The following is a 72089-nucleotide window of genomic DNA, read 5'->3' as shown; positions in this document are numbered from 1 at the left end:
CATCATAAATGAAGGGAACGGTATTACTTGGCCCCGACCCTGCCCGTTGGGCTGTGTCTGTGTATAGGAGGGTGGTAGACCCTGTTACAATAAATTACCGTGTTGTTCCCGTTTCAAGCTGAATGAAGTTGGATTTGCTAAAATATGGAGCCTCAGCTTCGTGTTTTTTGGGGTGCAAGACTGGACTCGCATGTCACAACCCAAATCCCTGGATTTGTAAAGCAGGATTGCCAGCCTCTGTGCCACCACTCTTTTTAAAAAAGAAGTCCAGCTTTTCCTTCATATCGTAACCGCTTACCTACCGCTGGCACAGTGCAAAGTTGGGTCTGGAGGGCCGTAGAGGCTAAAGCTTGATGAGTGCGTTTCCTTTTTGGCAGAGTTTGCTCCGATGGACTCTGTGTCATGAAGGATGGAGTGGTTAGTCCCACTATGTTCAGGATTTGATGAGTGCTGTTGTCACTTGTTTTCCCCAGACCTCCGTTTATTTGCAGTACCCTCATTGCTTGTGGTACTTTACCTGAATCTTTCTGTGCAAGTTTATTGCAGTTATTTGGGGGGGGGGTCACCTAATATGCAGTTGGGCACATTGGCAACTTTACAGGACACACACAGCAGCACTCGCACCAAGAGCTCTTTTATACTTCACGCTCAGAACACGTACACATCATGGCTGCCACGCGTTCTCTGAGCAGGTCCTCGGAAATTAACGCGACGTGTGTATGAGTTGCAGTACCAGCAAAAAGTCGAGCGGATGCAGTGTGATAAAAGTTGGTATGTGATGTCCAAGTCTCTGTTTACTATCTACATGTGACAGAGAGCCTCTATGCGGATCCTCCGGGATCGATGTGCACGCTTCGATGTTTGATGAATGGTTCGATGTGGTGAAGCAAAATGCCGACATACAAATGCATTCGTGGTGCTTTTATATTCAAGAGTTGCAGATTCCTGATTGTAATGACACGATGCATTTTAAAAGTCTCGCATGCCATCTTTTTTTGGAAGCGCCTACAACGATAAATTGCTTGGTCGATTGCTTTTTGCATTCTCCTTTTTCAGGGGGTGTCCAGCTCTGGTCCTGGTGGGCCGCAGTGGCAGCAGGTTTTCATTCTAACCATCTTAATAAAAATAATTCTTTGCGTTTATATAATGCTTTTCTCACTACTCAAAGCGCTCGGCAATTGCAGGTTAAGGGCTTTGCTCAAGGGCCCAACAGAGCAGAGTCCTATTGGCATTTACGGAATTTGAACCGGCAACCTTCCGATTGCTAGTGCAGATCCCTAGCCTCAGAGCATCATCTTCATTAGTGAGCCTTTTCTACTGCTGATTAACATGTTTTGCCTTCGTTTTTAATTGACGTGACTCAGACCCCTCAGTTGTTTTTCCTTAATGAGCAGCCAAACAATAAAGAGACCCAAAACAAGCCAGCTAACCTGAAAATAAAGAAAGGTGAAGGTCTCGGTCATGTTGGTCTGCTCAGGTCACCAAAACATCTTGACGGTGGTCTTAGAAAAAACAGAAAATCAACAGTGAGAGAAGCAACAAGTCCTGATATTCAATAACGGCTTTAATTCACAGCAAGAATTGGCTTCTCATTAAGAAATTGGTTGGAGTTTGGAATCCCAGTTTAGCTGCTCATCGGTTGGCTCTTTTCATGACTCATTTCATTGGCTGCCATTTAATGAAGAAACAAATCAAATCAGAGGACTGAATCCTTAACAACAGGGCTATTAAAATGAAGGGAAAAGGAGTTCATTAGCAGTGAAAACTGGGCACTGATTAGGAAAAGGGTGAGAATGAAAACCTGCAGCTGCCTCGGCCCGACGTTGTCCATCCCTGGTTTAGAACATATTTGAACGAGAACGGACCGCTCGGCCTAACAAGGGTGGCCAATCCTATCCACTTAATTCTAAAATAATAAGTTGAGTTTTGAAGGTCTCAAGTCCTACTGTCCACCACACTACTTGGTCACTCATTTTAACATTTATGCAAAATTTACCAATTGAACTATTTTCCAACCAAGTCCCCATATTCTTAAACTCAATTTAAAGTCTGGATCCACTAAATTAGAATATTGGAGCTATCTGGACAAGAGCAGGCCATTCAACCAAACAAAGCTCTCCAGTAATATACACTTAATTCAAAACTCGACATGATGTTATTTTGGAGGAAAGTCCCTGAAGTCCTACTGTCTACCTCACTACTTGGTCGCTATCGTTCTTTGTGTAAAGAAAAACTTATGTTTGTGTGAAATTTACCCTTAAGTTTCCAACTGTGTCCCCATGTTCTTGATGAACTCATTTTAAAGTCACCGTCTCAACCCACTGGACTCATTCCCTTCATAATTTTAAACCCTTCACTCAGATCTTCTTTGTCTTAAACTGTAAAGGCTCAGCTCTGTTACTTTCCTCAGGACTCATTCCCTGTAGCCCTGGAATCAGCCTAGTCGCTCTTCTCTGGACCTTTTCTTGTGCTGCTGTGTCCTTTTTGTATCCTGGGGAGCAAAACTGCACACAAGACTCCAGATGAGGCCTCAGTCGGCCCCTACAGTCCACCACACTACTTGGTCTCTTATTCCAGGTGTCTGTGGCTCTCTGTGTGAAGAAAAACTTCCTAATGTTTGTGTGAAATGTACCCTTCACAAGTTCTCAACTGTGTCCCCATGTTCTTGATGAACTCATTTTAAAGTCACCGTCTTGACCTACTGGACTAATTCCCTTCATAATTTTAAACACTTTCATCAGGTCTCCTTTTAATCTCCATCTCCTTAAACTGTAAAGGCTCCGCTCTTTTAAACTTTCCTCATAACTCGTTTTGCCCAAGGAGAGCTCTATAGGTGGACCTGCTCATGTAAATGGAGGTGTTACTGGAACTCGTTTTATGCCTCAACTGAATTATCCAGGTTTGTTTGTGTGTGCACAAGCATGTGAAAGTGTGCCATGTGACAGACTGGCCCCATGCCCAGTGTTGATCTTGTCTTAACAGAAGTGGGCATTGCCAGAGGACAGATTATGGGGGGCGTGCGTGAGTGAAGATCTGCATTGCTGCTTTAGTGGCGTCTCGTTTTGGTGTTTGTGGTTGCGCAACGGCCCTGTAACTTAGTCAGGGAACCAATATGCTTTAATTGGCTCTGTTAATCTTATCGCTTAGGAGGAGATAAGAAGTTCACCTTCTACAGCGTAGTACGTTTATAACACTTGAAGCTGCCTTATAACTTGCGTGCGTGGAGTTCTGAAAGCCATTTTTTTGTTTGACTGGTTGTTAGAGTGACACGCTTCAAGCCATATGGTAGCTTGCTGTTGTATGTGCATGTGTTAAATATTAGCAGCTGTTAGTATGTGGCGCTGCTGTAATCTGATATGCTAAAGGAAGGTGATTGGGACTCGACACTCAAGTCTTGGTAACAGCTGCTACTACAATGGTCCCGGAGTAAAGGCTCAGCTGAAAGACTGCACAGACATTACTTGTTTGTCCCGCCGCTGATGAGCAGCTGCTGCTGCCATTAATGCCCTCTGCTTGAATTGACACAGTTTCAGTTTTTCAGATCAAGACTGCAATTGTTGCAATGGACTGGCCTTCTGCCCAGGCCTCTGTTACTGCTGTGTGGCAAGTGCTTTAGGTGTAGGCTCCGGCCCGCCATGACCCTCCGTTACGTTGTGTATTTGAGAATGTGGTCATGTGTGTGTGTTGTCGCAATATGACACAGGAAACGTCAAAGGGTTGGGGCAGCCACCCACATAATATCCCTGGCTGCAAAATGGGTCATTTTTTGATGAGTTGTGAAGGGTACAATATCCAACACTGAACTGTTTTGATCGTGAGAACATGGCTGCTTTTAAAGACCAGTACAGGAAGTGACCTTTTTAATGGTGCCAGGACCGGAAGTGACGCCGTCAGTGGCGCTGGAATCTAATGGGATTTCCCGTGGATGGTCTGCAGAGGATTGAGAGAGTTGGTGCAGCTCGCCACCCCTTGGTCTGGTGTGGTACTACTCTTATTCAGGCCCTCCAGCTGCCTCCCAATCGTGTGTGTGTGTGTGTCTTGGCTTTGCCCTCGGACTAGTGAAACAGGACAGTGAGGAGGGTCCGGTCCAGCGCTCTCCTCCTGACATCACTCTTCCTGTCTCGGATTAGTGTAAATATATCGCTCCTGCAAGTGAACTATGATTCTTAGTGCAATGAGAGAAGTCGCAAATTCAACCAGAATGTTCAAGCAAATTATTATAGAGGAAATAAAAAAAAAACAATCTAAATCCATTAAGTTGTTCTCTCATTCGCTAACTAAGCGGAGTTAAGGTTACACCCCATGGCAGACATGTGAGTGGTGGTGGGCCCCCCTCCCTGTAGCCCAATGAGTCTCTCTTGGATTCGCGCTAATCAATCGGTACTGCGAGTGAACTATGACACTTGGCGCGATGAGAAAGTTGCAAAAATCAACTGAATGTTCAAGCAAATTATAGAAAAGCAACACGTCCTAAATCCGTGAAATAGTTCTCTCGTGAAAATTGGACAGACATACAAATGGGGTCTTAAAAAAAACTAAAATTTCACGCTTGGACCACAGTTTTTCAAACCGTTTCTTAGCGAGCACCTATGGACCAAGGGTGACCTACCTACATTCCAACTGTCAAGTCCCAAGTCCTCATAGTTCAGGAGATTTCGTGATGAGTAAGTCAGTGAGTCAGATTTGGATTTATATACAACAACATTTTATTTCTATAGCACATTTTCATACAAAAAAGTAGCTCAAAATGCTTTACATAATGAAGAAAAATAAAAGACAAAATAAGAAATTAAAATAAGACAACATTAGTTAACATAGAGTAAGGTCTGATGGCCAGGGAGGACAGAAAAAACAAAAACAAAAAAAAAACTCCAGATGGCGGGAGAAAAAAATTTAAAATCTGCAGGGGTTCCAGGCCACGAGACCACCCAGTGCCCCTCTGGGCATTCTACCTAACATAAATGAAACAGTCCTCTTTGGATTTAGGGTTCTCACGGAAGGACTTGATGATGATGGTCAAGCAGACTTCTGGCTTTTAATCCATCACTGTTGGAACATCATGGTGCTTTGAGTAGATGGTGGTGGTGCAAGACACCGGAAAAAGAAACAGAAGAGAGAGTAGGGGTCAGTACGGATTTTAGAGCCACCATGAATAGTAGTTATAATGAACTGGATATACAGAGTATCAGGATTAAATTACAGTGAGGTTATGAGAAGGCCATCTTAAAGTAATGTGTGTTCAGCAGCAGTTTTTTGAAGTTCTCCACTGTATTATGTATTATATAGAGAGATCTACACACATACAGAACCTTGATAAAGTATTCAGACCTATTTTTTTCTTTACACTTCCTGTTTGTGTAAATTCCTGTCCCAGAGACCAAGTAATACTTAATACCCCCAGAATGACAAAGTGAAGACAGGTTTTTTGCAAATATTTAAAAATTAACAGAGATATGGGGTGGCACGGTGGAGCTGTGGTAGCGCTGCTGCCTCACAGTTAGGTGACCCGGGTTCGCTTCCCGGGTCCTCCCTGCATGGAGTTTGCATGTTCTCTCCGTGTCTGCATGGGTTTCCTCCCACAGTCCAAAGACATGCAGGTTAGGTGCATTGGTGATTCTAAACTGTCCCGTGTGTGTGTGCGCCCTGCGGTGGGCTGGCACCCTGCCCGGGGTTTGTTTCCTGCCTTGCGCCTTGTGTGGGCTGGGGATGGATGAAATATATGTGTGCCCTGTGGTGGGCTGGCACCCTGCTTGGGGTTTGTTTCCTGCCTTGCGCCCTGTGTGGGCTGGGGTTGGCTCCAGCAGACCCCCGTGACCCTGTAGTTAAGATATAGCAAGTTGGATAATGGATGGATGAAATGTGTGCCCTGCGGTAGGCTGGCACCCTGCTCGGGGTTTGTTTCCTGCCTTGCACCCTGTGTTGGCTGGGGTTGGCTCCAGCAGACCCCCGTGACCTTGTAGTTGGGATATAGCAGGTTGGATAATGGATGGATGGATGAAATATGCCATTGACACAAGCACTCCGATTCTTTGCTCAGTACTTTTTGTTTGAAGCGCCTTTTGACGGCCGTTCCAGCCTGACGAGCTCGACGCTCCTGGATTTGGGGATTTTTCTGCCGTCGTTCTCTGCAGATCCTCTCTAGCTCTGTTGGGGTGAATGGTGACCGTTTATCAGACAGCTGTTTTTCAGGTCTCTCTAGGAATTTAATTGGATTCAGTAATGGTGATTTTGAAAGGACAAGTTTGACATTTTAACAGTTAAGTTTTCCATCCTTCCAGAATGAATGCTTGTATAATAATAAGTTTGCAGGTCTCGCTGTGTCTGAGGTGCGTGGATCTGTCTAAGGCTAAAAAAACGGCCCTTGCTGCAGCTGGGTACTTCTCAGGAGGGTGGGCACGGTGTGCAGCTCATGATATTTCTTTCCACCTGTTTTATTTCTGTGCATTGCTCCAAATGTCCAATAACTTGCATGGGTCCCTTGAAGATGCAGCCTGTAAACCTCGTTTCTGTTAGTAAATAAATGAAAATGAAGCCCAATTCAGTGTTGGAATGCTTTGCTCAAGTTAGGTCTTTTGGTTTAAAGCCATATTTCAAAATAATTAATGCTATAAGTGCTGCTAACCAAGTGCTGTGGATGAACATACAGACCGGCATCAAATAAAGCACAGCTGGGCCACTGTGACCAGAAGTTAACACTAGGGGTCACTCTAAGATGAGAAAATCCTGCCATGCTGCGTGGAAACCAAAGTACCTGTGGAAGGGCTTGAAAGCTCACCGGGCGTTTCCTTGTTTCGGGATTTTGCAGAGCTGCCGACTACAAGTGAGTCATCTTAATTCCTACTCGTTCATTTTGTGTTATCTATTCTTCAAGCACCACAAAGCTTAAAATAAGGCAAGTTTTTAATGTTTCTGAAAGTTGTTTTACTTTCATCATAAAGACCGCATTACAATAAGCAACAGAGTCCATTTAAAAATACAACAAATACATTTGCCAAAAAGACATTAAATCCTCATCAAAACTTCTATCTACTTTAGTCAGATGACTAAGGTGGATTCAGGAGTATTTGGATCCCCTTTCTGCACATTTTTATTGTGTTATTTAAAATTAAATCTACAAAATTTGAAACCTTTTCTCATCAATCCGCACTCAATAACCAATTATCAGGTGTCTAAAATGATTAAAAATGAAAACCTGAGATCTCCTTTGTTTAATTATTCAGACCCTTAATTCAGTACTTTGTGGAAGCCTCTTGGGCAGCAATTCCAGATTTGAGTCTTCTTAGGCAAGTCCTCTACAAGCTTTGCACACCTGGATTTGTACAATTTCTCCCATTCTTTCCTGGCAGATCCTCTCAGGCTCTGTTAGATTGGATGGGAAGTGTCTGTCTGTCTGTAAACTGCCATCTTGAGGTCTCCCCTGATGATCTGTGGAGTTTGGGCTTCGTCTGGGCTGCTCGTGGACACTCTGCTTGTAGTGAAGTCACTCTTGCTTTGTGTTGGCTTTGAGTCATCGTTGTCACCCCAGTCTGAAGTCGCATGCACTCTGTAGCAGGTTTTCTTCAAGGTCCTCTCTGCATTTTGATTCATTCATCCATCCATCCCTCTCTCTCAGTTCTGACCAGTCCGCCTCGTCCTGCTACTGAACAGCATTGGCATGATGTTGGCACCACCATGCTTCGCTGTAGCCTGTTCTTCACCACACTTAGTGCTTGGAGCTCGGCCCATGAATTCTGGTTTTGTCACATCAGACCAGAGAATTAAACCCACGAAAAATCCTGTGGGGTTCAACTCTGGGATTTGGATGGGGAACTCAAGAACAGCAAGAACTTGTGTTGAAGCCACTCTGTATGATTCAGTAAGTCATTTTCTTGCTGACGGGTAGCATGCTTTCACTCTGCAGCAGGTTTTCTTCAAGGTCCCCTCTGTAATTGTTTGCATTCATCCTTCCCTCAGTTCTGACCAGTCTGCCTGTCCCGACCGCTAAAAAGCTCACCCATAGCGGCTTACCCTGTTTGGATCGAACAGTGCCTGGACACGGCCAACTTTCTTAATCCAGGCTTGGTTATCTGCTGCCGTTTTAAGGCCCCCAGCAGGATGTCACGCAAAGCCCCCCTGCTGCAACTCCTGCCTCGTGGGAGTCTAGCTTGAGTAACTGGCCACTCCAGCTCCCTAAAGACACTCTTCACCTCTTCAGCCCCCTCGCCTATACGCTCCTTCTCAGGGCTCTTCACTCGACTGACTGCTTCTGCTCTACTGCACCCTTGCTTTTCCACCTCCTGTCATCTCCACCGCTCCTTCCTTTAATCGTCTGTCTGTCTGTCTGTCTGTCTGTCTCTGGTTTCGTTTTGTCCCCTTTTCTGTTCAAGCTCCTCTTATATGCCACTGTGGAAGAAAAAAAAAAGTTAAATTTATGGTAAAGTACTGGTAGCGAAGCGAAAAGGTGACACTATTTTTAGGTCTACGGTGTAACTTTGCAGTAAATAACTGCTTTTTCTTTACAACACATTCCAACAGAAGGGAATGTTTAAGCAGACGTTCATACAGAGTAATAAATATGCTAATAAATAAACCATTAGAAAGTATTGTCAGGGTCAAACCCCAGTACACAATTCACATCAGGAAACTAACAACCAATAACAAACATGTACCATTTAATTCTACTCCTTGAAAACCATTCAATGTTTCAGGAAGTTACGGCACATTGCCTGGTGGGGAAGTAAGTAAAGTTTGCTTTTGTGGTGTATGGTGTCCTACGAGTGTGCCAGCTTATCGAATACAACTCGCCATAAATAAGCTTCCATTACCTCAAAAAACTTTCAGCATGCAGCTGTTCAAAGGAATGCGGCTGACCAGGAACAATATGGAAAAAGGGGGCGTGTCCTTATGCAAATATCGGAACTTTGGTGTTACTGAAACTACATTTTACAGTTGTTTACTTTCGATTATTTAACAGTTTTACACAGTAAAATTAACAGATTTTTTTCAGTGTAATTGTAATTCATCAGTAAACGGAAAAGTAACCTATTTTAAAGGTAGAAAAATATTGATTTTGCAGAACTTGGCTGTAAAAAATAATGAAATGTATTTAAGATATACAGGTAATTTTGAGCAGAACATAAGGCAACTTCCATCCATCCATTTTCTAACCCGCTGAATCCGAACAGGGTCACGGGGGTCTGCTAGAGCCAATCCCGGCCAACACAGGGCACAAGGCAGGAACCAATCCTGGGCAGGGTGCCAACCCACCGCAGGACACGCACAAATACACACAACACACACAAACACACACTAGGGCCAATTTAGAATCGCCAATCCACCTAACCTGCATGTCTTTGGACTGTGGGAGGAAACCCACGCGGACACGGGGAGAACATGCAAACTCCACGCAGGGAGGACCCGGGAAGCGAACTCGCTACCACTGCGCCACCGTGCCGTAAGGCAACTTTCTTGTGTTTAAAAAATTTAAGCTCTTTTACTTTCACCATTTACAGTATTTTTACCGTTTAAATTTGCTGACATTTTTTACAGTGTGGGCTCTCCTAACTGGGCCCAGATGTGACCCTCCGCCCCCTCCGAGGCGTGAATGCAGCCCCCGACTGACCCACTCACTTTTACACGATCAGCCAAGCACTGTTATCCACCCCGGAGCAGCATAGTCGGACGCAAAACTGTGCCCGTGCTGAGCCTGCACGCTCTCAAGATCAAGTTTTAAAGTTTGCCGAGCACCACGGACCACTTATCACGGAGGCCTGTTGTGGGTTCTCGGACCTCGTGCAGTTGGCAGTGAGGAAAGGAATCCCTTGCTATACATGGATCCTGCAACATGCATTTGGCTGTGATCGGAGGATTGCTATATCCTAACTATAGGGTCATGGAGGGGTCTGCTGGAGCCAATCCCAGCCAACACGGGGCGTAAGGCAGGAAACAAACCGGGGGAAGACAGTCCCTTCCCATCTGCCATAGATTTTCTAAATGAAGTCTGGTCAATTCATTTTGTCACTCTCGGTGGCGGGTAATTATAGCAAATAGGATGGTCCGGAGCGCCACAGCAAAGGGTCTGAGCATTTATATGGATGACAGATTTCAGTTTTTGCTTTCTCATACATTTTGCAGGCCTTGCTGAAATCCTTTTTTCTCTTTGTCGTTTTGGGCTGTTGAGTGTGGATTGTCAATCAGAAATGCCCAATTTATCGATTTTTAAAATCACAATCGACAACACAAATTGAGCAGAAACTGATGGGGTTTGACTTTACTATGTAGTTTCTGGAATTTGCTGCTGGACTTTCACTGATGTGGTGTTTGTCGTGTAACGTTGGACACCTAGAGGTCCATTGCAGTGACCTCCCTTGACTTGTATTCGACACGGTATGGATGCCAGATAACCCAGCAGCAATCTTATTAGCCACCTTAGCAGCTTCTGGATGTGGTCGGCGAGTCCAGTGTGACTCCAAGAGTTTGAAACCCCACTCTAAGCGTATCTAATTTTTAAACACTCCATTTATTAATGAAAATATGATCAATGCCTTCCCCTTATTAAGTTTGGCATTTTGCAATCCGATTTAGGATGTGTAAAGACGCTGACACTGGTGCATCTCAATAAATTAGAAGATCCTCAAAGTTAATTTCAGTAATTCAATTCAAAAAGTGAAACGCCTATAAAAAATTTTATATAATATTACATTACGCACATTTCAAGTGTTTTTTTCTTTTCATTTTGCTGATTTATGGCTTATAGTTAATGAAAACCCAAAATTCGGTATCTTGGAAAATTACAATATTGTGATAAAGTTCAACTCCTGGTGTCCGACTCCACTCAGCTAATTAACCCAAAAGACCTGCAAAGGGGTCCTGAGCCTTGAAATGGTCTCTCAGTCTGGTTCAGTAGGCCACACAATCGGACTGCTGACATGAAAGTTGTCCAGAGGACAGTCATTGACACTTGACCCTCCACAAGGAGGCTAAGCCACAAAAGGTCATTGCTGAAGAAGCTGGCTGTTCACAGAGTGCTGTATCCAAACATATTAATGGAAAATGGAGTGGAAGGAAAAAATGTGACAGCAGGAAAAGGTGCACCAGCAACGGGGATAACTGCAGCCTTGAGAGGATTGTGAAGCACAGCCCATTGAAGAATTTGGGGGAGATTCCCAAGAAATGGACTGGAGTCGGTACTTCAAGATACACAGACGTGTATCGGGGACATGGGCTACAACTGTCACAGCATTCCTTGTGTCAACCAGAGACAACGTCAGAAGCGTCTTACCTGGGCTAAGGAGAAAATCGACTGGACTGTTAACAGCTCAGTGGTCCAAAGTCCTCCTTTCAGAGGAAAGTCAATTTTGCATCTCATTTGGAAATCGAGGTCCCAGAGTCTGGAGGAAGAGTGGAGAGAGAGGCGCAGAATCCAAGTTGCTTGAGGTCCGGTGTGACATTTCCACAGTGTCTGATTTGGTGGGCCCTGTCATCTGCTGGTGTTGGTCCACTGTGTTGTATTAAGTCCAAAGTCAGCACAGCCGTCTACGAGTTACTTCATGCTTCCCTCTGCTGATGAGCTTTATGGAGATGCTTGATTTAATTTTCCACCAGGACTTGGCATCTTCCCACACTGCCAAAAGTACCAGTACCTGGTTTAATGACCCTGGTATCACTGTGCTTGATTGACCAGCAAACTCTCCTGACCTGAACCTCATACAGAATCTATGGAAGATGAGAGACACCAGAGCCAAAAATGCAGAGGAGCTGAAGACTGCGAGCAAAGCATCCTGGGCTTCCATAACACCTCAGCAGTGCCACAGGCCGATCTCCTCCATGCCACGCCGCATTGATGCAGTCATTCATGCAAAAGGAGCCCCGACCAAGAATTCAGTGTGCACATGGACATACTCTTCAGTAGGCCAACATCTTCTGTTTTAAATTTTTTTTTTTTGTAATAATCTAATTTTCTGAGATACTGAATTTGGAGTTTTCATTACCTGTAGGCCATAATTGGCAAAATGAAAAATAAACTCTCTGTGTGTAATGAATGTGTATAATATAGGAGTTTCACTTTTTGAATTGAATTACTGAAATAAACTTACTTTTTTGATATTCTAATTTGAGATGTACCCGTCTATTACTCCAATTTTAGTTATGCTGTGCAAATAAGATAAGCAAATGTGTAAATAAGCAGCGAAGGCGTTCTCTCGTTCAGCCTAAGCTTCGTTTCTGGACTTGTCGCATGGATACCACCAAGGAAATCTTCTGCATTCCTGTTATCAATTCCAGAAGGAATAAACCTTGTAAAGGTGGACTTATTTAAGATGGTCTCCTTTTAGGCAGGATGGTGGGGTGTGTTAAATGCCCGCTTTCTTTTTTTTTAGTTTCCTGATGCCCGCGGTTTGAAAGAAGCACATCTATGGTGATCTTTTACCCTCACTTCAAAGGTACCGTAACAATAATTAGGCGTCTGCAGGGTGTGTGTGTGTGCTTATCTGGGTCACATTGACGCTTCCTTTAATGCTGTTGATACTGTGAGGCTTAGAATAGAAGACTAAGCTGCTTTTGAAGTTGCCATTTTATATATTTATTTTTTCAGTGGCCGCCCCATATGGAGCTGTAGTGCTGCAATTTGGCTTGTTTTTGTGTCTTAAAGTGTTTTCTTTTAGTTATGCATTTTGCAAAAGGTATGATTATAAAAATTGGTTTTAAAAATTCATTGAGTTTGTGTCGCTCACAGAGTCCCGAATGAGACACATTACCTGCACTGTGTGTGAGCGTCGGTTACGGCACTATGGCCATGTGGCATGATTACCCGAGGGTGACCCAGCTCGCAGGATCCTCATTGGTAAGGCCAAAGGGATAACCCAAGTAACACCTGGCTGTGGCAGATAGTGTCGTTTCCAGGAATGGTGGGACTGTACCACATGTTTTCCTGGGGGGTGGCCAACTGGGATCCTGAGCTGTGGTGGGTGCGGCAGCACTCTGTACCAGTGCATGCCCCCCTGACTTGACCTGACCTGTAGGTAGTGAGCAGTGCTGTCCCTTCCTATGTGCAGATCATGCAGCGTATGTGGGCCTGTGATCAGAGTACCGATGTACGGCTGTTCTGCTCTGGTTCGTTTCTTGCTCTCTGTCACGTTCGAGAGCCTCCTGAACCCAAACTGTCGATTTTAAGTTAGACCAAGATGAGCCGGGCAAATGAGGATACCCACTTGCAGAAAGAGGTACATGTACAAAGCATTTTATCACAAATATACCTTCCACAAAAGGTATTTGGAAAGTGCACTGCATCAAAATCTTCAATAAATCAATCCATGGAACTGTGGAACAAACCATAAATATCTTTAAAATCCACGGCAGGGAACTGTTCTTTAAAAAATTTTATAGGCCCTGGTGCCTCCTACTAAAAGCCAGTGTCTCCCTGGCTTACCCTGTTTGGGTTCAGCAGTGTGATTGGCAGTACTTGATAGTAGAAGAGATGAGGAAAACAGCTTTGCGTCTTTCTGCTTTTTAACTGCGCTGAGCTGTAAACCATGTGAGGGCGACTCTGCCTTTCAGCTTCGAGGGGTCGTGAGAACAAAGTGGACGCTCCGAGGCGCGGAATGTCGGGCTGCTCCACCACGTCGAGAGCTTCGCAGTTTCGGGCGGCGTCCTCTCTTCTCGCACTGTTTGTGACACTTCGAGTGCCCCGTCGGCTCCTGGGAGAGTGGAAATCATTGCGAATGAGTGCGATCGGAGCCATCGAAGCAAAACTCTCTTTGTAAATTGCGCTTCACGACTATTTACTGTCCCTTAAGGTGAGCTCAGGTCACTAAAACCCTGCAACATTCAAGGTTGCTTTTGTGATGAATTCTTTTAAGAAAATTGAGGGTTTACATCTAAGAAGATGTACCGACCTCTTCATGTTAAGTTTTGGATTTGGGAATTGTTTAGACCTTCTGCCCATTAAGCACGGAAGGGCAGCATCCACATTTCTCAGAATAATTTTTCTTTTAAATCACAGGCATGTAGTGCAAGGTTGTCGGGCAGAAATTTGGAGGATTGCATAGAAAATGTAATTTCTATACCACAGCAGTCGTGTAGCGCCTTTCATAAGGGATCTGCTACCGAGAGATGATCCAAATACATTTAAGCTGCTGTTAGTGCTACTTACCTGTTGTGTTATAGCGCCTTTAAAATGTACCTTACCTGAAAGCACTCCAGTACTGCTCAATGTATCTTCTTACATGTTAATGTTTTATTGTTTAATAATTTACAGGTATATACTACATTTTATTTTTTTCCCTAGCACTCGGTGAGCGAAGCCACTGGGTAATCGGCTAGTCATTTATATCTATTAAAAATAGCAGCAGCCCCAGCACTGACCCCTGCTGGACACCACTCTTACCATTGGCCAGTTCTGATAGATAGATAGATACTTTATTAATCCCAAGGGGAAGTTCACAGAATCCAGCAGCAGTATACTGATACAAAGAAACAGTATTAAATTAAATAGTAATAAAAATGAAAAAAATAAAGTTAATGTTCGCATTTACTCCCCCGGGTGGAATTAAAGAGTCGCATAGTGTGGGGGAGGAACGATCTCCTCAGTCTGTCAGTGGAGCAGGACGGTGACAAAAGTCTGTCACTGAAGCTACTCCTCTGCCTGGAGATGACACTGTTAAGTGGATGCAGTGGATTCTTCATGATTGACAGGAGTTTGCTTAGTGCCCGTCGCTCTGCCACAGATGTTAAACTGTCCAACTTTACTCCTACAATAGAGCCTGCCTTCTTAACAAGTTTGTCCGGGCGTGAGGCGTCCCTCTTCTTTATGCTGCCTCCTCAGCACACCACTGTGTAGAAGAGGGCGCTCGCCACAACCGTCTGGTAGAACATCTACAGCATCTTACTGCAGATGTTGAAGGATGCCAACCTTCTCAAAGTATAGTCTGCTCTGACCTTTCTTACATAGAGCATCAGTATTGGCAGTCCAGTCCAATTTGTCATCCAGCTGCACTCCCAGGTATTTTTCTCTGATGATCACAGGGTCCATGAGGGGCCTAGGCCTCCTAAAATCCACCACCAGCTCCTTGGTCTTGCTGGTGTTAAGGTGTAAGTGGTTTGAGTCGCACCATTTTACAAAGTCCTCCATTAGGTTCCTATACTCCTCCTCCTGCCCACACCTGATGCAGCCCAACAATAGCAGTGTTATCAGCAAACTTTTGCACGTGGCAGGACTCCGAGTCATATTGGAAGTCTGATGTATATAGATTGAACAGGAGCGGAGAAAGTACAGTCCCTGCGGCGCCCTGTATTGCTGAACACAATGTCAGACCTGCAGTTCCCAAGACGCACATATTGAGGTCTGTCTGTAAGATAGTCCACAATCCATGCCACAAGGTGTGAATCTACTCCCATCTCAGTCAGCTTATCCCTAAGGAGCAGAGGTTGGATGGTGTTGAAGGCGCTAGAGAAGTCCAAAAACATAATTCTTACAGCACCACTGCCTCTGTCCAGGTGGGAGAGGGATCAATGAAGCATATAGATGATGGCATCCTCCGCTCCCACCTTCTCCTGGTATGAGAACTGCAGAGGGTCGAGGGCGTGACGGACCTGTGGCCTCGGGTGGTGAAGCAGCAGCCGCTCCATGGTCTTCATTAGATGTGACGTCAGAGCAACAGGCCAGAAGTCATTCAGCTCACTAGGACATGATACCATTGGGACAGGGGTGATGCAAGATGTTTTCCAAAGCCTTGGGACTCTCCCCTGTTCCAGGCTCAGGTTGAAGATGCGCTGTAGAGGACTCCCCAGTTCCAATGCACAGGCCTTCAGCAATCGTGGCGATACACCATCTGGACCCGCTGCTTTGCTAGCACGAAGTCTTTTCAGCTCTCTGCTCACATTGGCTGCTGTAATTGTGGGTGGGGATGTCTCACCTATGCTGGTATCAGCAGAAGGATGGTTGGAGGATGCCGTACTCCGAGGTGAGAGTGGGTTACTGTGATCAAACCTATTAAAGAAGTTGTTCATTTGGTTTGCTCTCTCCACGTCTGTCTCGACGGCGGCACCCCGCTTCGAGCTGCAGCCAGTGATAATCTTCATTCGAGTTTCCTCGCATAATTAGGCGGCCAGAATGGCCAAGGCCATGCTGGGAAGTTTTAGTCAGGGAACCGAGGTGCACCCGGCTCTTTACGAAGGATGCCCACGGAGAGTCGGGACCTCCGTTTTGCATCTTGTCTTATCTGAAGGACAGTCCCATTTTTACAGCACGGTGTCCCCATCACTCCACTGGGATCCACATTCAGACCATAGGGTGCGTGCCCCCTGCTGTCCTCGCTAACACCCCTCCAAGCAGCAATCCAAGCTCTTTTCTTAGTACTGGCCGGGCTCCGATGTGGATGGCCTCTTCTGAAGTACAGGTGTATGGCCCACTAAGCTGTAATGGGTCTAGAAAATGAAAGGTTAACTTTTTTTTTTTTTGTTGAAGAGCTGCTTCTAAAACTGTCAAAATCTTACATTTGATTTCCTTTGCATTAAAGTTTTCTTACTGAAGGCTGTTTTTGAAGTCCTGTTCAGATTGTCCACTTTCATGTTGCTCTGTTCATCCCTTTTTGTCCTCTCTCTGCTGTCTTTTAAGCTTACTGCTGATTTCCTCTCTTGATACCATAATTTACTTTGTATTCCTGCCAATAAAAGGAGATTCTGGTTTGTGAAACCTTACAGACAAATCCTCGCTTGTATGTAGTTACTCGATTTTCAGTTCTGCAAGAGCGATGTGTCTGAGTGGTGGGGTGGGGAGAGAGACAGAGGATGTCGGAGATAGGAAACGCTGATATTGGAGCCAGATGACGGCCGTCCCTCCTGGCGGGCACGAGCTGAGCTCATGTTAAAATGATCCCATGAGTAACATCACAGGACACACACAAACACGCTCTGAAAAGACACCGATTGGGGGTCTCTTGGCACAGCTGAATGTGAAGAAAATGTGGGTTTTAAACGAGAGAAGCAGCAGCAGGAGGAACCGAAACCCGAGAGAAAAAAAGTGGTAGGGGAGCATCGCATCGAGTGAAATCTCTTAGACTTTAGGCCTGGAAAACCCGTCCATCACTTCACAAGCTGCTGGCTCCTTCTTGTAGCCTTTCATTAAATGGGTGGCCAATTCCTGCTTGGAGGTACTAAATTGTGGACATGACTGCTTGTGCTGCCACATTAGTGTCGGTGTGCTAGACGTGGTAGCTCGGAATGACACATGTTTGTTTCTGCAGAAATATTTTTACAATTGATACTTAATTCTTGTTCATGACGGCTCTTGATGATAACCACACGTGCAAAAGGCACTGAACTGTTCTGGCAGCCACTGATGCACCCTGCTTACCATGACCGAATTTCGAGTATGTTCCTCATCCAGGTCTGGTCCCTGTGTTCCACCTAAGTCTGCTGTATCCTAGCAGACTTCTGAATCTGGCTGGAACAAAAACCTGAAGCCACAGTGGCCCCCAAGGACTGAGTTGTGGCTACCCACAACTCTCCAACTAGATGGATAGATACGTAAATACTTTATCCATCCCTTCTGAGAAAAATTGGCCGTCCAGTAGCTCAAATGGGTCGGGTCAGGTCAGGTTGGGGAAGCGGGCACTGGTACAGTGCATGGCCGCTTCCACCACCACACCGAAACACCTTGGGATCCCGGTTGGCAGCCTCCCCAAGGTAGACAGGCGGTCCAGTCCCACCCTCCAGAAATGACCACCTATTGGCCACAGCCAGGTGTTTTGTGGGCATCCCCTTGGCCTCCGCAATGAGGACCCTGTGAACCCGATCACCCTTGGGGGGGAATCGCGCCACATGGCTCTAGTGCCATAACTGACACTCCCTCACAATGCAGGTAAAGTCAAATTAGGATTCTCCAAAGAGAGACCGTACTGAAGGAGTCCAGTCTTCATCTCGGGTCACTGGATAGCGTCCAGGAATTAAGAGCTGAGTCTTTACAGTTTAAGCAAAAGATGATTAAGAGGTGACATGATTGAAGTGTTTAAAATTATGAAGGGAATTAGTACAATGGATCGACTGTTATTTTGTCACGTTTGGGTCACAGATTTGCACAGAAAACACAGGAGGTTGTAGAAAACAGGAACTTTATTCAAACACTGCAAACAACCATTTTGTCTCTCTTTTTCAAAAGTTTAAACGTGCTCCATGACCACTCAGATGACCGTTCTGCCAGGGAGAGAGGGAGAATTCCAAATCTGACCGGTGCCATACAGGCTTTTAAGTAAGCGCAGTACCGCGTGAGAGGCTTATCATGTGACAGGAGCCGCCAGGAAGGTAAGGAGCATTGTGAAGGTAGTCTGAACGTTTTTCAGGGGTTTTCCCAGGAACGTCTGCTCTCTGAGGGTGCGATGAGCCCTCCAGCTCACAATTTTAAAATGAGTTCATCAAGAACACGGGACACAGTTGTAAACTTCTTAAGGGTAAATTTCACACAAACCTTAGGAAGTTGTTCTTTACACAAAGAACGATAGACACTTGGAATAAGCGACCAAGTAGTGTGGTAGACAGTAAGACGTTGGGGATTTTTAAAACTCGACTTGATGTGTTTTTTGGAAGAAATAAGTGGATAGGACTGGCAAGCTTTGTTGGGCTAAATGGCCTGTTAAAGTTTTCCATAGAAGTAAGAACTTCTCATCTATCATTTTAATTTGTTTGTTACATTTTTTTTTTTTCCTGTAACCTACTTGCAATGCATATTTCTATCCTGTCTGGGTCTTCCAGTTTTCACATATTGGTTAAGCCGGCTGCTGCTTCTAAATTGGTGCCAGTTGTTGTGGGAGGGTGGTATGTGAGTGGACCCTGACATTGGACTGCCACCCTGTCCAGGACTCTTTCCAGCCTGTGCATTGTGCTGTCAGGATAGGCTCTGCTCCCTTGTGACAAAATTAACTGTTCTATGTAATACTGCAGCTGATCCCTTTTATTCATGGCATCCTTTAAATAAACAGCAACAGTATTCATTACAACTAGTAAGTTTTCTATTTACAAGTGACTTGAGCATGGAAAAGGCGCTGTATATTTTATGTTAATTAGACCATCACATCAACTGGTGGGGTGGCACGGTGGCGCTGTGGTAGTGTTGCTGTCTCGCAGTTAGGAGACCCGCGTCCTCCTTGCGTGGAGTTTGCATGTTCTCCCCGTGTCTGCGTGGGTTTCCTCCGGGTGGTCCAGTTTCCTCCCATAGTCCAAAGACTTGCTGGTTAGGTGCATTGGCGATCCTAAATTGTCCCGTGTGAGGGGTCAAGTCTGGGCTCTTGCTGGGCAACTTGGACATTTCCAGGGTTGTCTTTTGCTTTGTGCTTTGGAGTTATTCACCTATTTGAAGGTGACCATTCGGCCCAGTCTGAGGTCCACAGCGCTCTGTGGCAGATTTCATTAAGGATATCACTGTACTTTCCTACAACCCTGACCAGTCTCCCAGTCCTCAACTTCACAGCATGATGCAGCCACAACAATGCTTCTCTGTTGGGAATGGTATTGCAGGTTTCTCCTGGATCGAACACTAATCTTGGTTTCATTAGACCAGAGAATCTTGTTTTACAGCAGTCTGAGAGTCGTTTAGGTGTCTTTATTGAAAACTCCAAGCAGGCTTCTGTGCCTGTTTTGAGTAGAAGCTTCTTTATAGAGCCCAGGTTGGTGGAGGGTAGCAGTAATGATTCTCCTTCTGGAAGTTTCTTCCATCTCCTCACAGGTTTTCTGGAGCAGGGGTCCCCAACTCCATTCCTGGAGGGCCGCAGTGGCTGCAGGTTTTCATTCTAACCCTTTTCTTAATTAGTGACCTGTTTTAGCTGTGAATGAATTTCTTTTGGGCAGCACGATGGCACAGTGGTAGCCCTGCTGCCTCGCAGTAAGGAGACCTGGGTTTGCTTCCTGGGTTCTCCCCATGTCTGTGTGGGTTTCCTCCCACAGTCCAAAGATGTGCAGGTTAGGTTCATTGGGGATCCTAAATTGTCCCTGGTGTGTGTGCCCTGTGGTGGGCTGGCACCTTTCCCTGGGTTTGTTTCCTGCCTTGCGCCCTGTGTTGGCTGGGATTGGCTCCAGCCAGACCCCCGTGACCATGTAGTTAGGATATAGCGGGTTTGGACAATGACCGACTGAATTAATTTTAGTTTCCCACTACATGGCATATCCTACAATGCTGCCCTGACACAATCCAGTCTCCTTAGCTCTGCCGGCCAATCCTCGAACCTCTTGATTTTTCCTCAAGTATGCGACCGTCTCTAGTCGAGTTTGTCTGCATTTCCTCGTCGGTCCAGTCTATTGACGTGAGCACAGGTGGAATCCACACATTGATGTTTCTGCACCTTTGTGATGAATAGAATGGGAGACGCCTGAGGCAGACTTCGTAGCAAAATGGTGTGAATCCTTGGGTCAAGGTGATTATTTTTTTTTCTCCAATTTTTAACTAGCTGAAATTCCTGGCGTTGCCCAGTGGGAAATTTTTATTTATTTATTTTTTTTTTAATTTTTCAGAAAAATAAAAAGTAAAAATTAAATAAATTGCAAACAATGAAGACTCGCTAATGTGCTTGCATTGTTTACTGAAGTGTGTTCTATACTTTACCTTCAATTTTGATGACTTAATTAAATTAGTTTTAGTTTTTTGATTATGAATTTAAAAAAAGAAAAGCTTCCTATTATGTCTCGGTGCATGCTCAATGCTTATCCTGGACAGGGAGGAACGCTGGTTTGAACGAGGAGTCAGAGGCCATTTACGTGAAAAAGGAACGACCATCCCAGAGGGGACTGGGTTGTCCCGTGGCCTGGAACCCCTGCAGATTTTTTTTTTTTCTTCTCCAGCCGTCTGTCCACCCTGGCCATCGAACCTTACTCCTTTTCTGTGTTAACTAATGTTGTCTTCTTTTAATTTCTTATTTTGTCTTTTATTTTATTTTTCTTCAGTATGTAAAGCACTTTTGAGCTACTTTATGTATGAAAATGTCCTATATAAATAAATGTCGTCGTCGTCGTCGTATCTCTGAACCAAGGAGTGAGCGTAAGGGTACATCTCTCGCCATCTTACAGTGCGGTGATTGCTGCCATTCCCCAGCTCTGTAAATGGTACTCGTGGCCATCGATCAGCGGACAATTTGCATATCATTTATTACACGGCCCGTTGTTAGTTAGTCAATGGTGCTAGTTCGGTCATTAGGCCAAGGTACTGTTTTTATAAGATTTGAGAAACCTGCAGTCAACTGAGATGGAGGAAGTCACTTGGTTGAGTGATGCAACGTATTGGGGGGGTGAAACTGTCGAACTTTCTAGAACTTCCTATTAGTTTAAAAAGTCGGCTTAAGACCTACTTGTTTTCTTCTGTCTTTCATTGTGTATGATGGGATTGTTGTGGCCGTTACAATTGGTTGTTTTATTAATCTGCTTTTGCATGATTGTATTGTTTGTGTTGGTGCTTTTTTTGTACAGCGCTTTGGCGCAACCTCTGTTTTTAATTATGCTTTTATAAATTCATCTACTTTAAGAAAAAATGAACACCAACACGTTGGCTATGATGCTGCGAAACAAATGACATTTCATTCATTAATGAATAAACAAAAATCGCAGAGAGCCACTGAATTAACAAAATCTGATGTTTATGGTAGATAAATTGCTTACTTCTCTTATTTATAATGTGTAATCTATACATATAAAAGCCAAAGCCCTCACTGACTCATCACTAACTCTCCATATTGGTGGGAAGCTGAAATTTCGTGTGTTCATTCCTTGCAGTGTACTTACAAAAGTTAGGTATGTTTTATGTCCTATTGCAACACCCAAGGATGGAAAACGGGTGTACCCCCTAAACTGTATGGATAGATAGATAGGGGAAAACCCTCGTCACTATTTCTGTGACTTCCAATATATGCACGAAGCCCAAATTTCTCACGCTCCTCCTTTACACTGTACTTACAAACGTTAAGTACGTTTCATTTTGCGCCATGCAACATAACAAACTTTCCAAAATAAAGTCGTCTTTATTGGCGGTTCTCACTGTTATGCCATAATGAACTTTTGGAACTGACCTCTCCTTTTGGCGGTTTCATTCCTTATTTCCGTTAACAGACAATTTATTTCACTTCAGAGACCCACAATGGCCGCCCCCGGTCCCCCTTCCTTTTTCCGCACGGCCTCTGTCTGCACATCTACCACGTGTTTGGCTCCCTGCCTAAAAACTGTGCATTTCTCACACACAACATTTACAATCATCAGATTCACTCTCAATACTAAAATAAGCCTACGACAATTACATTGACGATCATGTTACGTTATTTTTAAAATGTTTCTTTTTCATAACTACTTTAACACACTACTTCTCTGCTGCGAAGCGCGGGTATTTTGCTAGTAGCCTATATTCATCAGTCCAAGCAATCAATTAAAATCAAAATTTTTATTGTCATTGTAGCAATGAGACATTGTACAACAAAATTTTTAGGTGCAATTTTCCAGTACAGAAGAAAAATAAAATAAAAATGAAACACAATTACCCAAGTTACAACTAAAATAAGGGAATAAATTAAGTATCCAAAATTGTCCATAACAGCAGAACAAGGTTTTCCATACATACATAATATTGCACTTGTCCCTTATTCGATTGTTAACTTAGAATGATGGTGCACTCGGCCAGACTGACCACTTGGCAGCATTCAGTATGGTGATGGCTGAAGGATAGAAACTGTTTCTCAGTCTATTTGTCTTCGTCTTTATGGATCTGAAACATCTGCCTGAAGGCAGGCATTCAGACAATGGCTGTCCTGGTTGTGATGGGTCCTGGAGAATTTTCTTGACGATTCCTGAGACAACGGGAACTATATAGTTCTTCTAGTGAGGGGAGAGGACAGCCGACGATCCACTGGGTGACCTTAATGACCCTGTGGAGCTCTCTCTTCTGTGCTACTGTGCAGCTGGAGGACCACGCACAGAGACCGTAGACCAGGATGCTCTCTTCTGTGCAGCGGTAAAAGGACACCAGCAGTTTCTCAGGGATGTTGTTCTTTCTGAGCACCCTCAGGAAGTAGAGTCTCATCAAAACATAACCATGGAATATGAAGGTAGTGCAAAAACGATTGGAAAAGCAAAGCCTTTTATATAAAGTTTTTTGACAGATTAAGTTTTTTGTTTTGCGGTGTAGTAATAAAGTTTTTACATGCGGAATTTTTGACGACAAAAAATTTTCTAATATTAGGTTGATTTAATTCTATTACCACTACAACATTATTAAAATAAGATATTGAAGATCTAGTTCACTAAAACAAACATTAACCAACAAACCGATAACACTATAGATTTTAAGATAAAACTGTCGGTTGCTTTTATGGAGCACACCAGAAACGCTCAGAGTGTCAACTGGATGAAAACGTACATACAAGATGGCAAGATTGTTGCGGTCTGCTTTATACACAAGATTAACTTGCAAAAAAGTCTAATCTCCTGTGTAGCGGAGTTTGACGAAGCTTTCCAAACGGTTAAGAAATCGCTCAAATGCAGCCACCAGATCGACTGAAATCCTGGCACTTGTCGTTCAAAAAAAAAAAAATACTCCACAGTCCAAATGTCTGTTTGCGTTTAAAATTTCAACAAAATGTTTAAAAACAAACAGTTCGTGCAAAAAAAATGGAGAAGAAAGGTTGATAATGCACACAAGAAAAGAAAAAAAGGGAAACTTAGAAACCTTAAGGAATATATCCTAGGTATTTAAGCAGAATATCTTGTGTATTCTTTGCAGTGGACGGTCATAAAACAATGTGTGTAATGTCCGTCTGTCTGACCGCACGTCTACCTGTGTAACTTCGATCTATGGGCTGTTCTACTGTCACGCAGAGTTAAGGTTATGAACATCCCATTTTTCTCAAATTTAAGAGTTAAACTGAATATTCCACATTCTGTGTTACGCTGTATTATATTAAAGTTCAAGCTAAGCAGACTAAGGAAAGTTTACCATTCAACATTAACATAAATTTGTCTCTTGAATCCTGTTTTTACTTTGTTGTGTTGGAGTGTTGAGCGGTGTTTGAGGACCGGGGATGGGGGTTAGAATTTAAATGATTTTAGCACCAGGCTGCAATATAATAGACCATCAATAAATTAAGGGGTCTGAATATACTGTGTATATGCATTATACCTCTCATACGGACAGTTCAGTCCAGAAAAGTGCCAGTGCAGTTTAGGTTAACTGATTAATCAGTCCACCAGGCCAACCATTTTAAAATCCATTTCATTCAATTCAAGGTTGTGATTCGTTATCAACTAGTCTTCTGTAGTGGACTGCAATCTGATCCAGGTCTGGTTCCTGCATTGCCGTCACTGCTATGGTGGACAGATCCTAGCTCTCCCTTACCATAAACTAATGCAGGGGTGGGCGAGTCTGAAAGTACACCTTTTATGAGACGGACCTGGGAGCCCTAGTGGACTCCTCGCCGCCTTCGTCTGGTCAGCGTACACAAGAGCTTAAGAAGGCTAATAGGATTTTGAGTTTCATAGCAGGATGTGTGGAGTACAAGACAAGGTTGGTTATGCTTGTCTAACACCGGATCTCTGTGTGCTAGAAGGCTCGGAGAAGATGAGTCTCGACCAGAGGTGGGCAACGTCCGTGCTGGAGGGCTTCGGTGGCTGCGGGTTTTTGTTAATTAGAAGCCAATTCTTACCTGTCTCGGACCTCAAATTTTTATTGCTTGATAGTCTGCAATGTTAGGTTCTTATCTTGTGGATTTTGTCCTTGCCAAGGATATCATCCAAATGATCTGAAACCTAAAACTGACAATTTGCAGTCATTCACATTTTTCTCAACTCCTTAACTGCCGTATTTTTTACTTTATTTCTATCCATCTACATCCAGATAGTAAGACAAACCTCCATTTTTCAATTACAGCACTAGCATTTTTTTCGAAATTTCAAATTTTAGTCCGATCCCCATCTAGTTTTGATGCCATTCTTGAAAGCATTCCACGTGTAGTCCAACATCACATCTACTACATTTGTTTTCTTGCATTTCTCGTACACGCTGCATATTTCCTGTTTGCCCATTTCCGTGTGTCCAATTTAATGAAATCCAAATGTTTTGATGTCACCAGGAACACGATTGATTGACTGATTGATTGAATGCCTATTTTGCAATTTTCCCGTAAAACTCGATCACGAAATATTTGCTGAAATTCTAGTCCGTATCTGCTATGAGCCCCAAATGAGGCTCAAGGTATTTGTACAACATTAGAACAATTGAGATGAGAACGGGCCATTCAGCCCAACAAAGGTCGCCAGTCCTATCCACTTATTTCTTCAAAAAAAAACATCGAGTTTTAAAAGTCCATAAAGTCTTGCCGTCTACCACACTACTTGGTAGCTTATTCCTAAGTACTGTATTTGGGTCCATTGTACCCATCCAAATTACAAAGACAGCACTTTTTGTTTGCATATCACATTCAACACTCTCCAAGAATTGAGAGGAATTCACCATCACCAAAATTAGTCTCGGTGGGTAACTTCTTTCCTGCCTTCAAAATATTTCATTTTTCTGATAAAAAGCGGTGACTGGACCGGAAGAATGAGTTTGTGTGCTCAACACACTGCAAGCACAAGGTCACGTTGGGTTCCCTTTTATAGGCAACATCCTTCTGGAGCACGTGAACATCCTGGTTTTCTACATGACTGATGGTTGGTGTTACTAGGCAGGTTAAAGTACATGGCTCCCAAATGGGGATCACGGCAGTTAATGGGTTAAGTGTTAGATTAAACCAAACCGTGCAGGATGAACACACACGGGTGTAAATGGAATCAAGTTAGGAAAGACCTGCTGGCTCCTTTTGTCATTTGCATCTTCTTTACATTGAAAACGGTGAATGCAGCTGTTTAAGACTGAAATAAGGGGGACGTTAATAAGCGACACTACCAAAATGAAGCATCAATCTGTCACTTGAGCATTAAGTACTTCATCCACAAGATTCATCCACTTCTCATTAAGAAATTCGGTTTGAACAAAAAAATCTGCGGCCCTCCAGGATGGCCACCGCCCGCCCCTGAATTAAGGGGCCTTTCTTTCATCTTATACAGTACAGGCCAAAAGTTTGGACACACCTCCTCATTCAATGTGCTTTCTTTATTTTCATGACCATTTACATTGGTAGATTCTCACTGAAGGCATCAGAACTATGAATGAACACATGTGGAGTTATGTACTTAACAAAAAAAGGTGAAATAACTGAAAACATGTTTTATATTCTAGTTTCTTCAAAACAGCCACCCTTTGCTCTGATTACTGCTTTGCACACTCTTGGCATTCTCTCGATGAGCTTCAACAGGTAGTCACCTGAAATGGCTTTCACTTCACAGGTGTGCCTTATCAGGGTTATTTAGTGGAATTTCTTGCTTTATCAAAGAGGTTGGGACCAGCAGTTGTGTTGTGCAGAAGTCAGGTTAGTTGGACGATCATTTATTTTTCAACAGGACAATGACCCCAAACACACCTCCAGGCTGTGTAAGGGCTATTTGACCAAGAAGGAGAGTGATGGAGTGCTGTAAATGGTCATGAAAATAAAGAAAACACATTGAATTGAGGAGGGGTGTCCAAACTTTTGGCCTGTACTGTAGATGGAACGTTAGAACAGTCATGACCAGCAAAGGTCTCCAGTCCTAGCCACTTAACTCCATCAAAATAACCAAGTCGAGTTTTGAAAAGTCCCTAATGTCTTACTGTCTACCACACTTCTTGGTAGCTTATTCCACGTGTCTGTAGCTCTCTGTGTAAAGAAACACTTCCTAATGTTTGTGTGAAACTTACTCTTAAGTTTCCAACTGTGTCCCCCGTGTTCTTGATGAACTCATTTTAAAATCGCCGTCTCGATGCACTGGACTAATTCCCTGCATAATTTTAAACACTTCAGTCATGTCACCACTTAATCTTCTTTTGCTTAAACTGTAAAGGCTCAGCTCTTTTAATCTTTCCTCATAATTCAACCCCTGTAGCCCTGGAATCGTTCTTTTCTGGACTTTCTCTAGTGCTGCGATGTCCTTTTTGCATTCTGGAGACCAAAACTGCACACAAGACTCCAGATGAGGCCTCACTCGGCCCCTACAGTCCACCACACTACTTGGTTGCTTATTCCAAGTGTCTGTGGTTCTCTTCCTTCTGTTCGTGCAGAATTTCCCCTTTAGTTTCCAACTGTGTCCCCGTGTTCTTGATGAACTCCTTTTAAAATCGCCGTCTTGATGCACTGGACTAATTCCCTTCATAAAATTAAACCTCTTAATCCTCTTTCAGATTGATTTTAATATTTGCCTTGCAGTCAACATCACAAAGTTTCCAGATGCTGCCGTGACTCCATATGTGCTGTTTAAACGACATATTGGACAAAAAAATGCGTTCCCATTTGTTTCAGTCATTTTGTTCTTGTAAACGCGCAAAGCCTTTGAACGCGACACGTGCTTCTGTGTTAGACGGCTTATGTTTGTGGAGCTGAAGAAGTAAAGCGGCAGCCTGAGATTGTTGTTTTAACAGCTGATTTGATCCCTCGGAGTTTCAGAAGCTATTTATGGCAGATTAGCTGGTATCAAAGCACCACAGTTCAGTCCATAAATGGTTGGTCCTGTGGAAGACAGCAGTTGGCCTGCAGTCCTCGGAGGATTTTTTTTTTTTCCTTCTCTCCCCCAGACCCCCCCACAACCCACCACCCCCCCACTTTTTCAGTGTAATAGGTCACTTGGTGATGGATGTGAAAACTCTTCACTGGAAAGTTGTTGTATGTTTTAGGAGACGCTCACTCGGGTCTGGAAATCTAACTGTGTGTCTCTGGAAACTCTCAAGGAACACCTGGAATACAACTCCTCCAACCCCTCCTCTTCTATTTGCCGGCTTCATTCCTTTACGCATTCATGTCGGAAAGCACCGTTCTAAATTTGTAAGGCCCTGAATCATCTTGATTGCACATGAGGCGGCTGAGCCACGGCTTCTGGAATTGCGACTTGTTTGGCGTCTGCATTCTGAGCCATCGGTCGCTAGCGCCCTTCGTAATCTGTCAAAGGCCCGGGTGTGGATTGGGAGAGCTCTCTTTTGAGTTGGTACATTAATTGTTTTTTTATCTTTGGTGACCGTACAAAACACTTTGAAGATCTGAAGAGGATTACACAGCAATCTGAAAGTAAGTAGCTGTTTTAATGGAGGTGGTGGTTTGGTTGGACTCCCTGAAAGCGGCATGCCTCTTGAAAATGACTCTGTTGGGACTCCTGGTGCAACATTTTATTGCAAGCCGACTTTGGTTTTGGAAATTTGGAAATTTCAGGGACCCGAGTTTTATAATGGAGGAAGAATTCAGATTTTTAGCCTGTCGTGAATCTGGTGGTGTCTTTTCATGATGGATCCACCTGCATGCTGGCGTGTCTATAATGTGCATTTTCATTATACACCTCATGTGACTGTACTGAACGGCCAGGCTCTGCTGATTCAGTTCTGAGTGACTGGGATCAAATCTCTGCCTAGTCACTCTATGAAGCTCTCCATGCAGGCTCCATTTTATATTCCGGTGTGTTCTAGATTTTCTCCCACATGCCAAAGATGTGCATGTAAGGGAAGCTGTGGGACTTAAAATTGGCTCTGCTAATATGAAAATGTCTTGCAGTGGATGGGCATGTTGGCCAACGTTAAGTTCCAGCTTTGGGCCCAATAGTGCTGGGATAGGCTACAGCTCCTCTGGACACTGAACTGGATTAAATGTGATTATGAAAGGATGGGTACATACATACATTAATATTATGTGTGTTCATAAATGTTTAATTATAGTGGGTTAAGGAGTGAGTATACAGTATGTGTGTATAGAAATTATAATGTGTGCCCCCCAGACTCTGGCATATCCTCCCAGTGTTTATCTGGGCTCTCTAGCTTCCCCCCTACATCTCAAGGGCATATATTGTCCCAATATAATTGAATTCCAGTGTATGAATACCTTACCAGTCGAAAGTCTTTATACACCCAGATCTTTTTCATACTTGATAGAAATTGATACTGATATATAGAGAGAGATATAAAATACAATTTACTTTTGTGTCGTCCAAAATCACACAAGAAGTGCCACAATGGGCTTTAACAGGCCCTGCCTTTGGACAGCTTTGACTCTCTCTAAGACCACCAGTAAAAATCTCTTCCCCCATAAAAAAAACTGGGGGGGAAATGGAAGAAACCTTGGGAAAGGCAGTTCAAAGAGGGACCCCTCAAATATCCATCCCCATATCTGAATATATGAGAAAGTCTAAGAGAGACAACTCCTGATTTTTACTTTACATTGGCACACATGACAAAGGTTATACAGTTGAAACCCTGTCTTTTACCTTTGTTCTTCGAAAATAACCTTTAAATAAATACCTATTATATAGTGCATTTCATATACAATAAAATTTATTTTTGTAGAGCTCAAAATCACACAAGAAGTGCCACAATGGGCTTTAACATGCCCTGCCTTTTGATAGCCACCCAGCCTTAACTCTCTGTAAGATGACAAGGAAAAACTCCCAAAAAAACTCTTGTAGGGGGGAAAAAAATGGAAGAAACCTTGGGAAAGGGCAGTTCAGAGAGGAGCCCCCTTTCCAGGCAGGTTGGGCGTCCAGTGGGTGTCAAAAAGAAGGGGGCGGCCAATACAATACAATACACAGCACAGAACACAAGTCATCCTCAATACAATATAATAGTGCAATAGAAATATTAAAGTACAGAGCAGAATTTAACAGTAGATGATATCCCATAATATGATTGGGGTGTGTGTGTGGATAGATAGATATAGATAGATGTGTGTGTAGATAGAAAGAGAGATTTGTGTTTGTGTGAGAGAGATATTAACATTACATTGATTTTAAAATACAGCTGAGACATTGCTAGCGTTGCTAATGGTTTATTACTCTTGAAATGACTTTCTTTTAATTTACTGACATAAGACTACAACGTCCCACTTTCAGCAGCCCCTCTTTCAGTGTCCTAATGGTCAAATACTGCTAATGGGTTATTAGAGAAACCTTTGCAACCTAATTGAGCAGAATGACAGGCTTCAGCAGTGCTAATGCAGTTACCTATCAATCAATCAACATTTATTTATATAGCACATATTCATACAAAAAAATGTAGCTCAAAGTGCTTTACAAAATGAATAGAGAAATAGAAGACACAATAAAAAATATAAACATAAGTCAACATTAATTAACATAGAATAAGAGTAAGGTCCGATGGCCAGGGTGGACAGAAAAACAAAAAAAACTCCAAAGGCTGGAGAAAAAACTAAAATCTGTAGGGGTTCCAGACCAAGAGACCGCCCAGTCCCCTCTGGGCAATCTACCTAACATAAATCAAACAGTCCTCTTTGTATTTAGGGTTTTCATGGAAGGACCTGATGATGATGGTCACGTAGACTTCTGGCTTTCAGTCCATCAATGTTGTTATACAGTACTGGCATTCCTTAAGTTCACTACTTTGTTCAAAAATGAGTGCTCAATATTGAATTTTTCTGTCAAAAACATGAAAAATTGTGTATCCAGACATTTGACTAGCAGTGTATGTGGGAGGAAAGCCAGAGGAAAATCTGACACCGAATATATGCCAATGTCTGGGCCATTGGCATTATCATCATGGTAAATTACTTCGCCTCTTGCTATCCAATGCATTTTACACAGACCAATGGTTGCCACTTCGACCATCTCTAATGTGTGTTACCTGCCTGGATGGTGCAACAGCAGCTATTGTTGCACAAGTAGGCGTCGGAGTGTGGATCCCAGTGCAGTGATGGGGATACTGTGCTATAAAAATGGCACCATCCTTCGAATGGGACATAAAACTGAGTTCCTGGCTCTTTGTTTAGGACCATCTTTTTGAAAAGAGTAGGGCTGTTTCTTGATGATCTGGCTCTATTATTAATCTATTATTCTGAACCCAAAATCATCTACAGTCTCCAATTGGCTTATCTCTCTGATCCCTTCAGCACCTAATAGCTAATGTGCAGTGAGGGAGACTGACGCAATAATGGCTGCCACAGTGTCATCCAGTTGGGAGCTATACATTGGTGGTGGTTGAAGTGAGAAAAGCGCTGTATAAATATAATATAAATTTTATCATGTGTGTGTCCCAGACATAGGCGTATTCTCCCCATGTCAGCATTGGATTTTCCTTTGGCTTTCCTCCCACATTCCAAGGGGATAAATGCCAGCTTTAAACTGGCCCAATAGATGTGAATGCAAGGGAGTGCAGACATCTGCCCTGCCGAGGCCTGTCCAGGGTCAGTTCCAACCTTGCACCTCACTGCTTCCAGGATATGCCCCAGCATCTCGCACCCCCAAACTATATATCCATCCATCCATCCATTATCCAACCTGCTATATCCCAATCAACACAGGGTGCAAGGCATGAAACAAACCTCGGGCAGGGCACACCTCCACACACCAAGCACACCCTAAGGACAATTTAGGATCGCCAATGCACCTAACCTGCATGTCTTTGGAATGTGGGAGAAAATCCATGCGGACACGGGAAGAACATGCAAACTCCACGCAGGGAGGACGCAGGAAGCTAACCCAAGTCTCCTTACTGCGAGGCAGCAGCGCTACCACTGCGCAGTAGGTTTTGTCCCAAGTGGAAATTTTTGCCTTACAGAATCTCAAGAAATGTAGAAATATGGTGGGTCAATATTGACTCGGAGGACATGGCAGTGTTCAAAATGTTAGATTTGGAAACTTTGCTTTTTGTAAAGTTAGGCTACTTTTTTTTTTAAAGTCGTAACATCCTCGAGTTGAAAAGATGGCATTTAGGGTAGTTTATTCATAACCCATCAAAATTATGTAAGAGCAGTGGAAAATCCTTTATAGCCAGTGGTGACCCGGAGGACATTGCTGGGTTCCAAATTTGTAGCAGCTGTACAAATGTGTGACTTTTGGAATCTCTGTAGTTGGGGTGCCTTACTAAAAGCCTTCACGATTCTGAATAATAAAGGAGACCTAAAACAATAAGAGACATAAAAGAACATCCTAATACTACTCTACTAGTGCTGGATCACTTCCCATAATGTGGACATCGGCACTGATATCCTCTTGTGCACCTTGGCACCCAAACGATACCAAAGCAAGTCACAGTTGAACCCAAAGGTTCCGCCAGCCTGCACATACTTGTGCCTCCCTGTTTAGCCCCGCTCTGCCATTGATTTTGAGTTTTGGTCCCTTGTCCACTATCTGCTCCGAATTCACTGATTTTAAAACTTAAGCCTGAGGTGTTTTGACGGCATCCCATTACTCTGCCTGGTACTGATATTCGTGTAATGCCAGTACTGTACTGTTTCAGTCGGGAGTTGGTGACCCCTGCTGTACATGCGGTGGAAATGACATAGATAGATAGATACTTTATTAATCCCAAGGGGAAATTCACATAATCCAGCAGCAGCATACTGATTAAAACAATATTAAATTAAAGAGTAATAAAAATGAAAAGAATTAAAATAAAATTTAATGTTCGCATTTACTCCCCCGGGTGGAGTTAAAGTCAATGGTGGGTCAAGATTGACCCAAAAGGCATGGAAAGGTAAAATCCTTTTTAAAAGCTTTTAATTTTGGTTAATTTGTGGAAATGTTGCAGTTTCAAGAAATTTAGGGCGCTCTTACTGATCTGAAAGACAGAATGATATAAAAATTAAAGTTGGTCTTGGCAGTTAGTGTGTTTCGTTTGTAAAAACTACTAAACGTTACTTCCATGGTTTCTTTAGTTCAATATTTTTGGAGTTCTGAACATTATGTTGTAAGGTTGGCAAAACACAACCTTTCTTTGGTTGCCCAACTTGCCATTTCATGTATTAAACTATTCAAACAATTATACCCAATTTTTTAACAGAATGCACAGAAAAAGATTTTTTAGTAAGTGAATGAGCATATTGGGTCCTCCCTACGTGGAGTTTTCATGTTCTCCCCGTGTCTGCGTGGGTTTCCTCCCGGGCGCTCCGGTTTCCTCCCACAGTCCAAAGACATGCCGGTTAGGTGGATTGGCGATTCTAAATTGGCCCTAGTGTGTGCACTTGGTGTGTGCTTGGTGTTTGTGTGTGTGTGTCCTGCGGTGGGTTGGCACACTGCCCAGGATTGGTTCCTGCCCTGTTGCCCTGTGTTGGCTCGGATTGGCTCAGGCAGACCCCCGTGACGCTGGGTTTGGATTCAGCGGGTTGGAAAATGGATGGATGGATGGATGAGCATATTGGGTGACATATTGGGAGCACATGGTGGTGCTTTGGAGGAGAGCTATGGATGGTGGGGATTAGTAGTGAAAACTGGAATTTCAAAATGTGCTGCTTATGCTGTCCTAATGGAATCTGTAGAGCGTGGGCAAGGAGGTAAAAACTACATCTGATGCAAGGTCACTTGGTCAGAAGTAAATCCAGTGATGTGCTATGGCTGTGCTAACGAGTTTTAAAAGGATATAAATTGATATTGTTGTCTTTATTTGGAGGTCTTTCTCATTCTCCCTAATGCTGCCTAGTTGAATCCAGACGTCCTCACTAAGCTGCGCATCATCTAGTTGATTCAAGATTCATTTTTATTCATCACATACACTGTTATGCATGTACAGTGTGCTGTGAAATGTAAGCCTGATTAGCTCAACAGACTGTGCATTACAGAAATATGAGTAATAGATAATGTAGGTACAGATACATGGAGAAATATGATAGGGGTATTATGTCAGTAAGTGAATAAAAATTACGTAGGTACGTAAGTGATGAGCAGCAGTGGCAGTTCTGTCCTGATTTAGAAGTTTTCTGGCCTGAGGGTAGAAGCTCCTTTTAAGTCTCTCAGGTTTGGCCATAAGACTACGGAAACACCTGCCTGATTTCAGTAGGATGAACGGGCAGTTCATGGGGAGTGAAGCAGTTTTACTTGCTTTGGTTCTACATCTCCTATTGTAAATGTCCTGGGACAACTAGGGAGATGCTTTGCTTATTTTAATCTCTCTCTCTGCAGGGCTTTATGGCAGGATGTGCTGCTCTGGGTTAGTATGCTTTCTGTAGCCCCTGTATAGAAATATTAAGTATCACTGGGGATACCCTAAATTTCCTCAACTGCTTCAAATGATACAACTACGCTCTTGCCTTTGTGACGATGAAACCTTGCGTTTTTAAATTGTGTTTTACATAACTGGTGACTCCCCAACTTCTTTTTCTGTCGTCTTTCCTAAATTTTTCGTCTGTTACTCCCTATTTAGCCATGATGCTGTTCTTCCTAGTATATCAAAGTTTTATGTGCGTCTCCATTTAATTCCAGTTCATTTATTCTATTCTTAATACTCCTACAAGCCCACCACATTAGGGTTCTTATTTTAGTGACAGTCAAATGGTTCATTCTGGGTGATTACTGCGTTTTGTGTGCCTTCAATGAATGATTCTTTTTCTTTTTGTATTTTGAGGTCTCCTCTAATGAACAATAATTAGCTTTGTCACTTATCGTATGTCCAGCAGTATAAATTACTGGGGGACGGTGCGCAAGTCTGGCATGTGCAGCCTGGGACTTTTTAAGAGACGAGGCCAATTGTGTTGACATTTTGTCAATTTTAATGTCATCGTTGCTGTGTCCTTGGAAGCTGTAAAGCGTTCAGAACGGTCGCTGCTTTAGTGGAGTGCAGCAGAGCCACGGTGAGGCAAGAGAGATGTTTGTCGCCTCTATTTATACCACGCAGGAGTTTGTGAACGGCGCCCTATTGCGTCATTCTAAAAGTTACCCGGCGTTTCACTCGTGATGGACCTGCTCGGCCCCAATGTAAAACTGTTTAAAGCGTTTTGGATTTTTTTATGCATGCTCACTTATGTCATTTTACCCTCTTACCTTAGTACTAGGTTGTTGTACCGTGTTAGCCATTATGAATGTAGAGAAAAGCCAAGCAAAATGACACCTTTTATTGGCTAACTAATTGTTAGTTAGCCAATAAAAGGTGTCATTTTGCTTGGCTTTTCTCTACCCTCTTACCTTATTATTTTTTTATTAGCTTTCCAGTCTAGTCTTGGAAGGCAAATGTAAAATCAAAATAGAAACATTTTATATTAAGTAAGCATTTTGTACTTAATTAGATACTGTCACATGTGCTCAGGGTGAACCTGCTCTCATCTGTGAAAAGCACAGGGCGCCAATGGTGGACCTGCCAATTCTGGTATTCTATGGCAAATGCAAATGGAGCTGCACGGTGATGGGCAGGCAGTGAGCACAGTGCCCACTAAAGGACGTCGGGCCCTCCGGCTACCCTCATGAAGTCTGTTTCTGATTGTCTGGTCAGAAACATTCACACCAGTGGCCAGCCTGCTGGAGGTCACTTTTGTAGGCTCTGGCAGTGCTCATCCTGTTCCTCTTTGCCCAAAGGAGCAGATACCAGTCAGTCCTGCTGATGGGTTAAGGACCTTCTAGGTTGGGCCCTGTCCAGCTCTCCTCGAGTAACTGCCTGTCTCCTGGAATCTCCTCCATGCCCTTGAGACTGTGCCGGGAGACACGGCAAACCTTCTGGCAATGGGAGGCACATATTGATGTCCATCCTGGAGAAGTTGGACTACCTGTGCCAGCTCTGTAGGGTCCAGGTATCGCCCGCCTCATGCTACCAGTAGTGACGCTGACCGTAGCCAAATGCAAAATGAGTGACAAAACAGATGAGGAGGGAAAAATGTCAGTGGCCTCCACCTGTTAGACCATTCATTCCTGTTTTGGGGGTGGTCTTATTGTTGCCCCCCTAGTGCACCAAAGCAGCTGAAACTGATGAACAAGCCCCTCTGCTACTTCACTGACCAGATCAGCAGCCCACAAGTTTCATTGACTTGACGTTATACGCTCATTCAAAAGTGTTCCTTTCATTTTTTTTGAGCAGCATTTATATAGTGCTGAATTGCTGTTTAGCCCATCTTGTGTTTTATCGCAAATCTAGTTTTATTTTAACCTCCTTGGCATTACATTTTTTTTTTTTTTTTTTCTCAAAGTAAAACCTGTTGCATTTTCTTTTCTTTTGAAAAATTACATCGCATCTTTCCACTGTAAAACCATGCCTGGCTCTAAGCAATGCGGATCCTGTAAGCCGGACCACTCTCAGGGGAATCGCGCCACATGGCATTTCTTGTTACACTTCTGCTTATTTATTTGTTGGCAGAAAGTTCTCAATGCTGGTGTGTCCCACAGAGGAGGTGCAGCCCTTTGTTCATAATGGTTGTCCGTTTTGCCCCTTTAAATCCACTTATTGATTTGGTGGACGCCTCTTTTACCAGCCTGGCACACCACTGGCCATCAGAGTTGTAGATCATGTAAAGAATGTCGCTACAAACGGTAAAGGGGTGCAGTGTCCCAAGAGGCTGTTTTGGCTCTTTCTTCATTAGCCCTTCCGTATTACTAATAATAACTCTTTGCATTTATATAGCACTTTTCTCAATACTCAAAGCGCTCAGCAGTTGCAGGTTAAGGGTCTTGCTCAAGGGTCCAACAGAGCAGAATCCCTATTGGCATTTACGGGATTCAAACCAGCAACCTTCCGATTGCCAGCGCAGATCCCAAGCCTCAGAGCCACCACTTTAGTCTAGCCTGTCATTGGACCCCCACACAAGCACTTGTAGCAATGTGCCACCTCCCCGAATGGTGACCAGGCGTAGAGGCTCTTGGTTTTGCTGATGTCGATTTGCAGAAATTTCTCAGAGCTCTCTGCCCTTCTCAACTCTAAGTGCAGAATCATCTGAGGATTTTGCCCGTGACGTGACCTGGTGTTCTATTTCTAGGCCGAGATGTACAGAGTGAACCGCAAAGGAGACGGCACCGTTCCTTGTGGTGTTCCAGTATTGCCTGCAGGGTACTGCAATGGCAGCCTGTCTAGTGGGCACACGGTCAGTTATCCATTTACCTGCATGTTTAGGAGTTTGTCCCACAGCCGGAGTGGCTGGCTGCTATTGAACATGTTGGAGAAATACAATGCCATTTATTTTTGTACAGCCCAAAATCACACAAGGAGTGCAGCAGAGGGCTTTAACAGGCCCTGCCTTTTGATGCCCCCCCCCCAGCCTTGAGACTCTGGGAAGTCAAAGAAAAACTCCCAAAAAAATGGAAGAAACCTTAGGAAAGGAAGTTCAAAGAGAGACCCCTTTCCAGGTAGGTTGGGTGTCAAAAAGAAGAAATACAATACACAGAAAAGAACACAAGTAATCCTCAATACAATATAATCGTGCAGTTGAAATATTACAAGTACAGAGCAGAATCTAACAGTTGATATCACGCAAGAGGATTTGGGTTGGTTCAGAGTCCTAGAGACCTCGGCCATCAAGCTGCCTCCCCTCTATTGGCCATTCCAAGCTGGGCCAGCCAGTCCGATGAAAGGACCCTCTACCCGATGGCAGGCAAAACAAATTGGCGGGTGGGCAGTGGAGCCGAAGTGCAATCGTGCTGCTGCAGCGTAGCCGCCCTCTTCACTGCCCCTCAGTGTCTGGCTGGTTTTTATTAAAGGTTTTCTTTAGAGGGGATTTTTTTTATATAAAAGAAGTGCCATCTTGAGCTTTCCTTTGTTTTCAACAGATAATCCTTGGCAACTTGTATCCAGTTATCAACTCTTGTTTCAGAGGTCAAAGTAAGGTAAACGATTGAGAAATGTTGTTCTCCTTCCGTTCTGAAAATGCCTTTCATTTTAGAATTTAAATGGCAAAACCCCTAAGCTCTGATCTAATCCGTTTTATATTTGACTGAGCTATACATGAGCTGTGTTACACGACGGATGGCATGGTGGCGAAGTGGGTAGCGCTGCTGCCTCGCAGTTAGGAGACCCAAGTTTGCTTCCCTGGTCCTCCCTGTGTGGAGTTTGCAATGTTCTCCCCGTGTCTGCGTGGGTTTCCTCCCACAGTCCAAAGACATGCAGGTTAGGTGCATTGGCGATCCTAAATTGTCTCTAGAGTGTGTGCGCGCGCCCTGCCCGGGGTTTGTTTCCTGCCTTGCGCTCTGTGTTGGCTGGGATTGGCTCCAGCAGACCCCTCGTGACCCTGTAGTTAGGATATAGCAGATTGGATAATGGATGGATGGATGTTACACAACTTTGCTCGGGAAGCTTCCTATGGTTAAGATTGCAGATTAAAACCAAAATGTATCGGTGCATGTCTGAAAGGATCATTTTAATATTAAAATGGTTCCCTTTTTCAGAGAGAGTACTTGATGAATTCTATTTATAAGCGGCAAAGTGTGCCAATATGTAGACATTTCTCTTGTCCATATCCAAATTTTAATGGAGCAGTTGGCCCTGAAATTTTTATTGAATTTTTTTAAAAGCACATAACATTCCATACAATCAAGTAGTATTAGGGTGTTGTACGGTGTTAGCCATTATGGATGTAGTGAGAAGTCAAGCAAGATGGGGCGGAGTGGCGGCTCTGAGGCCAAGGATCCAGAAGGTTGCTGGTTTGAATCCCCGTCACTGCCAAACAACATCCTACTCTGCTGGGCCCTTGAGCAAGGCCCTTAACCTGCAATTGCTCAAGGGGTGCTGTAGAATGGCTGACCCTGCACTCTGACCCCAAGGGTTATGCGAAAACTAACTCCTAATACAAGAAATTGCATAAGGTGAAATAATGAACAAAAAAAAAAAAGATGCCACCTTTTTATTGGCTAACTAAAAAAAGTTAAGTTAGCCAATAAAAGGTGTCCTCTTGCTTGACTTCTCACTACATACATTTGAATCAAAACTAAATTCCGCTCAGCCATACATCATACAATCCATATCTTAAACTGTGCATACATCCACCTCAAATTAATAAAAAAGGTATTGGGGTAGTGATGGTGTACAACAGTGGTCTCGCACTCCAGTCCTGGGGGGGCCCGCAGTGGCTGCAGGTTTTCATTCTAACCCTTAACTAGCGAGCTGTTTTTGCTGCTAATTTAACTTTTCTTTTGAAGTCATTTTATCTGACTTACACTTGAAGACTCAGACCTCTCAATTGTCTGTCTTTTTCCTTAATTAGCAGCCAAACAAGGGGACACAAAATGAGCCAAAAACAGGACCAGCAAACTGTGTCCATCATACAATATCTGAAAATAAAGAAAGGTGAAGGTCTCAGGATCTGCTCAGGTCCCCAAAACATTTGACCAAATCAATTTCAGAAATGTCTGCTATTGCACCACAAGAGCAGCAGCAACAAGCCATGGAATTAAAGAACGAGTTTAATTAACAAGACTCGGTGCCTAATGAAGCAACCGGTTGGGGTTTGAGGCCCTGACTTAGTTGGTCTTCTGTTGGCTCCCTCACTTCTTCACGTTTCATTTCTGTTTGGGTGCTTTTAAGGAAAGAAATGAAGAAATTCAGGGAAACCAAACTTTAAACAAGTCAATTAAAATGAAAGGAAAAGAAGTGAATTAGCAGCAACGACGGGTCACTAATTAAGAAAAGGGTTAGAATGAAAAGCTGCAGCCCTCTAGGACCAGAGTTTGAGACCACTGGTGTTCATGGGGAGTGGAAATTGGACTCCATTTCAAAGTACAATTAAAGTATTTACATGTGGTGTGTTGATGCAAATATTTACACACAGTACAATTTACAGATTACTCAAACTACTATATGGCTAATATTTTTAAAATGGGCAAAACGTCCGGAAAGTGCTTTTGTTGAACAGTATTTAAAGTAATAAATTACTTCAAACTAATCGGCTTTTTTTGCTTTATCCCTTTTAAAAAACATTTTTATAATAAGCTACTCCATAATCGGACACACACAAGCCATATCTAGAAAAGTGTTAACTTTGGTAGTTTTATCACTAAACTGTAGACCCACAGGGGTTACCTGTTCATATTATTATTATTATTATTATTATTATTAAAAAGAAGCCCTGTAGTCATACCACTCAATGAAATACATTTTTATGTAATCTATCTATCCATATGTTTAATTTCTTTTGTAATGTACTAAGGCAGCTTAATTTTAAAGTAGTTTTCATCTTTTGCTCAACAAAAAAAAAATATATTTTCACAGTGACTCAGTTAATTGATGTTGGCAGTTAAATATTACTGAAATGTAAATATATATGCATTTATAGGTTTAAATCATTAGTTACTTTTTTTTTTTTTAATACCAGGAGTGGGCAGCGTCGGTCCTGGAGGGCCGCAGTGTCTGCAGGTTTTTGTTCCCACCCTGTTTGTTAATGACAAGTCAATTCTAGTTGATGAAGCACTTATTGCTCAAGCTTCATTTGGGGGTCTCGCTTGTTAAGGTTCCCCACCCTAATTTGCTTATTTCAGTCTTAAACCGCTGCAACGACAACAACATTTATTTATATAGCACATTTTCATACAAAGTGTTTTTAATGGCTCCTTATTAGCAATAAGACGCACATGACAAAGGAGCAAGCAGGTCTCCATTTACACCTGTGTGGATTCATCATGTACTGTTTGGTTTAATAAATGTGAATGACTGACTGACTGAAAATTATACTTTAACACTTTCCAAGGATAAGAACTTTAACATTGCAAATTAATAAGCCATAATATTTAATAAGGACTGAGATTGGCAACATTTGGATTCTAACTAAGCATCTGGGTTGGAACGAAAACCTGAAGCCACTGTGGCTCTCCAGGACCGACATTGGCCACCCCTGGGTTAGATGTTGCTATTTCTTGAGGTCAAGTCATCATGCCTGTTCCAGCTAGCGTACGGTATACATCAGGAACACGCACTACACAGTGTGCCAGTCCATAACAGGGCGCACAAAAAAAACGCAGTAGCATCACCAATTCACCAAATGTGCACACGTTTTGGATGGTGGGGGGAAACCAGAGCAAACCAACACAGACGAGGAGAAAACCTACAATAACATTTATTTATATAGCACATCCATCCATCCATTTTCTAACCCGCTGAATCCGAACACAAGGTCACGGGGGTCTGCCTGAGCCAATCCCAGCCAACACAGGGCACAAGGCAGGAACCAATCCTGGGCAGGGTGCCAACCCACCGCAGGACACAAGCACACACTAGGGCCAATTTAGAATCGCCAATCCACCTAACCTGCATATTTTTATACAAATAATGTAGCTCACAGTGCAATGTACAAGGACCTGGGACGCAATCCCTGGTCTACCACTGTGTCACCCCATTCCTTGAGGTGTAATTTTAAAATACAGGTTACCATTTTGAAATTGGACAAGTGGTGTGTTGATGCAAATATTTACCAATTTATGAATTACTCCACTTACCTGCACTACTTGTTTCTTATAAGAGCTTATCTGCATGACATATATACAAACAAATAATAAATGCAGTACAAAACTTTTAAAAAGCCACAGAGCAAATGTTCATGAGATGTTTATCGAGCAGATTCAAGGCTAAACGTGCTTTAAAAAGTTTCCAAGTAATAAAACCACTATTGCTGTTAAGCTAACAAGCCCCAGTGTTACTAAACAGCAATTTTCACATTTGCCTTTCTCTCTTTTTTTTTTTCTTTTTCTAATGGTTAATATGGTCAAACATTCTCTGAAAATCTGTGTGTCTTTAGTTATTGGAGACTGTGTTTGTTCATTATTGTGACTGACATGAAGATGATTTATATGGGAATTAGACATAAATATAGAGAATTCCCAGGGGTTCACCTACTTTTTACTTCGACTGTATAACTGTGGTGTCGGACTCAGGGTTGGGACGATGCACTGATGCAGGGTGATGCCGCACCCATCACACGACAAACCACCTCAGGATCCCAGTTTACGAGTCAACTGCAGCCGTGAAACGCGTGGCACCTCGGCACCACACTACTTCAAATGGGGTGAAACCGTGCGAGGTTTTTAACAGTGGCTGGAATGCCAATCCTGCCACCAACCACCTAGTTGGAGGACCTGCACATAGGGCTTGGATGCAGGTTAACGTCATACCCACTGTGAGTTTTGAAATTTTGTTTTTAGAAGCTGGCGCTGTGCTGATTGTACCTGTCAAATGTTGATGTGATTCAAACCACTTCAGTTGAGTGGATGTCCTAGAACCGTTCTTCATGTCTGCTACTGCAGTGTATTCGCAAAACTGTACGCTTTTCTGCCCCTTAAGTGTTTGCGGTTTCAAATGATACTTTATGCTAACCGCAGACTTCATTGTTAACTGATTGATTGTATTTAGGGATGATCCTGATTACTTGTTTAACAGGCTTTTGGCGTCGTGATGCCCCTTGTGTGGCTGTTTTAGCATCTGAAATGTACCCGTTGCCTCAGTGTTGCTGTAATGGATGAGTGTTGCCAAGAACTTTTTTCATAACGACCTAAATAACATAGAGACCTTATTGTCAACATTCTAATATTAATCCTTTTAGTGCATATCTAGTAACAAATGTTTTTATAAGTTAAAATTATTTCTGTGAGGGATTTTATATAAGGTACTTTATCATTGATGAAGGGCCCGGTTTGGTAGAAGAACAAAATCATTAGTTTGAAATCCGCGAGGTCTGCTGTGCTGTTTATTTAGATTTTGGTTTGAAAATTTAGTTTTTCATATGTTTGAAATCCAGTAGAAAACGATAATGCAGAGTCCTTGTGACACGTTTGTTTTATGTTCAATGAGTCTGTTTTTCACTGCAACGCTCAATTTTCCTATTGGCTTTATGCACTTGAACCGATTTTTTTTTTTTATTTTATTTTTTTTAAACAAAACTGAAATGACGGTTTTTAATATTTTAATTATTGTGCTTATGGCAATAAAGATATATACAGTCTGCTTTAATGATATCAAATCCCATTTCAGTGGAGGCAAATTCTGTACAATGTGAATTGCAACTGATGGGCCCATTTTGATACAAGTGTGCAGTCCAAGTTATTTATACAATTTTAAAATCATTAAGGCTGCTGCACGGTTTCTTGTCCATAAAATACAAAATATTTGTAAGACAAGTACATACTCGACTGATTTGAAATGTAATTGCTCTATGCACACTTGTGTGTGTGTGTGTGTGTGTGTGTGTGTGTGTAACTTTCTTTTATTGACGTCTAAATTCTACTAATGCTTTCCAACACCGAGCATGGATATTTGAGGATATTTACCTCCTTGTACTTGAGTAGTTTCCATGCATAGACCAGGGGTCCTCAATCACGGTGGTCCTGGAGAGCCGCAGTGGCTGCAGGTTTTTGCTCCAACCCAGTTGCTTAATAAAAAGCACTTATTGCTAAAGTAACACGTCTGCTTCACTTTAGTGATTTTGAGCCCTTATTGCTTAATTTTGTCTTAAACAGCTATTTTAATTGCTCCTTATTATCAATAACATGCAAATGACAAGAGAGAGCAGCATTTCTCCATTTAGCTTATTTACATTTACACCTGTGTGTATTTATCTACACTATTGGGTTTAATTAAATACTTGGAAGAAAAATGAAGAGAAAAAAGTGAAGGACTGAGAATTACTCGTCCATTTTAGCCTTCAAATCATTTGCATGATAGAAAGGGAAAGAAAATCTAGGATATGAGAATGAGCTGACATAGCAGAGTGAATTTAATTTCATAGCTTGTTAGTGCTTTATTGGCAAGAATTGCTTTCTAATTAAGCAACCAGGTCAGAACAAAAACCTGCAGCCACTGCGGCTCTCCAGGACTGGGATTGAGGACCCCTGGCATAGAACAAAATTCACTAAAGTAATACTTTAGAAGATTTAAAAAAAAAAATAATTGGGACCAAAGTAATATGAATTAGTAAAGTAAAACTCCTAGTATACCTTCAGTGCCTTAAGATGTGTGATTTGGCTCTTGGTTAATCCAAAAAAGTTATCCATGGTAGATTGGTAGGACATAATTGACCCGACCTGTGTGTGTGTGTGTGTGAGTGAGTGAACCCTTTGTGGTGTTGTAGGAGATAACTGCATAAACCTTAGAGACCGCGACTTCCACATTTCATCAAACATAAAGATTCACAGTTGCCACAATGTCAACAGTGCTTAGTGGGCTAAAGACTCACTTGTCCTCAATCCTAGTTATTTTGCGTTTTTTGCCACGTAGGTACTATCGCACCACACTGAAGGCTCAAATTCACCGGACGTATCACAGCAGTTCGGTCATACAGTATCATGCATCAGTTTCACTTGTCAACGTCTGATGACCAGTTGACCATTGTCCTCACTATCACTCAATTGGAGTTCACTTTCAGTTCATTCTGAAACAGCATTTACAACTTCTCGTTTGATATTGTGTTTTTTTAGTTAGAGGCTCCGCCCCAGTCATGAATATTGATGAGTGGCAAAACACATAGGAATAGTTTTTTTTTTGGCGCAGCATGATATGTCATCCACTAGATGGCTGCAGAGTATTGTCACAGAGATTATTCTAGTTTAAAAATATTATGTGGATCGTTACACATCACCCCGAGTCTGACTTGTGGTTAACCCTAATTACATAGGATTCTGAGCCCGAGTCACACTTGGGGTTAATGAACAAATCAAACTAATACAAATTTCAAATGTTGCATATTCCTAATGCTTTAATTTTTCCTTCTTCTTTTTTTTTTTTCTTTCTTTTTAATGATTAGTCCCAAAATGAATGCTGTCTTTGTAAAATCCAATCCTGTCAAAAAATTTTTTCTTCACAGATTTGAACAGCTGGTTTTGGTCTTTATTTTATTTCTCCCCCCACCCCCCTAGCTTCTTCACATAAGAGATCAGATGTTGTTATTGCTTGTGCTTGTGTATGTATTGAGAATTAACGATTAAATTGAACGGCAATAATTACCCCTAGCTGGAGACTGTATCCCATTCAAATATTGTACCATTCCAATGTGTGACGTTTTGTACTCGCATTTAGTATATTTTGTTATACTAATAAATGTTACTTTGGTTTCGAAAAACCAACACAAGAAACAAATTAACTTTTTGCTGAGAAGTTTCCAGAAATGTGGTGGTCTGTTTTAGCAGTCTCGCTCGCCGCACGTCTTAGCAAATTATGGTTCCGTTAACGCATTGCACGATTCATGTCCATAGAGATTTGACTCCGTCTGTTATGAGCTGAGCCACATGCATCTCCCGACAAAGTGAAAGTTTTGAAACACTCAATTTTATCTTGGAATAAATAAATGGAGACGCTTGATTTTTAGACAGGTACGTGTGAGGCTGGTGCACCTGAGAGACGCATCCTGTCCCGGTGACCCTGCACTGGACAATTCAGTTGTAAAATAATTGGATATACAACTGTAGTCGGGTTCATTGTGATCAGGGGGTGAATGTGAAGTCTCCATTAATTTGTTGGGCCATGTATAGTGCTCTATCAAAGGGTGATTCATCTCCCAGTCTTTGATTCCTTACTTTAAATGTTTAACTCACAGCTAAAGTGTTTGCAGCCAACATTGTTATTGTACACTTTGAGGCAAGAATGAGTGGAATGGTTTTTATCCTCGGAACAATTCAGTAAATGGTTAAACTTTCAATAATTAAAGCTTTTTGGTTTCATTTTTTTTTTTTTTTTGGCATTGAAAATGCAGGTGGGATTTTTTTTTTCAAATTTATTACATAAACATGCTATCCCAGAATGAAATCCAAGCCCTGTTTTTGTATATTCTGTATGCCAGTGGGTCCCATTGTGGCTTCTGGTTTTTGTTCAATCCAACATCTGGTTTTATTTGGACTCCTAGCTGAACTAAGGGGGCTGCTATTTTGCAGTTTCTTAGTTTTGGGGTCAATGTTGAAATTGCAAAAAATTGTGGTCAGTTTTTATTAAAATGTACTAAACCGTTACAATGTGTTTTGTGTAATCTTTATTTTTTTCCCAATCCAGTTTTTTTTTTTTCTCCTTCAACAACTTGATGTTCTGGTTGTTTAATTAGTGATTTACTAATTAGTGGGTCTAACAGTGAAATAGTTGCAGCCTTTCATCATTCTAGGTTTGCCCGGGTGTCTGCTCTGCTTGTGTTTTTGTTTTGCCGTCATTAGGATAAAATGAAGGGAGCAAAATGGACAATAACAAAAGAATTAAGCACTAAAAGCTGTAGCAAAAGTAGACAATTTGTAAATGTTATTAGGAACACCTGTTCAATTTCTCATTAATGCAATTATCTAATCAACCAATCACATGACAGTTGCTTCAATGCATTTCGGGGTGTGGTCCTGGTCAAGACAATCTCCTGAACTCCAAACTGAATGTCAGAATGGCAAAGAAAGGTGATTTAAACAATTTTGAGCGTGGCATGGTTGTTGGTGCCAGACGGGCCGGTCTGAGTATTTCACAATCTGCTCAGTTACTGGGATTTTCACGCACAACCATTTCTAGGGTTTACAAAGAATGGTGTGAAAAGGGAAAAATATCCAGTATGAGGCAGTCCTGTGGGCTTAAAATGCCTTGTTGATGCAAGAGGTCAGAGGAGAATGGGCCGACTGATTCAAGCTGATAGAAGAGCAACTTTGACTGAAATAACCACTCGTTACAACCGAGGTATGCAGCAAAGCATTTGTGAAGTCACAACACGCACAACCTTGAGGCAGATGGGCTACAACAGCAGAAGACCCCACCGGGTACCACTCATCTCCACTACAAATAGGAAAAAGAGGCTACAATTTGCATGAGCTCACCAAAATTGGACAGTTGAAGACTGGAAAAATGTTGCCTGGTCTGATGAGTCTCGATTTCTGTTGAGACATTCAAATGGTAGAGTCAGAATTTGGCATAAACAGAATGAGAACATGGATCCATCATGCCTTGTTACCACTGTGCAGGCTGCTGGTGGTGGTGTAATGGTGTGGGGGATGTTTTCTTGGCACACTTTAGGCCCCTTAGTGCCAATTGGCCATCGTTTAAATGCCACGGGCTACCTGAGCATTGTTTCTGACCATGTCCATCCCTTCATGACCACCATGTACCCATCCTCTGATGGCTACTTCCAGCAGGATAATGCACCATGTCACAAAGCTCGAATCATTTCAAATTGGTTTCTTGAACATGACAATGAGTTCACTGTACTAAAATGGCCCCCACAGTCACCAGATCTCAACCCAATAGAGCATCTTTGGGATGTGGTGGAGCGGGAGCTTCGTGCCCTGGATGTGCATCACACAAATCTCCATCAACTGCAAGATGCTATCCTATCAATATGGGCCAACATTTATATAGAATGCTTTCAGCACCTTGTTGAATCAATGCCACGTAGAATTACGGCAGTTCTGAAGGCGAAAGGGGGTCAAACATCGTATTAGTATGGTGGGCCTAATAATCCTTTAGGTGAGTGTATATCTATCTATATCTCTATCTATATATACAGGGTGACACAGAAAAATGGGAACTTTTCAAAAACCCAATAAAAATAGAAGAAATCCAACAAAAAAATTTTGATAGCAATTGAACCACTACAACTTGCCTTTTAAGAGACAGTAATCCAAATTATCAATGTCTGAAAATTACGTCCTGTAGATGGTGTCCTCCTGTATGTATGCATTCTTCCAATCTGCTGTTGAGTATCCCCATTGATCGCTGCAACATCTCAGCTGGGATACCACAGGTTTCGTCTTGAATTCTTTGTTTCAATTCATTCAGTGTCCTTGGCTGAGTCGTGTAGACCTGACTCTTAAGGTAGCCCCACAAGAAAAAATCACAAACGGACAAATCCGGTGATCTTGAGGGCCTGGGAATGTCACCGAATCTTGAGATGACACGGTTACCAAACAATTCTCGCAGAGCTGCCATTGATTGCCTTGCAATTGATTACTAAATGGCAAGATTGTTTACAGCTCCACAGTGCTGCCAACTGTACATGGCTGCCACTACGCATTTCAAAAGTTCCCGTTTTTCTGTGTCACCCTGTATGTATGTATGTGTATATATCTCTATCTCTCATTTATAGCATTTGTAGTCTGAAACACGATCTGATTTGTATGGGTGGTTGCCTACCAGGTGCGGTTGGTCTGCAGGTCGGCAAATGTCCGCCATGCCCCCCTTAGTCGCGAGAAGCAGATCATAGAATGTTGCATAGGTTACTGTCAAATAATGCAGAGAGTACGTGACGAGTGTTTTGCCCTTATTTGGATTCATCGGGCGTACACACTCCACCTGGTAGGTAACCACCCATACAATCCGATCGTGTTTCAGACTACAAATGCTAGTAATGTAATTGCTCCGATTTCCAGGCTGCCAAATAAACAAACAAACCACTTGCTATGGCACAGCGTAAAGGGGCTTCGCCTGTGACGTTGATGTCCGAGGTTCGATCCCCGTGAAGGGATGCAGTGGACTTTGTACGCCTGATGAGCCCAAATAAGTAAGAAACACGTGTCGCGTACTCTTTGCAAAATATTTGACAGTAAATATATACACACACCATGTCCTTTTTTTTTTTAATTAAAGGACATAAATAAAACGGTCTGAATTCTTTAAAGCAGCTTTACTTGCAGTTTGATTGCACAGGATGAATTCTCGGATTCCCTTTATTACTCCACTTTCTTTTAACATAAAGGCTAAGATTCCAGTCTTGTCTCCTTGTCTGTTGTCACGGGCCTCGACTTGCTGCTCTTTGTTTACACTACAGGAAGCTCACTGCAAAAAAAAAAAAAAGGCAACACATCCCAAGTAGCACTGCAACTAAATTACTGTAAAATGTTGAAAAATTGTGTATCGTGATTGGCCAATTTACTGATCACAAATGCACTTTTTGTAGTGAGTAATCAGTCACCACATCCCAACTAAAAACCGTACTGCTGAGCTTTTCTAAATGTAGAATGGGTCTGAGAGACCAGCTAATTAAATGAAATCCGTTCTTAATGATTGTGGAGCAAAAGCCTGCAGCCACAGCAAGTCCCCAGGACGGAGTTTGGGAATCACTGCTGTATGCTATAGTTGGTAGTGAACAGATTTACAAATCTTTTTAAACTGCTCTTTAAATGGAAAGTGACCACATTGCCTTATTTAAACAATTGTCTGTATACCCTTCTGCCATTTTTTTTTTTTTGTGCGTCTTTGCTGGTTATTTGATTAAGCTGTATAGTCTACCAGCCTACCCCAAAAGACCTGTACATCCCAGTAACAGTTTCCATCATAGATTTTGTGTAGCTGTTGATATTCAGATGTGCCAAATCAAGTGTGACTCTTTACGGCCTGAAATACAAACACAAGGGGCTGTACTGCTTTTACGTAGCTTGTATAGTTTGAGTAGAAAATGTTAATGCATGAGACAAAGATAAAATAATAATAATGAAGAACAGGAAGAAATCCAGGCTTTCAGTCAGGAAGTTTAAGTAAAACAATGGCCCAAAATCACTAAGCCAGGAAATGAACACTGCTGTGGAAATCCATTAAACGTGCAGTCCATCCTTTTACTGACCCCAGTTAATTTAATCTCTGTCTCCTAGGAGCCATCCCTGGACGTGGGGCCAGTCCATCACAGTGGTCACTCACAGACCATCTGACACCTGACTATAGAGTCAAAAATAGCACTTGGCAGGTTTTACTTTGTCATTATTTATTCATCAGAAAAGTAAGGCAACGGGCAGAAGTCACTTGAGGAGTAAAAGTATGTTTCGTGGTTCAGTAGCTAGGAGAAATAACCGTGTGTGTGTCTGAAGGATGTCCATCTGTGATCCTGGAGGGAAACTGTGGCTGCAAGTTTTCATTCCAGCCATTTTAATTAGTGGTTAGCTTTTCTGCATATTCACTTTTTATTTGCCTTTATTGTAATTGACTTGCTATTCAATAGTCCGACGTCGTCCTCCTCCACCATAACCTATTGCCTAGGGTGGCTTTAGACTCGTCAAAAATGTCAGTTTCCGGTTAATGGCGGATCACGCCGTTTTAGGGTCGCCGGATACCAAAAACATCGATATCTCTATGAAGTGTGTGTCTGTCAGGTTCTCTTGAGGCCGGTCTAGAGCTAAAACGGCTGGACGGAAAAAACTCGAAACTTAAGCCCGTTATGAGATGACGATGTGCTGATTTAGTTTTTAAACCAAATTGTGCAACAGAAAGAGGCACTCGAGAGGAACCCTCAAATACCGTTATTCTGCAATTAATTGAGTTGTTCTCGTCAATTGCTATTGTAATTAGCGATTTAGACGATTAGAAAGATCAGAGTGATTTTAAATAATTGTGTTTTATAGAATAGTTTGAGTAACTTGGTTCTTAGGGCGCAAAGCCTACTGATGCTCGCATCCGAATTTTTCCTTAATTAGGAGCCAACCAATAGGAGAGAGAAGGAGCCATCGGATGTCTGGCTAACCAGTGTCCATCATACAGTATCTGAAAATAGAGGAGTGAAGGTCTCGGTAATGCTCTGCTCTGGTTCGTAAAACATTTTGATGATGATCTTCGAAAATCAACAGTGTTGGAAATGTCTGCTGTGGCAGAATGAGTGAGCAAGCCATGAAATTTAATAGCAGGCTTAATTAACGAGAAGAATTGGCTTCTAATGAAATCAATTGGAGTTTGAAGCCCCGGCTTAGCTGCTCATGTGTTGTCTCACTTCACATCTCATTTTTCTTTGGCTGCCATTTAAGGAAAAAAAAGCAATTCGGAGAACCGAGTCTAAAAAAACAATGCAATTAATTGACTCTCTTATTTTATTTATTTTGACAGCATAACTTGGACACTAAGTAGCCTCCTTTAGTGTTCTGTTTATTTCCCCTTGGAATAGTGAGCCAACTACTTTGAAATTTTTTAACAAGAAAAAAAATGTGAACCACATCTCTCACACACACACACACAATACCAACTGCACTTCAGAACTGGTCATCCTTCTGAAGCTAAGCTTGTTCAGGACAGTTTAGTACTTGGATGGGTGACCACCTAGGAAAAGCTTGAAGTGCTGCTGGAAGAGGTGTCGTTGAGGCCTGCAGGGTTAAGGTTAGGTTAGGGACCCCAATGCCCCACTGCAATGGTGAGGACCCTGGGCTGTAAAAATAGCGCTGTCCCTTGGATGAGATGTAAAATGGAGGTCCTGACTCTGGTCATAAGATACCTGGGCATCCCTGCATTCTCTCTTGGTTATATCTCTGCATACTAAGGTTCCATCTTGGGCTACCACTGATCTTCGATATTTAAACTTACCCACTGTTTAGCTCTCGGGGCAGGCTAACATCTGAATCTTGATTATCATTAAACCTCATATATTCTGTCATCATCTTCCTGTTTATCTTCCAAAGCCCTTCTGCATTCTTCCAACTTCCTTTCTGGTGTCACACAACACAATGTCCTCAGCAAAAAAAGCCTGCACCAGGAGACATTGGTCTTTTATCCCATACGTCAGAACCTCCATAATCCGATCAATGAGGTAAGGAAGTTCAAGAAGATCCCGTTAGTGCTCTTGTGGAGAATTTTAAAAATGAACCATAAAAATCACAAAACGAAATGCTCTAAAAATATCAGGCTTTCTCTCCTTCTCTGTGGCCGTCATCACTGGACTTTTTGGCTGACTGCCGGGCTTCAGTCTTCCCATACGCTACGTCATGCTTCTTATTTTCATGAGAGGCTCAATCCAAGTCCCACTCCTACAAAACTAATACGTGGGGGACGCCCCTCGGAGTTGCATTGACTACACTGTCTTATAGGGGCCTGACCACACTGCCGTACATACTTAGGCTATTGAAATGGCCTTGCTGTTTCATTTTTGCCTTGTCCTCCCAACTATTCTCCTCTCTCCCCATACTGCTTGGTCTCTCCTTTAACTCTTGGCGGACGTAGACGCACAACTCCTCACCCTGGAGTGTTAATGTGGCAATCGCTCAAACCATGTGCGTCTGGACGTGAATACACGACCTGCTGATTCCCCTCAACACCCCAGAGCTGCTCCGCCAGGCTACTGCACATCCGCACCCTGAGCTTGACTGCCCTGTATATCTGAAGCAGCTTTGCAGCCGCAGACCTCACGGCATGACGGGAATGTTTTCACAAGCAAATAAAGACTTGCTGCCCAGATAGTATGCCTTAAAAGTCATTTTCTTTGGTGGTCTAAGACTATAAACCACTCGCATTCAGGGTCACAGCACTGAGCAATAAACCCTTCTGCCTCCAGATAGCTTATCAGACATTTTATATTTCTAACCATTTGTAATATCCGATTGTTAAGCAGAGCATTTCAAAGACGGATGGTGTCTCTCGCCTTTGAATTTCAGAAGGTCCTGTCCTCTAAAACCTTTGCAATTTTTTTTTTTTTTTTAATTTCACAGTAGCAACTACATGCTGGAGAATCCTCGCTCTCATAGTGCCTGTAAGAAAACATTACAGAGGCACCTCGTGTCTGCCAAGAGGTGGCTCATCCGGAGCGACGTACATTGCAGAGATTAAACAGTGCCAGTCTGACCCAGCCACTCGGCTGACACATTGCCTTTTTAGGGTAAGCAGCTGAGAGACGAGGCTGAGGACAAAATAAGACGGCGAACGGCCAAATGAGTCTGAGCACATACTGGAGCTCCTAGGCAGGTGCTCTGTTTGGCCGAGATCACCTCGGACGCTCTTTTGTCTTGTGAGCAGTCGCTTAAAATAAGCCCCTGTAGATCATGCGTGAGCTCGGGTGGGGCGCTGCTGGCAGATTATTGTTGTCTAATGTCACTGTTTAGATATTGCATATGAAATATTTGTAAGCCGCTTCCTCAATTGGAATTGTCACTAAAGGCTTTTTTTTTTAATAAACAAATCAGGTTAATTTGTGTGCGTCTGCTTCAGGGCTGTTAAATTGGAGAACATTAAAGCTGCTGAGTGATTTATCTGTCTGTAATATAGTGCCTATCACGTGTGTCTGTCTATTATATACAGCCTTTCATGTCTGTCAATAATACAGTGCCTGTCATGTCTGTCTGTCTGTCATACAGAGCCTATCATGTCTGTCTGTTATACAGAACCTGACAGATGGACATGATAGGCTCTGTATGACAGACGTGATAGGCTCTGTATTATAGACAGAAAGACAGACGTGATATGCTCTGTATAACAGACAGACATGAAAGGCTGTATATAATAGACAGACAGACATGATAGGCAGACACTGTACAATTAGATGTGATTGTCTCAGTCGGTCTGTCTGTAATATAGTGCCTATCGCGTCCCTCTGTCTATTGTACAGTGTCTGCCTATCGCGCCTATTATATAGAGCCTTTCATGTCTGTCTGTGTTATAGTGCCTATCCCGTCCCTCTTTCTTTCCATCCGTCCGTCTGTCATACAGAGCCTATCATGTCTGTCTGTCATACAGAGCCTGACAGATGGACGTGATAGGCTCTGTATGACGGACGTGATCAGCACTGTATTATAGACAAACATGAAAGGCTGTATATAATAGACAGACAGACAGACGTGATAGGCAGACACTGTAGAATAGATGGGATTGTCTGTCTGTAATATAGTGCCTATCGCGTCCCTCTCTCTCTTTCCGTCCGTCTGTTATATAGTGCCTATCATGTCCCTCTGTCTGTGTTATAGTGTCTGTCTGTCAGTCTGTTTTATATAGTGCCTATCACGTCCCTCTGTCTATTGTACAGTGTCTGCCTATTATGTTAGTCTGTTTTATAGTCTGTCTGTTTTATATAGTGCCTATCGCGTCCCTCTCTCTGTCCTTCCATCTGTCTTTCTCTGTGCCTGTCTCTGTTATATGCTGTCTGTCTGTCTGTCTGTTTTATATAGTGCCTATCGCGTCCCTCTCTCTGTCTTTCCGTCTCTTTGTCTGTGCCTGTCTCTGTTATATGCTGTCTGTCTGTCTGTTTTATATAGTGCCTATCACGTCCCTCTGTCTGCCTGTCTGGTGCCCTCTAATGTTTGGGACAAAGACAAGTTTTCCATTGATGTACCCCTCTACTCCACAGTTTTAAAATTACAAATCAAACAATTCAGAAATTATGATTAAAGTGCACATTGCAGACTTTCATTTAAGAGGGTTAAAAATGTGCTACTGTATATAAATAAATGTTCTTATATTTTGCATACATTTTGGTCTCTGCCTGTAGAAATGGCAACACTTTTTTCCTCCATTGTTCCCAAAACCCTGTCCCCCATCCAAAATTTCAGAGCATTGCAATTAGCATCCCAAGTGTTTGATCACACAGGTGGGTTTCATGGCTTCATCAGATATCTCGACTTGCCCTCATGTTGAACAATGACACCTACAAAACTCCAAAAGGTAGAAGCAAGAGCTGAAATTATGAGGCTGATTAAACTAAAATGAAACTGAAACCATTGGAGACGTCAGGAAAACTTAGAATGACTGAAATCAGGTGTCTGGAATATCATGAAGAAAGAACACATTGGTGAGCTCAGTAATCACAAAGGGACTGGTAGGCCAAGGAAGACCTCCACTGCTGATGACTGAAGAATCCTCACTATGGTAAAGATAAAGCCCCCAATCCCTGTCTGACAGACTAGAAACAGTCTTCAGGGGGCCGATGTGGACGTATCGGAGACGACTATCTGCAGAAGACTTCATGAACAGAAACACAGAGGACACGTCACAAGATGCAGCCACAAAAACAGAGTGGCCAGATTACAGTTTGTGAAAAAGGACTTTAAAAGAGCCTGCAGAATTCTGGAAAAAGGTCTTGTGGACAGACAAGACAAAGATTAACCTCATCAGAGTGATGGCATGAGAAGTGTGGAGACCAAAAGGAACTGCCCAAGATCCAAAGCAGACCACCTCATCTGTTGCTCACGGTGCTGGGGGGTGTTATGGCTTTCACATGTGTGGCTGCCACTGGTCCTGGCACACTTCTCTAGAGTGTAGAGAAACATTATGATCAAGTTCCAGTAAATACCTCTAGGGTCTCTGGGAGATGCTTTATCCTACAACAAGATGTTGAACATACTGCTGAGGCAGCATAGGAGTTTTCAAAGCTAACAAATGGAAAATTCCAGAATGTCCAAGCCAGTCACCCAATTTAAATCTAACTGAGCAAGCATTCCATATACTGAAGAGAAAATGTAAGGGGACAAGCCCCCAGAAACAAGCTGGAGCTGAAGATGGCCGCATTAGAGGCTTGGCAGAGCATCGCCAGAGATGACCCTTGGCATCTGCTGATGTCTATTAATCATAGATGTCAAACAGTCCTTGCATGCAGCGATACACAACAAAGTCCTAAATATGACTGGCAACTTTTTAACATACCCACCATTGCTGTGTCCCAAACAGTATGATGCCCTGAATTGGGGGACCGTGTAGAAAACGTGTTGTCATTTCTACATAGTGGGACTGAAATGTGTGCAAATCCCCTTAAGTGAAAGTCTGTGGTGTGCACTTTAATCACGATGTCTAAATTGTTTGTTTGATCATTTTTAAACTGTGGAGCAGTTGAGGGGGTACATCAACAGAAAACGTGTCTTTGTTCCAAACATTATGGATTGTATTTAAACACATTTTATTTATTTATGAATAATTATGTGTATATGTTTGTGTGTGTTTATGTATAAGTTTTTTGTTTTGCTTTTGAATGCGATAATCTGTTTATGTTCAGCGAGTTGAGGAGATTGGTTATCACTGCCTTGGCAGACACTACAGTTTTAATATTTTCCACTTTAAAGCAAGCCTTGACAGAACTGTCTTCATAACTTGGCAGGCAGGTCGTCCTGATGTTGTGAGATTATACTGGATGTTTTAATTACTTTTTTGCTGACTCCTTATGTAGTGTGTTAAAATTTAGATTAAGTAGAATTTCAATTGGGTAGTAAGGTAGACCAACATCTCTGTGGACCTGGGCTCCAGTCCATCCCTGGTTTACTTTACCCTTACTGAGCAATTTAATAGGCGCCCTATACTAATACTGGCCTTAGGGTCTCATGTTGCTCTCAAAACATCATCACTACTTCATGGCATGGATTCCCCAAGATGTTGGAAACATTCCTTTGAGATTCAATTCCATGTTGGCATGATTGTATCTCACTGTTTCTGTAGATTTGTCTCTTGTGCCATTCTTGCACATTCTACCACATTCCAAAAGTATTCTGTTGGATTCAGATCCGGTGACTGGGAAGGCCACTGAAGAATAATGAACTGGTCAAGTTTTGGTAAGTTGACCGTGTGCATCCCTTCATGACCACAAATAGGCCCATGGCATTCAAGCGATGACCGATTTTTGGTATTAATGGACTCCAAATGTGACAAGAAAAACGGACACCGCTACCACCAGCCTGGACTTTTGTCACAAGGCAGATTGGATGCCGGGGTTAATGCTGTTTGTGCCATATTCTTATCCTACGATCTGTGTGCCTCAGCAGAAGTTGAGTCTTTGGACCACCCTGTGTTTTTTCAAGTCATCAGTTTTCTAGTTTTGGTAAACCTGTGCCCACTATAGCCTCGAATTTCTGATAGCTGACAGGAGTTGAACCCAACATGGTCTTCTGCTGTTGTAACCCATCCACGTCAAGATTTAATGTCTTGTGCTTCGTGATGAGACTTTCTGCTTACCACAGCTATATTTACATCTTACACAAGAATGGTGGGCTGGTAGGGGGGACTGATAGGTGGTAAACCAAGTTACCATAGACTTTCTGTCATCTTAAACCAGTCTGGCCCTTCTCCACTGACCTCCCTGAACAAGAAGTTTCCTTCTGTAGAACTGTCACTTACTAGATATTCTTGTATATCCAATGTAACATATACCCTGCTGGTTTTTTCTAAGACTCTCTTCTATAGCGCCTTTCCCATGCTCAAGGCGCTACACAATGTATTATTTTATTATTATTGCACCATTCTGACTACACTATAGGGACGTGTGTGTGAAAATCCCAGGCGATGAGCAATTCCACAAACACTGAAAACAGCCCATCTGGCACCGACAATCACATCTTCGTCAAAATTGTTGAGATCACCTATCAGTCCCCCCTACCAGCCCACCATTCTTGTGTAAGATGTGAATATTAACTGACGCTCCTAACCCGTATCTGCAGCATTTTATGCATTGCGCTGCTGCCACCACATGATTGGCTAATTTAGATATTTGCAGGGGTACAGGTGGCCCTAATTTGCTCAGTAAGTATATTATAGAATTTTAACCAAATATTTGTATTCAATACATTGGTGATTTTTACAATTTAATACAACATATCCTTAAATGACGACGTAACTATGGATTATTAGGAGCATAAGGAAAAGGACTGAAGGGTTAATTGAATGTGGCTTAAAGTTTGGACGTGTAGGGCATTTGCCTCATCTTAGTGGAGCCACCAAGATGGTTGCCACAGTTAAAATGAAGTAGGTGTGTAATAAGCGAGAAGAAACTAGTGATAAAGCCCAAACTGCCCTGTTATGAAGTGGTGATCAGATCAATAAGAAAACCCGTAAGACACCCCTGCTAACGTAGTGACGTTTAGAATAACGGAAGAATCAACATGTATACCAACTTAATGGGTGGCTGTAGTTGATTGGTTAAGATGATAGAATTTTTCATGTTAGGAATCGGATGATGTGATGGATTAGATAAGGTAATGGTAATCTTGTATATAAACGTCTCCACGTGGAAGTGTTTGTGTGTCTGTCTGTCCGGCCCGGAAGTGAGAGGTCGGGGATACACAATCAAGGCGAGCATGTTGGCAAAATGCAACCTCCGAAGAAAGTCACTCGCTTAGCCGCTAATACAGAAGCGAGACAAAACTATCTCTCTTACGTTACCTCCCGCCACTAATGCACAAGCGAGGTGAGCACATCCACAAAAGAAAACCTCTGAAGAAAGACTTTCACTTAGCTGCTAATGCACAAGTGATGCGAGAATGTTATCCAAACGAATCCTCCTAGGAGAGAGACGCCTTTTAATTACCTTACATCTCTACATTTCAATTTTGTTTCTGAAGATTTCAATAGTTTCTAGGACCCTGGACTTTTTATGGCACAGGCTTACACAGCTAGTAGAGTATAAAATTTGTTTTCTTGATTGCTCACTCCATGGATTGAGACATTTGTGCCTATGTCTGTGCAGATAATCGTTCTGAATTTTTCTGTGGACTCCGAGAATGACATCTTTTGAAAATAGAAGAAAGTTTATTCCACAAAAATAAATCGTAGAATCTACCTATGCATGTGAGAGTTTTTGCTACTAGCTATTCTGCTTTCCTTTCACATCCTAAAGACATGCTGGTGTGGCCACTCTAGTTGTCTTAGTTTCCATTAGATAATAGGAGATGAATTTAATATCCAGAGTTTGTGTAGGACTGAGTCAATGTGCATTTGCAAAGGAAAAAAGTCGAAGGTTATTTCAATGCTGAAAACAAAAAGAGAGGCAAAGTTTAGGCATTGTAGCCTTCAACAGGTGGGCATCTAAAAAGAACAAAAGGTGGCCACACGTAGAGGAGTGGGAACAAAGCCAAGGCAGACCCAAGGAGAAGGTGAGAGTAGGTGTGAAAATGCTGCCGATGGAGAAGATGAAAGAAAAGATTAGAGTTAGTGGATCAATTTTTTTGACCTGGAGAAATATGGGATGCCTGACTGAGAATGCTTCACTTGTTTGATCTCTGTGTTCTTTCACAGGGCGTCAAAGGCACATTCCAAACACAGTGTGTGGCTGTGATCAAGGGAAGTGAATTTTGCCATGGGAAGCTTTGCATGGTCTTTGATCGTAATGCCTTAAATGTGCACCCCTAAGACGGCCTGCTAGGTGTCTCCGTGTTTCACCTCCGTAGATTGCTGGACACTTCCTACAAGTAATGCAGTAGGATTTTTAGATTGGGCAGTGGGACCAGATATAAGGGTACTTGCTGTGCTACCCGTCTAAGTAGGTTTGAAATCGAAGTAATTGGCGTAGACCTCTGTGTTAACATTTGCAATTCACCATCTATTGGAATGTATTTTGTAATGTGTGTGTGTGTATACAGTATATACTGATAATACAAAATGCATTTTGTTGTTCCAATAGATGGCACAGTCAATGTCAGTTTATTTATATAGCACATTTAAAACCACATAGGAATGCTGTGGCCAAAGTGCTTTATAATAGAAAAACAAAACCATACAATTAACAAACATATACATAGAAATAAATGAACATAAAATAATAGAAGTAATGTTACATAATCACAATGAGGAAACCATCAGTATTACTGAAGGTCATGGAAAGCAAGTGAATAGAAATGAGTCTTTAATCTCGTTTTGAATTGTAGACGACTCCTTTATGTGATGAGGTAAAGAGAAGCAGCAGCTGTAAAGTCCTGTCTGTCCTGCTTAGTTTTAGACTTGGTACGAGGGACAACAAGAGACAACTGACCAGAAGATCTAAGCACTCCGGATGGCTGGTGTAAAACGCACAATTCAGATAAATAAGCAGGAGCAAGCCTATATAAAGATTTAAAAACTAGCAACAAGATTTTACAATCAATTCAAAAACTGACAAGCCGCCAGTGTAAAGAAGATAATATTGGAGAAACAGAATCAGACTTTCTTGCCCCAACCAGAAAGCGAGCGGCAGCATTCTGGACCAACTGTAACCTGCGTATCGGGGATTTGCTAATCCCAGAATACAGCAAGTTGCAGTAATCAAGGTGAGAAAAGAGAAAAGCATGAGTGGCTTTCTCAAGATCCCTAGAAGATAAAGGCACAATCCACAAATGTTTATGATGCACCATCTGTTGAAATGACAAATACAATGCATATGGCTCGTGTATGCCTTTTGGTGTGAGAGAGGTTAGGATCAGGTGCTGATACAGCACATTGTCCTACCCACCACATGACAAACCAACTCCGGATCCCAGATCAGGACCCGAGTGCAGCCATGCAACTGGTGACACCTCGGCACCAGACTAGTTTTTATGGGATTTGTAGCAACCACGTTCATGTTGGGGATGCGCCATCTATTGGAATGTCTAAAAAATTTTAATGTGCCATTTTTGGAGACACACAGCAACTGAACAAACACACAAACTGAGACAGACACTCTAAGGTGGATATGTCTATATTCCCATCATTGTATAGAATGCCTAGAAGAGAGAGAGAGATACTTTAGTAATCCCAAGGGGAAATTCACACAGAAACCTACAGAATTCCGAAAATGGGAGATCAAAATGTGAAACGATTTAAAATTTTAAACATTTCCTAGGTAAACAAAGTATGAAATACTCCTAACTAGTGACCAATGTTTCCTCTAATTACTTTCATAGGTATGCTGTATAATTGTGCAATTTTGCAAAATATTTTTGCGACAATTAAATGTATGCAATATCTGTTCTATCAGTAGTTATCAGCCGAGTATTACAGTAAATAAAATACAATGCACAATTTCATATAAAATAGTGCATGGCCTGGTCTTGTTTAAGTTTATATTGTATTTCTTTTTTCATTTTCATATAAGTCTTCTCAATAAAGAACTTTTCATGACTCCCTTTTGTATCGGAGTTACATACAAAGCATTGGGAAAGTATCTCTTTTCTGGTTCGTCCTGCTTCCACCTCAAAACTGGTCTCGCCCACGCTCAGCCGACACGGTATTTCTCGATTCCTATTCGTCCTCTTCCAAACCCCTCCCCATACTGCCAGTGGCTCCTCTTCAAAACTGGCCCCGCCCACATGCAGCCGACATGGTATTCGTGATGGGAAGTTCGGATCATTTTACTGACTCGGATCTTTGAGTCTCGTTCAGCAAAATGAACGAATCATTTTTCGAGTCATTTCGTTCAATTCTTTTTCCGGCTCGGACTGCATAATAGGTTAAGCTTATGGGGCTGTCACGTGATGAACGAACGACTCGAACCCGAAGACTCGAGAGATGAACTAATCAATTCTGTTTCCGGCTCAGACTGAGTTGGTTAAGCTTATGGGGCTGTCACGTGATGAATGAACGACTCGAAAAACCCGAAGACTCGAAACAGGTGAATCGGTTCCAATACAGAAACTATAGGAAGTTGCGCAAATGCGCATGCGCGACTGAACGAATCACTCCCACGAGACGACTCGTTCTTCCCGAGTCACATTAAAGATTCGTTCAAAATGAACGACCCATCACTACACGGTATTTCTCGCCAAGCTTATGAAGTATGCTTACAAAATAAAGCAAACTCTGCAAGCAGCGAAAATTTACTTCTCCAGCTAGATTCCATGCTCAGAACCATCAAACCCTTCGCTAAATCATACAAACACATGCATGAAATTGCTCCGTTCAATCCAACAGCATCTGTAAGAATGCTTTTTGAGGAAAACCCAAGGCGGGATTTACAACGATACAATGCCCTGACATGTCACACCAATGTTGCAGCGATTTTTGTCGGAGAAGATGGCGAACCGCCTGCCAAAAGGAACATTTGCTTCTATCCCATTGGCAACTCCTGTAAACAGATTGCCACACTCAATATGAATTGCGATCCTATGGTTTACCCACTCTTATTCCCTTACAGAGACATTGGCTGGCACAAAGATTTAACAACATGTTCCCGATAAAAGAACCGCCAAGTGAAGAAGGCTTACTCAATGCCAATTTTACGCGTACAGATTAGCAATGAGGAATACATTTAGTATTTTGCACTCCAGCGGCGAACAGTATGTCGTAGATGCGTATGTTAAAATAGAGGGCGAGCGTCTCAACTATCTCAGATTACATCAACAAGATTTGCATGTGGGAAAAATACAAAGGACTGTCAGACGCACTGCAAGCAAAATAACGTACGTGTAGGCAAAATGATCATATTACCGTCCACATTTCCAGGAAGTCCAAGATACATGCAACAAAACTAGCAGGATGCCATCGCCATAATACGTAAATTCGGAAAGCCTGATTTATTTATCACTTTTACATGTAATCCTGCTTGGCTGGTAATTCTGCATGCACTGTCGGATACCCAAAGACCGGAGCACAGACCTTATATTGTATTACGAGTCTTTTGGATTAAGCTGCAGGAATTACTTAGAGACATTCTACAACATCTTTTTGAGGTTGTTATTGATTATATTTATGTAATCGAATTTCCGAAGTGCGGCCTTACTCATACCCGCATGCCGTTTACTCTTCACAATAATTCTAACAACCAGTCTTCGGCCTCAGTCAGTTGTACGTGGCTTTTTCTAGGGTTAGATCTTTCGACTCATTATCTGTCGTGACCACCAAAACACCTATTCACAACTGTGTCTTTCAAGAAGTATTTATTTCTTCTTGCTTTCTGAATTCCTTTCTCACAGTTTTTCGTTCCTATTCTTACACCGACGTATGCTACGGCGGGCTTCAGCTAGTATAGCATATTAAAGTAACACAGACATTTCATGCTTTGCCTTAATATGTCACACATTCTATACAATACCTGCTTTTCACACATTGCCGCTAATATACATGTATATTTTTGTCCTTTTTTTGTCAGGGCACTGGCATTCATTTTGCTAGATTTAAAAAGGGGAAAAAAAAAAAGGCTTAGGTAATATTAGACAATTTCATGATTCAACTTCCTCCAACCCATTAGTTCAGTTCATGATCTCTGTGGTCCTAGGCCTGTCCGAGCAGCATGAAATGCTGGCTGAAATTTGCTTCCTCTTGCACCCACACTCACCAGTACAGTTTTTAAATTCACTAGTTAGTCTAACACACACACACACACACACACACACACACACACGAGTTGTCTCAAAGTTAAATTTATGTTCTGCCAGTCAGAGGGTGCGCCAACAGAGGGTGTTCTACACTGCAAACAAATGTAATACACAGTCAGATGTTCACATTGGGAATACGCAGGTGACCCCTAGTCCATGGAGAAAAATCCATAGAGAAAACGTATAAACTGCACACAGACCATGACCAAAGTAGGATCCAAAACCAGGGACGCATTTTATTTATTTTTTTATTTTATATTATTGAGAGAGAGAGAGAGACCCCCAGACTCCTGTCCCATTAGGTTGTGGCACTAACCACCGCACCACCTGTATAATTCTAACCAACCCAGTACTCAATAACCTTATTAAACCCGATTTTAATTAAGTGTAGGATCGTGTCAGGTTGGAACTAACCCTGGATAGAGCGACGTTCTTTAGATGTTACTTTTTGTCCCCAAGGGGAAGCTAGAACTTTACGGAAGCTTGAGAAATGTATAAAAGTTTACAAATAATAAAACGAGCAACAACCCCCTGAACACCAGACTTTGGGCTTAGATACTGGAGATCAATCAATAAAAGGGCTATAGGTGGCAGTAAGATGGTCAGACCTGTCCAGATGTTCATTTGAAGGTGTTAACATTTGAGTAAAACCCGTCTAGCCTGCTGTGTCCGAAAAAGGACCCTGCCACTTCGAGGCTGGTCAGTATTCCTCATTGGTCTGTTGCCAAGTTTAAAAATAAACATCAACAGGATGATGCAACTGCTCCTAGGTATTAAATGGCCCAGTTATATATGTGGCTGGCTCTACCTTGGCTTGGAATCTGCAATCAACCAGTAAATAACCTATAGACCAGGGGTCACCAACTCTGGTCCTGGAGGGCCATTCTAATCCTTTTCTTAATGAGTGATCTGTTTTTGCTGCTAGTTAACTTCTTTTGAACTAATTTTAATTGACCTGCTCTTGAAGACTTCAGACCCCTTAATTGTTTCTTTTTTTCCTTAATTTGCAGCCAAACAGTGAGATACAAAATGAGCCAAAACAATTGGTGTCCATCATACAATATCTGAAAATAAAGAAAGATGAAGGTCTCGGGAATGTTGATCTGCTCAGGTTCACAAATTTTAATGGTGCTCTTAGAAAGAGAAAATCAACAAATTCAGAAATGTCTGCTAATGCACCACGAGAGAAGCAACAAGCCATGGAGTTAAAGGACGAGTTTAATTAAGAAGAAGAAGAATTGGCACCTCATTAAGCAGCTGGTTGGAGTTTGAGGCCCTGACTTAGTTGGTCTTCTGTTGGCTCACTCACTTCACATTTCATTTCTGTTTGGGTGCCATTTAAGGAAAGAAATGAAGCAATTCGGAGGAACGAAGAAATTCAGGGGAACAAATCTTAAAGAAGCAATTAAAATGAATTCACAAGAAGTTTAATCAGCAGCACAAACAGGGCACTCAATTAAAAAGGGTGAGAATGAAAACCTGCAGCCACGGTGGTCCTCCAGGACTGGGCTTGGCGACCCCTGCTTTAGACCATTCCATGAATTGGAATTGAGATCCACACTTACTGGAATGTACCATACCATAGGAGTGTGGCCTACAAGTGGGCACTTTTGTGTTAGAACCCATACCCCCCGAGTGACTCAACAATCACTTAATTCTAAAATGAATGATAAATATTGGTGAGTAAACTCTGCTGAATTTGCATCACCAAGTTAAGCCAAATACTGGGGAACTTTCCTGAACTTTGCAAAATTCATTAAAGTGAACTAGAAAAGAGAAACTGAACTAGTTTTGAGTGGATTATATAATGGTGCAGTGGTCTTAAGTATCCCTAGGGTCCCAGCTATGCTGGCCAATTCCTGTGGCCAAACATGGGAGCTGTAAGGCTGCAGTACTAACCCTCCCCAAGACGATAAAATTAATACAATTATGCATGAGAACCGTAACATTTTTTTGCAGATAGTGGCAGACCTAAAGCATGAATTCTCGAAGGCTGTGGTTCTTACATTTTTGTTTGCATTTTCTTTTGACCTAATTTTGCGTATTCCTTGTCTTCTCAACATATAACTGCAGCAGACTGAAAGGTACAAATTAACCTCTTTAGCTTCTTTTCTTATTAGGGGATAGGAAGAAATGTCAAATTCAGCGATACTACTCTTCAGCCTCTCATCTGCATCACGTTTCTCAATGTTAGGGACTGCTAATGACAGGCTGCACACCTAACATTGCCCCTTAGAGAATCTCCGCCAGTCGTCATGAATAGGGCTGTTTTCCCCCTTGGAGAATCTCCTCTGAATGTTGCCAGGGATTGAGTGGTGGGTTTCATCTTGAAGATTTGCCCACAAATTGTATCTGGAGGAAGCAGGGATGGTTAGTTTCAGCCATGCAAGATGCAGCGACCCATTTGTGGGGCTTTCCACAAACTGTTCATGACCCTTTCTCAGTCACTTGAATTGTAATTACCAAGTCGGTGCAACCTATAATTTAGGAAACGTTGTCTTCAGTGGGATCTCCCCCAAGAAACAGATTCAATAGTAGGTATTTGCCTCTCTCAAATGAATACAGACGTCACTAGTCTTTCTCTGTGGCACCCTTGTTCGTGACATTGTAGAACAGACAGCGATTCGAATCTGTGCATCAACATTCAGACAACTAGACAATAACTGTGAAACGGACAGATTTACGATCATCTATTTTCGCTTAATGGAAGCTTATTTCTTTTTCACAAAGACTGCTTGCTACCATTAGACAGATAATAGACCTTTACATGCATATTATATTGAGCAAGTGTGTGGTTTTCTTTTATATTTACGCACACTGCAAAGGATATAAACCAGAGGTCTCCAACTCTGGTCTTGGAGGGCTGCAGTGGCTGCAGGTTTTCATTCTAACCCTTAATTAGTGATCTGTTTTTGCTGCTCTAACTCCTTTTCCATTCATTTTAATTGACTTATTTTTGTTTATTTTTAAGTTTTGTGCCCCTGAGTTTCTTCATTGTTCCTTTTGATTTACTTCATTTCTTTCCTTTAACAGAAATGAAATGTAAAGTGAGGGAGCCAACAGAAGACCAACTAAGTCAGGGCCTCAAATTCCAACCAGTTCCTTCATTAGGCGCCGATTCTTGTCGTTAATTAAACCCGTTCTTTAATTCCATGGCTTGTTGCTACTCTCATTTTGCAATAGCAGGCATTTCTGTAATTGTTGATTTTCACTTTTCTAAGAGCACTGGTCAAATGTTTTGGGGACCTGAGCAGATCCTGAGACCTTCATCTTTCTTTATTTTTCAGATATTGTATGATGGACACAGTTTGCTGGTCCTGCCTTGGCTCATTTTGTATCATGTGTGCAAAGTAAAATGAAACTACCATCCATCCATCCATTTGCTAACCCGCTGAATCCGAACAGGGTCACGGGGGTCTGCTGGAGCCAATCCCAGCCAACACAGGGCACAAGGCAGGAACCAATCCTGGGCAGGGTGCCAACCCACCACAGGACACACACAAAAACACCCACACACCAAGCACACACTAGGGCCAACTATACTCCGCATAAAAAGAAACGTCCCTTTTTCAGGACTGTGTATTTCAACAATAATGTTTTAAAAATCCAAATAACTTTACAGATCTTCATTGTAAAGGGTTTAAACAATGTTTTCCATGCATGTTCAATTAACCATAATCAATTAACATGCACCTGTGGAATGGTCGTTAAGACCTTAACAGCTTACAGAAAGTAGGCATTTAAGGTCACAGTTCTAAAAACGCAGGACACTAAAGAGACTTGTCTACCGACTGTGAAAAACACCCAAAGAAAGATGCCCAGGGTCCCTGCTTATCTGCGTGAACGTGCATTAGGCATGCTGCAGGGAGGCATGAGGACTGCTGATGTGGCTAGGGCAATAAATTGCCATGTCCGCACTGTGAGACGCCTAAGACAGCGCTACAGGGAGACAGGAAGGACAGCTGATCATCCTCGCAGTGGAAGACCACGTGTAACAACACCTGCACAAGATCGGTACATCCGAATATCACACCTGCGTGACAGGTACAGGATGGCCACAACAACTGCCCGAGTCACACCAGGAACACAATCCCTCCATGAGTGCTCAGACTGTCCGCAATAGGCTGAGAGAGGCTGGACTGAGGGCTTGTAGGCCTGTTGTAAGGCAGGGCCTTACCAGACCTCACCAGCAACAACGCCGCCTATGGGCACAAACCCACCTTCGCTGGACCAGACAGGAGTGGCAAAAAGTGCTCTTCACTGATGAGTTACGGTTTTGTCTCACCAGGGGTGATGGACGGATTTGTGTTTATCGCCGGGAATGAGCGTTACACCGAGGCCTGTACCCTGGAGCGGGATCGATTTGGATCGATGGCTGGGGCCATTCCCCCCACAAATGTCCAGGAACTTGCAGGTGCCTTGGTGGAAGAGTGGGGTAACATCTCACAGCAAGAACTGACAAATCTGGTCCAGTCCATGAGGAGGAGATGCACTGCAGTACTTCAAGCAGCTGGTGGCCACACCAGACACTGACTGGTACTTTTGATTTTGAGCCTCCCTTCATTCAGGGACACATTGTGAAACATTTTTAGTTTATGTCTTATGGTGTTGACTCTTTTACTGTTCATACAAATATTTACACATTAAGTTTACTGAAAGTAAAAAACAGTTGAAAGTCAGAGGACGTTTCTTTCTTTTTTTTGCTGAGTATATATGTGCTTTTCACTATGCTGCCATGTGGCATGTAGGCTGTGTACAGTAGTTAGGATGTAATGGGCTGTGTTTGGTTTTGGGCTGTCATAAGTCCATCCATGATGGTCGCTGCAAGCAGATAAACCAATAGACTCCAGCTGCAAACCTCCAGAGCTCCACTCCATTAAAGAGGATGTCGCTTTATATGTCCGTGATAAAACCCGGTTGCGCTATGGTTAAGGTTAGGGTCAGGGGCAGGTTATCTGACTCAAGTCAAGTAAACCACGGGACACAATCCTGCAATTCAGTTTGGCTCTCGAGTAGAGCTACAGAATCATGGAGTTGCAGAGGTCTGCAGCTGGACCTGCCTTAGATAAACAAAGAATTGTATTTTTACCTTAAGAAAACTGGACATTGAATCTCTAATAAAAGGTATTTTCAGCTGTCATAAGCGTACTTCAGAAATGAGGAAGGCACATTTTCTTAAAAACGAAAGCTCTGCTACTTCAGTGTGGATGTATTGGACAAGTTTTAAGGCTTTTCTTTATAGAAGGACTCTGGTGTTTTGTTTTTTTTTTGGTTTTGTTTTTTAAAAATTGTAATTTTATAAAATGTATAAGTGTGCATTGTAAAAGAGAAGCACAAGTCCAAACTTTAACACGCTGGTGAGGCCTCATCTTGAGTCCTGTGTGCAGCTTGGGTCTCTGGGTTTCAAAAAGGACACAGCAGCACTAGAGAAAGTCCAGAGAAGAGCACCTGGGCTGATTCAGGGCTACAGGGGATGAGTTTTGAAGAAAGATTAAAAGAGCTGAGCCTTTACAGTTTAAACAAAAGAAGATTAGGAGGAGACCTGAGTGAAGTGTTTAAAATTATGAAGGGAGTTAGTCCAGTGGATCGAGATTGTTATTTTAAAATGAGTTCATCAAGAACACAGGGACACAGTTGGAAACTTAAGGGTAAATTTCGTACAAACATTTAGTAAGTTTTTCTTTACACAAAGAATCATGGTAGCTTATTCCAAGTGTCTATGGTAGACGGTAAGACTTTAGGGACCTTCAAAACTGGACTTGATGATATTTTTGAAGAATGAGGTGGATAGGACTGATGACTTTTTGAGGTGCCGAATGGCCTTTTCTCATCTAGATTGTTCTAATATACCCCATAGTTGTAAAGAAGTAACCTTGACTAAAAAGATACCAAACTTCTCCTTTTAATAGTACATAGTTTTTTTTTTATTCCCGAACATTTTCAAATCTGCTTAACGCAGTGAAGGGTTGTGGTGGGTCAGTTTCTCTCATAACCACATTAGAGTCCATCCTAGAAATGAACGTTGCATTGGGTTTATCACGGGGTCCATTCATGCACCCAGTTATGTGGGGCTGATGTAGACTGGGCACTTTTACCCAATGTGCATTTCTTTTGGGGAAATGGAGGAGAAGCTGGATTCCATTGAGAAGAACCCACATAGATCTGGTTGTAAGACTGAAACGTGCCATTGGTCTGGTGAGCTGTGATGACAGTAATACAGTATTTACCTCTTGGTGGTAGTTTTTGGCATACAATGGAGCCATCCCTTCAAACTGTAGTAAATATGTGTTCTTATCGTGATACTGACCTGCAAAGTCCGAGTCAAAATCCGAAATGACTCCAATGATTTGTCTTCATTTCTGGGTGTATATAGACATAACTTACTGTATATATTCGTGTATAAGTCAGTCTTGAAACCTGAAAAATTGATCATAAAATCAGACCCCCAACTTACACATTTTTTTTTTCTTTATATCTTCTTGCTTCCTCCAATCTTGTACCAGTTTCACTCATAAAAGGGGAGATGACTCCGTGCAAGAAATGGGTATTGAAACTACCTTGGAAGACATGCAATCAACGAGGCCATTAAACGGATCTCAATAGAGGTCTTCTAGGTTGGAAAAAAAAAAGCGCTTGGCTGCCAAAACCAGGCGATTAAACGAATCTCGACAAGAAACGACTTCTACGTTAGAAAAAAAGAAATGATTGGCTGCCAAAATCAGGCAGTTTAACGAATCTAAAGAAGACAGGATTTCTAGATTGGAAAAAGCAAGAACAGCTGTCCAAACCAGGCGGTTAAACGAATCTCAAGAGGAAAGGACTTCTAGATTGGGAAAAGGACGATTGGCTGCCGGAACTATCCGGTTAAAAGAATCTGAAAAAGACAGGAGGTCTAGATTGGGAAAAACCACGATCCGCTACCGAAGCGCGCCAGGTCTGCTAGTATACAATATTTTCCGCATTCGACTGTGTGCACAATTATTAGGCAAGTTGTATTTGTGAGGATTAATTTTAATATGAAACAAACACAGTGCTATCAGTCAATCCAAAATGTTAATAAACCTGAAACCTGAATGTTTCACAACGGAAATGTGAGTGTGAACATCATCAGGGGAATACATATGTGCGCACAATTATTAGGCAACTATTAGTGTGCAGATTTATTATGCAACTAAAGGAAAAATGAAAATTTTCCCATCTCACTTGTTTATTTTCATCTGTTATAGTGAGAATAATAAACAAACACCTCAAAATTTACAAATAAACATCTCTGACATTTCAAAAAAAATCAATCAATCAATGACCAATATAGCCACCCTTCTTTCCAATAACAGTCATAAGCCTTTCCATTCATGGAGTCTGTCAGTTTCTTGATCTGTTGACGATCAGCTTTTTGTGGAGCAGTGACTACAGCCTCCCAGACACTCTTCAGAGAGGTGTATTGTTTTTCTCCCCCGTAAATCTAGCGTTTAAGAAGTGCCCACAAGTTCTCGATAGGGTTTAGGTCAGATGAGGAAGGGGGCCATGTCATTATTCCTTCATCTTTAAGGCCTTTACTGGCTGGCCACGCAGTGGAGAACTTCGATGCAAGTGATGGAGCATTGGCCTGCATAAAAATCATGGTCTTTTCCTGTATCACTGTTTGAAGAAAGTGTCTTTGAAAAACTGGCAGTAGGTTTGGGAGTTGATTTTGAGTTCATCTTCAATGCAAAAGGTCCAACTAGCTCATCTTTAAAAATACCAGCTCATACCAGTACCCCACCTCCACGTTGGAGTGGAGCTCTGTGCCCATTACTGATCCACAGGTCCATCCATCTGGTCCATCAAGAGTCACTCTCATCTCATCGGTCCATAAAACCTTTGAAAAAATCTGTCTTCAGATATTTCTTGGCCCAGTTTTGACGTTTCAACTTATGTTTCTTGTTCAGTGGTGGTTGGGTTTCAGCCCTCCTTACCTTGGCCATGTCTTTGAGCACTGAACACCTTGTACTTCTGGGCACTCCAGGTAGGTTGCAGCTCTGGAATATGAAAGTACTGGAGGATAATGGGTTCCTGGTAGCTTCACGTTTGATTCTTCTCAAATCTTTGGCAGCTAATTTGCGTCTTTTGTTCTCAACACGTTTCTTGCGACCCTGTTGACTATTTGCAACAAAATGTTTGATGGTTCTGTGATCACACACCAATATCTTAGCAATTCCAAAAGTGCTGCATCCCTCTGAAAGACTTTTTACAATTTTTGACTTTTCAGAGTCAGTTAAATCTCTTTTTTGGCCCATTTTGCCTGAGGAAAACAAGCTGCCTAATAATTCTGCACACCTTGATATAGGGTGTTGATCTCCTTAGGCCACACCCTCCCTCATTACACAAATACACATCACCTGACGTGCTTAAATCCAATAAGCATTCAAGTTAATACAGCTTGGAGTTGGAATATACGCATTAAAAATGATGATATGGTCAAAATACTCACTTGCCTAATAATTGTGCACACAGTGTATATGACCGGCATTATAAAGTACTGGAAATTAGACCGTAAAACCAAGCCCCGACTTCTACTCTTGTTTTAAGTTCTCTCGTGTATATATGGTAGTCTGAGCCTTCTCGTGTTGTACAATGATGATTTATTGACCACTTTGATCGCTAGGGTAACGTGCAGTACGCAGATCTGGTTTTATCTGCTTTAGTTTGAACCTTTTCCTGAGTTTTCATATTCACAAATGAAGTCATGATTATGTGAAGTTCAGTTCCCAATTGAAGGAGTTAACTTTTTGTTTTAAAGCAATAAAATAAATGTGAGGGGAAAAAAATCTCTGAAAGATGATGTGTGCGCCTTTATAATATTTAAACAAACAAAAAAAATTCCCTTAATACGATTTGCAAAATGAGCTGTAACACAAGGACCGCATTGCGTGCCGCGTACAAATGTAAGGGGTTGTTTTTTTTGAGAGCCTTCACCTTGGTTTTCAGTCCTCCGTGCCTCTTAGCCTTGCTCATTCTACCCATAAATCTTGACCTGTAAAATATCATTTGGCTGCGCTTTAAGGTACTGTAATTATTTAACACAATGATCTGATCTGGCAGCGCTTCTCCTTTGGCAGCACAGCAGCTGATTTTGCATTCTCCCCCAGCACTCCTTGCACTTTCCCCGATTACGTCAAGATGAGCAGAATTTCTTGTCCATTAGAGAAGATTATTTTTTTTCCTTGCTAAAGGATTTCTAAAGCATTTTTTTTTGTACTTGCACAGCCAAAGTATTTCTGTAGAAGAGAAAGGATTAAGCAAACATTGTGGTTCAACTTGCCTCTTATGCCAGAGACGGTCAGACACTTTTTTGTGATTCCATCTTCCTAACACCCTCATCCAATCTGTTTGAGCATTTTATTGTGCCTAATTTTTGCCTGTAATCTGATTAGCGCTCTGAGCTGCTTTATCCCCGCAGCCTATTGTGATGCGTCTTCTGTACTCCCCGAGACACTCTGTTGCTTGACGGCTTTGCTCTGTGCTGTTAACGGAGCTGGAATTTCCACAGTTGTGTACGTCGATCCTTTGCCGTGCCTACTTTTTTCCAGTGGCCACCGTTCTTAATTTTTTCCTTTGGAAGGATACTATATTTTTTCCCCCCCCCTCTGCAATCATGTTTAGGAATCCGTGGATTTCTAGTTATATGGGTGCTGTGAAATATTATGGACAAGGTAAGAGAATTACGCAGCTTAAGAGACTGTTTT

The 72089-nt window shown here is 42.3% G+C and overlaps 1 protein-coding gene across 18 annotated transcripts in view; it reads left to right on the top strand.

The window, feature by feature from the left end:
- The first annotated feature begins 72013 nt into the window (after nucleotides 1-72013).
- Nucleotides 72014-72089, top strand: part of svila (supervillin a) — a 246635-nt gene continuing 246559 nt past the window's right edge. For all 18 annotated transcript variants that reach the window (XM_039753870.1, XM_039753862.1, XM_039753872.1 and 15 more), the window contains exon 1: nucleotides 72014-72056. In XM_039753870.1, the coding sequence (XP_039609804.1) occupies nucleotides 72029-72056 (28 nt within the window). In that variant the 5' untranslated portion in view covers nucleotides 72014-72028. The remainder of the gene's footprint in view (nucleotides 72057-72089) is intronic.

Source organism: Polypterus senegalus, chromosome 5, assembly GCF_016835505.1.
Source record: "Polypterus senegalus isolate Bchr_013 chromosome 5, ASM1683550v1, whole genome shotgun sequence".
Classification (NCBI taxonomy): Eukaryota; Metazoa; Chordata; class Cladistia; order Polypteriformes; family Polypteridae; genus Polypterus; species Polypterus senegalus.
The sequence above is the reverse complement of the archived record's forward strand: the minus strand, read 5'-3'. Positions and strand labels throughout refer to the sequence as shown.